General features: G+C 45.2%; 1 protein-coding gene across 1 annotated transcript; it reads right to left on the bottom strand.

The window, feature by feature from the left end:
• Positions 1–31,437: 31,437 nt before the first annotated feature.
• Positions 31,438–50,901, bottom strand: LOC142587425 (mialostatin-like). The gene is made up of 4 exons (XM_075698437.1): positions 50,595–50,901; positions 36,860–36,928; positions 34,342–34,395; positions 31,438–31,657 (listed from the first exon to the last, which is right to left on the bottom strand). The coding sequence occupies exons 1-4, from the start codon at positions 50,823–50,825 to the stop codon at positions 31,559–31,561; spliced, it is 453 nt and encodes a 150-aa protein (XP_075554552.1). The 5' UTR covers positions 50,826–50,901; the 3' UTR covers positions 31,438–31,558.
• Positions 50,902–68,391: the final 17,490 nt, after the last annotated feature.

Genomic DNA, 68,391 nt, shown 5'->3' with positions numbered 1-68,391 from the left:
TTCTAAGGATAAACAAGGAAAAAGCAGTAAGAATTGTCGCAAGTACATCATAAAAACACTGACGAATTCTTTCACCGTACGTAAAAAGAAAGCTCGAACGACATGTCGGACGCACCTTGAGTAACAGCTTTAAAATATTGCGACACAATCCATCTCGCAATGACTGGCGACGGTAATGAATTTGCAATAATCAATGCTAACGATATTCAATGCTAACAAATTGCTACCGTAGAAACGACTTATGTATGAGGTGTGTACTGTAGCGGGGCTGCTCATTCGCGCTTGCCGAAGAACATTCGGCACCGTTTGGCGCCGCCGCCACGAAGCCTGCGCGAACTTCCGAAGTGCATGGCGCGGGTGCGTGCGAACGCTGAGAAACGCGTTATGCAGCACAGGAACCCCCACACTCCCTCCCTCTTCTTTGTGGACATGCAGCACCATCGAGTTGTGCTGCCAAGAAATCTAGCAGTTGCCTTCAAGACAAGAAGCGTGGTAAGCCAGTGCCTGCGAACGCTAACATTCCTTACTTGCCGCAAAAGAAGCGGCATATACTCAGTGACCCAAGTTGGTGAGAGCTTCATTATAATGCGAAACATACGTAGTGCATTCCTATCGCAGCTCACTAAACCGTTTGTGCGAAAGGCGCTCTTTCAAGGGCGCCACATGCCGGCTGCATTTGTGGCGCAGCTTGCGTGCAGTCGCTGTCCTTGAGGAACAATTGTGTTTTTGGCTTGTTTCCTCTCAACATTAGAGAAATACTAAGGGATCCTTTCACTTTCATTTTATAACAGCACAATACCTGTGGCACATGCCTAGCTATCCAAGCTAGCGTCATAGATGTTCACTGAAAAGCGGCACACAAAATACTGACAAATACTCAGCAGCTAAAGTTGGCATCAAAGGGGCTCGTAGAAGACCAGCGGAATACACGGGGCTGTGAGTCGGCGTGAAAAAGTTTCTTCCAACAGCGGTATGTAGCCAGTACCGCATCTTACAGAGACCCATGTTGGCGTAAAAGAAATTCGCTGAAGAGCGGCACCTATGCACACATAGCCGCGTACTGATCCACCGAAGGTTGTCACATGGTTGATTTCGAACCCTGTTTCCTCCCAACCGCAGCCCGATGTGATCCTACACATTCGAACACGGCCTGCCCAGTGACCCAGGTAAGCAAAAACGGTTCGACAGACATTTTGAAAACACATCTGCCTATGGCATCGTAGTAGTTTAAAAGCCTAGAAGCTGCTTTCGATAGCATGCTCTCATCAACATTTATTCAGACTTTATTTATATGAATTTAAATTATTCTACCAGCTTATGCACTCTCACATACCGTTCCCAAATTCAAGCACTGTCGCGCATCCGTTGTTCAGATCATTGCACCGGGTCGTTATAAGGCTCATATTACTGCCAACTTCACTTTTCTTTATACCTCCTCTCTCAAAATCAAATATCTAGGACATCCAAAGCATCGTTAGATACAGTCTCCTTAAAGATCCGCATCTTTCTTCTGTCATCGTCAGAGATGTTTTTGGTAACGGACACACTACCAGAGGTTCTTTACAGGATAATCTCTTACAAAATCACGCAGCAACTCCAATACCAATGTATTGTTTTTGCTGCTGCGCAATGGCGAATAGCTTACCAGCTCACGTGAAATCTTCACAAATATTATTATAGTCTTAACATTGTTCACATAATGCTAACGTTAGGTTTTTATACTGCATCACTTCTCCGATGTATTTTGTCATGCTTATATCCGTTGATTAGCCATTACTTGCAGTTATTTAGTAAAAATTCATTAAGCTTCCCTCCTTTAGCATTGTACAACTAGCGTAAAGATCTCTTGTTTCTGTCTAGGTGCAATGTATGCCTTTTTAATACTGTATTCTCAAGCAACCATAAACAATAAACCCCGCTGCAGTTCACCGCTGTGGGACCGCTTTTGTCGAACCATCCCCTATATGCATGTACCAATATTTTAACAAAAGGTTATTTTGAAATAGTCATGCAGCCAGTAGATTGCGTTATCTTCAATCAATGCCTTCATTATTGGTGAAGACGAAATACATCTTTGTCTTGTAAAGAACACCAGGTGTATATGCAACAGCCGTGGGGGGGGGGGCAACCATGAGGCAATATTTGCCATAATAAATGCCTATGAATTCTCCATCAGGGCGTTTACATCCGCCTGACAGAAGCTGGTCAAGTCGATTTGTCAGGCTGCAATTGGCCACCCTGCAGTTCGTGCGAAGGTCAGCCGGTCGTTACGAACGAGCGTAGAGTCAGGTTGAGTCTGCCCGACTGCATAAAGTAGGATGACCCAGCGCAACCAATTTGCATAAAGTATATATGTATATACGTGGACGAGTTCGGCGCGCAAGCGCTGGAACTTCCGCCTAATCACTCAAGTGCAACAATTAATGCGCCGGTAGCGGCAATGGTATCAGGACAAGGCAGAGATAAGCACTGTGCAGTGAAACCTCATCGTAACGCTAAGACCAATGAAACAAGGCAGTTGCAGATGGCTAGGGGGAACGGAAGCTGTTCGAACGCGTTGATGTTTAGGCCCGACTCTGCTACCTTCCTTGGCCGACTGGCCAGCTTTCTTTAAAATATTCAGGCATTGTGCCATCAGAAAGCTGTCATCTTCTAGCCGTTTCCATGTTCGGTCCAGTGTTTGTTGAGCGGCTCCGCCTCATCTGACGCAAGAGAAATGGAAAACGACAAAAAAATGCACGCGCACAGAGTTTGCTACTCCTACCATCGTTCAGAGGGAAAGAGTATTTTTCAGCAAACAGTATCGTCTCGATAAGCAACAGGCCATGACGGTGAATCATCTCATCCTTTCATTTCTAGGAAAACAACTGTGCAGGCTTTTACTGCGTCAGAAGCCGACATTACAATGCAACACTTACAGCATGCAGTGAGGGTGAAAAGCTAGCTTCTATTGCAATTCGCGATGCATGTGACTCGCCAAATCGAAACAGCTGCTACCACTACTAGCACGCTTAGTCAGTAACTTGCTGCGGTGTAATTAAAGCGAACCCGTGGGCACATAAGAAAATAACAGGAGCTAATACACAGTCACAGCAGCCCGAAAAGAGAAAGCCTTCTCTTTCTTTAAAGGTTGGCCAGTGACGTCGTGGGACCTTCCCATCTGCCTCCGCAATGTAAAGAAAAAGCATTTGCTTCTTTTTTTTTGTCGTCATCTACGCGGCGAATGGGTGTTGTGTTGCTGTGGAGTAAATAGCTCTCTAGGTTTATGAAAAGAAATGCTTCTCGCTTTGTGACCTACGCGCTCCCATTTAGCGACATATACGGTTATGCACGTGTCACAGGGTCAGAAACATTCAAAGGCCAAATAAACGTCTGGCATTTTTATTAAGGATAACAGGAAAATACTCGCCCGAATATAAAGTGCGGCATTAGTGCGAGAGTACTGAAGTCGCAACAGGTGCTTATAAAAAAAATGTGCAACTTGAATACAAAAGTTTTTCGCTCTGTGGAAGCTAGAGGTGCCTGAGGTTTTACCTTTTACCATGTACGTAGTAGTCCAAAGTACTTTGGACATCAGCCAGGTTTGAGCTTAAACGTTGTAGGTGGCATAATTATCGAACGTTGACTGCATCGCGGGCTTTTCTACGATGACTTATTTCTCCTACTATGATCACTGAAGCCCCTTTTAAAGCCAAGCCATCAACTGTGCACAGTTCCTGTGGCATGAACTCAGCTTTATTACAGGGCGGAAAAATTATAGTGTTAGCATTTCCACACAAGCTGAAGCAACTATGTGGCTTCCCAATACTCACAAAAGCATTTTTTTGTGTATTCAATCTCTGTCCTTGACACGCAGTATCGTTGACGCCAATGGCGACTTTCTCCATCGCACGGTAAACGGCGTTCCGAATGAGAGAAATTCTTGTATTCAATGTGATAGAGTACTGAGTATGACCTTGAGGGCTCTTCATAGGTATTTTCTGAGAGACCGAGTGGAATTGCTGCCTTGCGGACTCTGAAAGAATAACGCCTGAACTAGACAACATCGCATATGGCCTTGTGCTGCAGTCTCTCCATTGTAAGAAGAGGAATGCTTACGCGAGTCGACCGCGCTATTTGTGGTCGTCGAGGCCTCCGTTCATTACGATCATTAAAATTTTTGCTTGCTTTATGTTTTCTAAGTACATCACAAAAAACATTTTACACCACTTTTAAATGAATGAAGTTGCAGTGAGACGTGAATGCAGTACTGTAGGGACTCTTGTCGTGATGCGTTGATCATATCGGCGCAATATTTTTTCTCTAGAGACCAGTTATAAGCCTGAAGCCATGTGGAAAAAAATTAATGACCTTTTGAATCGTTCCAGTTCAAATCAGAATATCACTGAATTAAAATTAAACGATCAATCAATACAGGGTACTTAACTGGCACAAGCTTTTAATGACTTTTTCCTGAAGCTTGGGACAAGCTCCAAAAATATTTATGCAACCTATATGGTCGAAAGAAACACCAAGAGCATTTTTCTAAACCCGACGAGCGAATCTGAAGCTTTCGCAACTCTTTGTTCACTTAGAAACAGCGCAGCTCTGGACATAGATAAATTGCAAATAAAACCTGTAAAATACGTAGCCGATTTAATTGCACCGGTACTCGCCCACATCTACAATCTAGCCCTCTCAACCGGAACTGTTCCACAAAAAAATTTAAATATCAAAAGTAATTGTAATTTTTAAAACGGAGATAAAAACAACCTGGCCAATTACCGACCGATTTCTCTTCTACCGCTGTTCTCTAAAGGTCTGGAGAAACTGTTACATTCTAGGATTTCTTCTTTCGTAGATAAATTCAATTTGATTAATGAATGTCAGTTTGGTTTCCGCAAAGGTCGATAGACCGAGCATGCTCAGTTAACACACAGAAATTATTCTAAAAGCATTTGAGGAAAAACCGTTTGTTATTGGAACATGTGTAGATTTTTCAAAAGCATTCGACAGTTTGAACCATGACACATTGTTAGTAGAAGATCAACTTTGCGGAATAAAAGGAGTTCCTTTAAACTTTTAACATCATATTTTAAATACCGGAAACGGTGCGTTTCTATCAATGACAGCCTGTCCCATCTGAAATCGGTTAATGCTGGTGTTCCACAAGGAAGCATCCTTGGACCGCTCTTATTGAATTTATATGTTAATGATGTCACTAACATTAGCAAGACACCATCTTATTTAATGAACGCGGATGACATGACTCTACTATTTCGCGGGTCCAACATTAAAAAACTTCAGTTAAAAGCAATGATTTTCTCTTAGGCCTGCTAACATGGAGTAATATAAGTTCATTAAAAAATTAATACAAACAAAACTAAAGCAACCATTTTTACTCCTAAACAGTCGCAGGTAGTTCTCACAGAAAATCTTATGCTTGACAAAATGCCTGTAAAAGTTGTTGACTCTTTCAAAACACTTGGTTTACACTTCCACAAGCATATGTCCTGGCACACGCATAATAAACACATTATTACCAAACTTTGAAGGACTGTGGGCATTTTGGCTAGATTACGTTTTTTTCTACCACCCAATAATAAATTACTGATTTACAACGCGTTATTTTTGCCCAGCTTAAACTACTGCTTTCTTGTATGGGGCAAAATACGTCACCAAATTTACAACAATTGTGTGTACTTTAGAAAAAAGCCCTTAGACATATAGCTGGAGTGCCCGTCAATGCACATACAGAAAAGTTTTTCAATCAGTTTAATATATTACCTGTCCGTAATCTATATTCATATAATATGGACATACGATGTAAACAGAGCATGAATACTAGGGAAGACATCATAACGTCGTTATCGCACTTGAAGACTAGGAAACCTACATACAACACGCGCACTAAAGAGTATTGGAAATGGAATATGGAAATAAATTCAATTCAATTCAATTACGCAATCTTTGTGATAACAGGAAACAGAAAAATAGTGACATGAAGACCACTATGCAGTAATGTGAAAAATATTCGGCACACACACACAGAAATATATATATATATATATATATAATTTAATACCGAGACCGATCAAGTTGTCCAGCGCTGTTTATTCCAAAAAGGCAACGCCCCCAGCTCACGCGCGAAGAAGTCCAAGAACAGGGAAGATGATGATAACTATGCAGAAATGAAAACGACGAAGTACATTATTAGTGCTTACACTAACTTCCCACCGTCATGGAAGCGGCCAGCCTGGCCGCAGATTAGAGATTATCTAAACGGGGAGGGAAGGGCTTCATCTGCGAGACGTGAACAATTTCGGCATTCCGGCGGCGCCGGTCAGTGACGGAGTGTACTGGGCGGACGAGATAGTTCACTGCGGATGTTTGCTGCACAACGGTGTATGGGCCGATGTAGCGTGGAAGGAACTTCTCACAGAGGCCTGGGGTGCGGACTGGAGTCCAAAGCAGGAATTGGTCTCCAGGGTGAAAACGTAGGTCACGGCGTTTGTTGTCGCAGTGACGCTTGCGCTCAGCTTGGGTAGCTGCTGTGCTTTGCCGGGCGATTCGACGGCAATGTGCAACTCGGGCAGCAAAATCTTCTGGAAGCGGCGCGTTAGGCGAAGAAGGTGCGAAAAAGAGTTATCTGTCGAATATGGCGGAAGGAGATCGTCCATGCACAAGGAAGAAAGGGCTGTAGCCGGTGGTCCGTTGAATAGCAGTATTTTATGCGAATGTCACAAAAGGAAGAATTTTATCCCAGTCAGTGTGGTCAGGACGGATGTACATGGAAATCATGTCAGACAGCGTTCGGTGGAAGCGCTCAGTAAGGCCATTGGTTTGCGGATGATAAGTAGAAGTAGATATGTGGACGCTATTTGTGGCCCGAAGAACTTCCTCGAGAACTTGTTGAATGAGCGCCTTGCCACGGTCACTGAGAAGAACGCGAGGAGCCCCGTGGCGCAACACGATGGCGCGCAAGAAAAAGTCGGCGACCTCAGAAGCTGTGCCGGATCGCCGAGGGGCCGTCTCGGCATATCTTGTTAAATGGTCGACCGAAGTTACAGTCCAACGGGGACCGGAGGGCGTCAACGACAAGGGACAATATAAATCAATGCAAACAAATTCAAAAGGTGCATCCGGGCAAGGGAGAGGTTGTAGTAAACCGGCAGGAGGGGATGTCGAGCGTTTGCGGTGCTGACATGACGCACAAGAGGCAACGTATTTCGCCACCGTTGTGGATAGGCAAGGCCAGAAGCAGCGGGTCGTTATGCGGTCGTAAGACTTGTGGAAGCCTAAGTGGCCAGCCGATACGTCGTCGTGAAGTACCTCTAATACCCGCAAGCGAAGGCAGCGAGGTAGAACTGGGACCCACCGGTGACCTGTTGGGTGGTAAACGTAGCGGTGTAGCACGCCACCTTGAAGGCGAAATAGTCGAAGTTGGCGTCGCAAGCGGCTGTTGGGTGGTTCAGCGAACCCACGAAGCCGATCCATGAGAGCTCGGCAGTAGCAGTCGGCCCGCTGAAGCGAGACGAAATCAGAGCGTGATGAAAGCGTAACTTGGTCCAGAGGCGTTATCGAGAGTTGGTGTGAGGCAGGCGTAGCATCGGAACGACGTGGTGGGGAAGACGACGGCGCGTTACTTGGAGAGAGTGAGAGTGGGCAGCGAGACAGTGCGTCTGCATCATGATGGCGTTTTCCAGACTTGTACGTTATAGTGAAGTCATATTCCTGCAAGCGGAGTATCCAGCGTCCTAAGCGTCCTGACAAGTTTTTCATTGATGACAGCCAACACAGAGCATGATGGTCGGTGACCATGGTGAAGTGGCGGCCGTAAAGGTATGGGCGAAATTTCTGAATCTACCAAACGATAGTCAGGCACTCTTGCTCTGTAATGGTTGATGATGTGTGGTGTTTTGGGGCGAGAGGGCCAGGTTTGGCCAAAGAGCGCCATGACAAGTGGTAATGTCGACGATGTATTATGGAAGATGTGACTTGGCTGTAAAGTGGCCTAAAAATAATCGCTGTAAAGTGCGTAAAATCTACTTGCTATAAAATTATGGCGACGACAAATGACGAATACTGTGAACATTAAAATCCATCGTAAAAGAATGACGCTGAATAGAAAATATATGAGATGGTAAAAATACCTGGAGCACTGTTGCCTCGCCGGAGCCGTTGAAACACAAGGGCCTAGAGGCAGGTGCTATACGAAAGAACTATCACAGCGCCATTTTCTGAAGAGAGGTGGCGCCACGAACATGTGGGGCTAACAACATGCAACACAACATCTTTCAGATAATTTAGGAGTGCGTTGGTGTCAAAAAGCGGCTCTGGGCCGAGTGACATTACTGGATGAATGGGGATCGGTTGCCGGTATGCTAGAGGAAAATATTTCTTTCTCTCAGATTCGGCTGCCCGACACTCCAGGAGGACGTGGAGGACGGTCCGCCTCTCTCCGCATCTACTGCAGGTTGGAGGATCATTTTCAGTGAGTAAAAAGTTATGTGTGCCAAATGTGTGTCCTATTCTGAGGCGACAGAATAGGACATCTGTTCGCCGTGATCTTGTTACGGAGGGCCAAGAACCTAACTGTGGCTTTATCAGGTGGAGTTTGTTATTTACTTCTGCGTCCCACTTACGTTAACCAGTGGTTTCGCAGTTTCCTTCTTAAAAAAGGCTTCAGGTCTGTGACAGGGACCGAAGCAGTAGGATTAACTGTATGCAATGATATTGATGTGGCCATCTGGTCTGCTAGAACGTTACCCTCGATGCCCCTATGTCCAGGCACCCAGCATATAATGACACGCTGGTTAGACATATACGCTCTACAGAGAATGGAATAGAGCTCAGTAATTACGGGCTTTCTGTGTTTACAGTGTGACTTCAAGGCTTTTACGACGCTTAAGGAGTCTGTAAATAAAATAGTTTTTTGAATATTTGATTTTCTGATATGTTTCAAAGCCGACAATAGTGCATGGGCCTCAGCCGTAAATATACTTGTTTCAGGGTGCAGTACACCGGATTCCGAGAAGTATGGACCAATGGCTGCGTAGGACACCCCGGCATGCGACTTAGAAGCGTCTGTGTAAAACTCTGTGCACGAGTACTTGTACTGGAGCTCCAACAAATGCATTTTGATATGTGTATCTGGCGCACGTTTAGTGCCCTCTACAAAGGATGTGTCACACTATCAGTTGCCACTCCCAGGGCGGTACTAGCTTAGCTGGAGGCATTAGGCGTTGTTCGAGAACTGGGACATCCATTTCCGTGCTAAGTTCTCTTGCACGCAGTGAGAAAGCAAGTCTCATAGAGGGTCTGTTATGAAAAAGTGTTTCACACGTCAAGTCGTTAGCAGTTGCGAAACACGGATGTTCCTTATTAGAGCGAACCTTGAGAAAATACGTTAAGCTGATGTTTGTTCTCTGAAGATGGAGTGGCCACTCATCTGACTCTACATATAGACTTTCAACAGGGCTTGTCCTAAATGCGCCAGTGGCCAGACGGATACCCAGATCGTGAACGGGGTCTAACATCTTAAGCGCGCTCGGTGCGGCAGAGTGGTATACTACGGCACCATAATCTAGCCGTGATCGAACTAGGCTCTTGTAAATATTCAATAAACACTGTCCGTTGCTACCCCACGTTGTGTGGGATAGGATTTTAAGTAAGTTCATTGTTCTAAGACATTTTTCTTTAAGATGTTTTATGTGAGGAATGAAAGTGAGCTTGGAGTCAAGAATAACACCTAGGAATTTGTGTTCTTTGTTGACAATAATTTGTTGTCCGCCCAGTTATACGCAAGGATCTGGGACCAGGCCTCTCTTTCTAGTGAAGAGAACAGAAGAACTTTTGTGGGGTTTGACCTTAAATCAGTTTCGGTCGGCCCATTTGGACACTTTGTTTAAGCCCTGCTGTACCTGTCTTTCGCATACTGTGAGGTTGCAGGATTTGAAGCCTATTTGTATATCGTCTACGTGTATGGAATAAAAAGTGGCAAGTGGTAGTGAAGCACGTAGTGTGTTCATCTTAACGATAAAGAGAGTGCAGCTGAGCACGCCTCCCTGGGGTACACCAGTTTCCTGGGTAAAGGGACGTGACAGTGCATTGCCGACTTTTACACGGAAAGTACGATTGGACAAATAGCTGTCAATTATTTTCAACATATTTCCACACATGCCCATTCCCGACAAGTCTCGCAACATCCCGTAGTGCCATGTTGTATCATATGCCTTCTCCATATCGAGGAATATTGAAAGGAAATACTGTTTGTGTACGAAGCCATCGCGAATGTATCCTTCAATGTGCACAAGATGATCTGTTGTTGACCGCCCTTGCCTGAAGCCACACTGATATGAATCGAGTATATTGTTGAACTGAAGGAAGTGTATGGGTCTGTGATTAATCATTTTTTCAAAGAGCTTACAGAGACAATTCGTAAGAGATATTGGACGATAACTTGCTGCCAAGGAGGGGTCTTTTCCCTGCTTCAGGACAGGAACCACAATCGCCTCTTTCCATGTAGATGGGAGATATCCCGCAGTCCAAATGGTGTTGTAAAGTGTGATTAGTGTAACTTGTGTGTCGGTATGTGTATTTCTGATCATATCATACATGACTCTATCAAGTCCCGGTGCAGTGCTTTTGCATGTGTTCAAGGCAGCTCTCAACTCGGCAATACTGAAAGGCCGGTTATAGGGTTCATTCTGTCTGGACTTCCGTATGATTGGCTTACATTCTTCTATTTCTTTGTATTTCAAAAAGGATTGCGAATAATGGTTTGAACTCGACACGCTCTCAAAGTGTTTTCCAAGTGAGTGTTTCAGTGTTTCACCTTGTGTGTTCACCAAAGGAAGTGAATATGTTTATCGCCTTCTAATCCTATTAACCCTGTTCTAGGCTTTGGCCTCATCTGTATAGGAGTTGATACCGGATAAAAACTTCTGCCAACTCTCTCTTCTGGCCTGTCGGCGGGTTCGCCGGCCTTGGGATTCTACTTTTTCAAAATTGATAAGATTCTCCGCGGTGGGGGAGGCGCGTAGCAACCCCCACGCTTTGTTTTGTTTCTTACGAGCGATCCTACAATCGTCGTTCCACCACGGGACACGCCGTTTGCATGCTAATCCATTTACTTGTGATATACATTTAGTTGCGGCATCTATTATGAAGGCTGTAACATATTCCACAACCGCATCAATTCCTAACGACGACATGTCATCCCATGAAATACTACTGAGAGTTCGGAATTTCTCCCAGTAAGCTGTATCAATCTTCCACTTAGGAGCCTGCGGTAGATATTCGTTTTCGTTAGGTGTTCTTATCAGTATGGGGAAGTGGTCGCTCCCGTAAGGATTGCTCGCAACTTCCCATTCGAGTTCGGCCAGTATAGACGGGGAAACTATACTGAGATCTATTGAAGAAAAGGTTTTGTTGGCAACACAGTAATATGTGGGTTTTTTTTCTTATTCAGAATGCACGCACCAGAAGAGAAAAGGAATTGTTCAACAAGTCGTCCTCGCGCATCTATACGAGGGTCGCCCCACAAGTAGTTGTGTGCATTGAAATCGCCAAGAACAATATAAGGTTCTGGCAATGCATCTATGAAGGACTGAAATTCATGTTTAGCTAACTTGTAATGTGGGGCTATGTAGAGCGAGCACACGGTGATAAGTTTGTTTAGGAGAACAACACGAACCGCCACTACTTCAAGGGGTGTTTGTAGCTGTAAACGCTGACAGGAAATACTTTTATGAATAAAAATGGCAACACTGCCTGATGATACGACAGCATCATCGCGATCTTCATCGCGATGTAAAATAATGGAACACGTTATATATAGTTGTATTATGTCACATCTAGTTAAAAATAATTTTTTAAATGCACACCAACATGGATTTCGGCAGGGTTTTTCTTGTACTACGCAGCTTGTAGAATTCACTCATGATTTGGCTCAAGTAATAGACAAAAGGCAGATAATTGATTGCATCTTTCTAGATTCACGACCTATTTATTAGCAAATTGCACGCCTACAAGTTGCACAAAAAGGCAATTGCATGGATATCTGAATATCCTTCACATAGACAACAGTCTGTGGTTCTCAATGGCATCTCTTCTGATCTTGCTGCAGTGACCTCTGGAGTGCCCCAAGGCTCTGTATTGGGGCCCCTCTTATATTTATTATATATAAATGATATCACTAGTGGTATTACGTCATCTTTCAGGATGTTTCCAGACGACTGCGTAGTATATAGGGTTATTGATAGTGATTCCGATTTTTATGCACTTCAGAGTGATATAGACAAACTTTCAACTTGGTGTGCGAAATGGGAAATGTCACTTAACGTTTCAAAATGTTTAATACATCGCCTTTACAAGGAAACATTCATATAAGACATAGGAGTACAAATTAAATAGCGTTACTCTAAGCAGGGTTACGGAATGTAAATACTTGGGAGTTTGGTTTACCTCGGATTTAAGGTGGAACAGGCATGTACAAGAGGTAAGAAAGAAAGCGGCACGAAAGTTGGGCTTCCTCCGTCGAAATTTTGGCCAATTACCTAGTAAATTGAAAGAACAGCTGTATTTTAGTCACGTACGTTCGGTTCTTGAGTACGCTTGTATCTGCTGGGATCCTTATACGTGTGAGTTAGTCAATTTGCTTGAAAAAAATCAGAATAGGGCGGTTCGATTCGTTCTTGGTAATTACGACAAAAACCTCAGTATTACCGAAGGCAAGCGCAGACTTCATTGGCAAGATCTAAAGGATAGAAGAAAATGCCTCAGACTCAAATTTTTTCACGGTGTTTACTATTCTAAAATAGGCATTGACAGGAACAAATATATTAAATTACCATCGTACATTTCCCGTAGAAGAGACCATGCCTTGAAACTCCATGAATTTCCTTTTAAGGGTGACACTTTGCGTTATGAATTTTTTTACAGGACCACGAGGGAGTGGAATGCTCTCCCGTCAAATATTGTTAGTGTACATTGTATTCAAACGTTTTACAGCGATTTGTATGTATTGAAAATGTTGTATTGTATTGATTTGTTGTATTTGAAATGAGTGTCAACTGATGTAGATATTTATGTACTCTCCTGCTGTAATGCCTTCTAAGGCGATGCAGGTACTCAATAAATAAATAAATAAATAAATCTTTGAGGAACTTGACATCTGGTCGTAGAAAGTTTGTGTGTTGTGGTTTTAAGTGTGTCTCCTGTAGACACAGCACTTTTGGATTGTGTTTTTGGATAAGCTCTTGCACGTCATCAAGGTTCCTAAGAAGACCTCTAACGTTCCATTGAATAATTTGTGTACACCTATTGAAAGTAAATAAGCGCTGTGTGTATGGAAACGGAGGTGATGCCTTAGGTTAAGAAGCTCTTTCGAGGCCCTGTAACGGGGGTTCTGCCCTTTTTGGAGCGTTCGAGGGAGCCTCGCCGCTCCTTAGGTGCTTGGCGCTCCTTGAGGATAGGTGTAGTGTCCATTGCCTCTTGTGAGGCGCCGGACACGTGCTCTTGCGAGCGAGAAGTTACCAGGGAGAGTCCTGCCTTCGAGGGCAAGACCCCTGCGCCCACCAGCCCGGAGGTCGATGGGGCTCCCTGAGGAATTTGGCTGCGCCGGCCGTTGCCGGCGCTGAAAGGGACCTGGGAGGTTGAGGCAGCCTCGGCTGCGCCCACCTTCAGGGTCGATGGCCCCTTCTCCTCGGTTGACGGAGCAGCGGTACCTGCAACCGCCGCGGGGGCAGATGGCGTAACTGCCGACTCACTGCTTGTGGGTCGGACAGCCGCCGGAGGCCGTTGTGACGCTGCCCCCTGACGCGCCCCATCGGCAAAGGTTTTCTTGGGCAGGTATGATACCCGCCTGCGTGCCTCTTGAAAGTTATGTTTTCCTTTTCTTTGATTGTAACAATTTCCTTTTCTTTTTTCCAGGAACGGCATGACCGCGAGTACGCGGCGTGCTCCCCATCACAGTTTACACAGTGGAGAACATTCGCACAAGCTTCAGTGGCGTGTTCGTGGGCACTGCATTTCGCACATGTTTGGCGGCTGCGGCAGCTCTGCGAACTGTGGCAGAAGCGCTGGCATTTGAAACATCGCAATGGATTTGGCACGTAGGGCCTAACACGGAGCTTTATGTACCCGGCCTCGATTGACTCGGGTAGGACACTTGAATTGAAGGTGAGTATTAGGTGTTTGGTTGCAATCTCTTTACCATCCCGCCTCATGTTTATTCTTCTCACAATGACAACATTCTGCTCACTAAAGCCCTCCAAGAGCTCTGCGTCTGTCAGCTGAAACAAATCATCATCTGAGACACAACGCCGCGGGTAGTGTTCATAGTGCGGTGCGGAGTCACTGTCACTTGAACGTCCCCAAATTACACGAGACTGGGTAACTTTTCAAATTGTTTGAGAATATGGAGCTCCAAGAGGAGATCTCCACTTGCCATCCTTGTCTTGTAACCTTGACCAAGAGCCTCAGTTAAAGACTTTGAAACTAGAAATGGGGAGATTGTGCGTACTTGCGTGTCTGACTTTCCCGAGTGAATCACCTGAAATCGTGGGAAGTTGGGTTTTTCTCGTGCAAAAAACTGAAATACATCTTCGGTGCGCCCTCTTTTCTGAGGGCGATCTGGGAGGGCTGGGAAGGAACTAGCCATAGAATTATGTAATTTTCGGCAATAACGCCAGCCACACACCGTGGAGCCCTACAAGGGGACGTTACAGGGACTGTAAAAGCAGGTCCTGCAAATGCCAGCTGTACGTTATCACTATAACCAAATATGACATAACCTAGGTTGGTCATTCACACAAGGTTAACCCTTGCTGCCTGGAAAAATTGGAAGTAAGCGAAAGCTAGGAGAAGATAGGAAAGATGAAAAGTCAGAGAAAGACGAAGGCTAGAGGGAGAGAGAGACAGGAAAAGGCAACTACCGATTTCCCCCGGGTGGGTCAGTCCGGGGGTGCCGTCTATGTGAAGCAGAGGCCAAAGGGGTGTGTCGCCTCCGCGGGAGGGCCTTAAAGGTCCAAACACCCAGCATCAGCTCAACCCCCAGGATCCCCCTTTCCCCAGACAAGGCTAAGCCGCGCACGGCTACACGCGGGAGGGTCCAACCCTCGTGTGCTCGGGTACGTGGTGTCGCAACACACCAAACGCCTGCTGACGCAGACGCCCCTGCGGGGCTCTGTAATGGTGTAGTTCCGCTCAGCTGGAGAAAGTGTTCGGCTGGCATATGCTATGACTTGCCCTTTAAATACTGTATTACGTTGCAGAATTCCTGCACCAATACTTTGTACGCTTGCGTCAGTATGAAGTATGGTGAGGGTTCGATTGCCGCTTAAGAGCTTGAAAAGCCGACTCGAAGTCGCTAGTTCACGTGAAAGAGGCACCGGTAGCCAGTAGCTTGTGCAGAGCAGCTGCTATTGCTGCGAAATTGCGCATAAATCTACGAAAATATGACGCCAAGCCGAGGAAACTACGTAGATCTTTCTGTTGCTGGGGGCGAGGAAACTGGAGAACGGCACTAATCTTTTCGAGGTCAGGCTGGATACCATCTTTTGAGACGACGTGACCCAATAGTTTTGTCGTTTTGCTTGCAAATTTGCATTTTTTGCATTGATCTGGAGACCAGCATTCGCAAGGCACTTGAGAACTTCGTCTAATCGATGAAGATGTTGGCTGAAGTCAGACGAAACAATGACAATATCGTCCAGATAACAGAGGCATGTCTTCCATTTTAGACCACGAAGTACGTTGTCTATCATGCGCTAAAATGTGGCAGGAGCATTACAAAGGCCAAAAGGCATCACGTTAAATCCATAAAGGCCTTCCGGTGTAGCGAATGCGGTCTTTTCTTTGTCAGTCTCGTTCATCGGAATTTGCCAATATCCTGATCGAAGATCAAGGCTGGAGAAATACTGCGCCCCTTGTAGTGCGTCAAAAGCGTCGTCAACTAGAGGTATTGGATATACGTCCTCGCGTGTTATCTTATTGAGCCCTCGATAATCCACGCAAAAGCGAACGGAGCCATCTTTTTTCTTTACCAGGACCACGGGAGACGCCCATGGGCTAGATGAAGGTCGTATTATCTTCCGCGCAAGCATGTCAGCAACCTGTTGTTCAATGACCTCTCATTTGGACGGCGATACACGATAGGGGCGTCGTCGTATGATAGCGGAACCATCGGTTTCGATGCGGTGTGTAGCCGCAGGAGTTTGGCTCAACACAGGGGAACAGCTATCGAAACAGGCTTTGTGCTTTGCCAAGACCACCATTAAGGCTTCGGACTGCGCGGCTGTTAGGTCAGAGCAAAGAACGGCTGGAGGAGGGAAAGAATCATCCAAACCTGAGGTTGGTGCTGGCGATGAAGAAGGGCAAAGCGTGACTATAGAGATAGGTTTACTGTCGGCGAGGGTTGCCACAGTCATCCCTTTGGGCAGCATCACACGATCTGGGGTCGTGTTGCAAGCAGACAGAAGGGCACGGCCGCGTGAAAACCGGACGAGACAGGTGGCAATGAGAATTCTGCGAGAAGTACAGCGGGAAGAAGGGGCGACTAAGGTGTCTCCGTCGGCGATCTGACTGGATGTTACGGCTACAACGTCTTCGTGACCAGGACGCAGGACGTAGTCTGCAGCGATGGCCAAGTTCACACATGAAAGTGAAGAGTCCACAACAGGTTCAAGCTCTGTATCCGTGATGTGGATAACTTCCTCTCTACGCGAAATGACGGCTGAAGCAGAATGTAGGAAGTCCCGAACCAGTTTAAGCTCATGGATACACGTTGGAAGGATGATAAACTCGATTTTGTGGCGTATGCCGTCGATGAGAACACGAGCAGTACACTGTCCGTCGGGATGAATGAATGCATTATTAGCACCACGCAAAATAGGTCCAAGATAAGGCGTTTTTACTTTACGGAGCCGGGAACACAGATCACTCCGAAGAACAGAAACGACGGCACCAGTATCGATGAGAGCTGATGCGGGAACACCTTCGACAGTCACAGAAAGCATGTTGGCCGGGCGAACAGGAGGAATTTTTGAAGACCGATAAGAAGCAGTTTTTCCTCCAAAAACTGCAACAGTTAGTTTTCCGAGTGCTGGTCGACAAAATGGGAATTGGGGCGAAGCGGTGATGCAGAGCGCTGGTAAGGCGATGGAGAACGACGTCTGGCCGAACGGGAACTATGAGGCAGATTTGCAGCAGCTGGAGGAGACGGAGTACGATCCGGGATAGTAGTCGTCTAATCGGCGTGTGAGGTCTCTTTCGTGCTCAGCATAGCCTCGTCTTTCATCCTGCTGGCGACGGCGGCAGACGCGAGATATATGGCCGCTTATACCACAGTAAAAGCAAACCGGACGAGGTGGATGCCACTGAGGGTACGATGGCGCAGCAAGTGCTCTGGTTCCCATCGAAGCCAAATGGTCATAGGAAACTCCAGTAGGCACGGAAGTCACGGTAGGGGTGGGTAGCGAAACAATATCCGCGTAGGTAGGTCTGGAGCGCGCTACCGGAGCAAGATGCGTCGTGGGTGTAGTCATCGCTGTCAACTCCTGCTTTACGACCTCGCGCAAGACCCCGACGTCCGCTCGCGTTCCCGTCCTCCCTGGAGCTCCGTTCCGGTCGCCGCCTGCACCCAGCTACCCCGCACCTCCACCACTTTATAATACCGAGACCGATCAAGGTGTCCAGCGCTGTTTATTCCGAAAAAGGCAACGCCCCCAGCTCACGCGCGAGGAAGTCGCAGGACAGGGAAGATGATGATGGCTATGTACAAATGAAAACGACGAAGTACTTTAATAGTGCTTACAATACATATATACATACATATATATATACATATATATTTATATATATATATATATATATATATATATATATATATATATATATATATATATATATATTTATATATATGTATGGGGTGCAGTAGGTGGTACGGACGGTGCGGTACAATAGCGGCTAAAGAGGTACACGAAGAATACCGGAGTTTTCGGTCGACCATGTTTGCTTCCGTCCGCAACCTCGTGCTCGCGTCACACAAGTCCACAGGATAAACACCTGACAGCCACCTCATCGGCCTCACATCATCTTTCAAGTACTCAATACCACGGCGTGAACCCGGAGCGCACAGTTGTACAACCGACACCTACCAGCATCATGACAGCATCCCCTCAAGCCTTGGACATACCCAAATACACCAGATTAGTGGACAATGGGCCCGTGGAAGACTAGTTTCGCCTTCTCAAGCGCCACGCATCCGCTGCATCATGGTTGGAACAGGATATGGTCACCAACTTCAATGACTACGTCACCGGTGAGGCATTGCGCTTCTACCTAACGCAGGTATTTGATAACAAATAATCGCGGGAGAAAATCAAAGAAGATATGATTGGTTGATTTAAGGTGTACACTGCAGACTGCCTCAATATCCAACAGCTGGAAACATTACAACTGGGTCGCCGCAGTCACTCACTGTCCCCACGTAGCGATCATAATCAGTTCGAACCAAAGTGACGTATGACCTGATCGCCGACAACCTCCCATCCGGCAATCATCCCGACAAGAAGCACGCGCTCACACCATTGCCTTGCAGACGCGGCCTGCCACCAGGTTTTTAGTCACGTGACACTTCAACGGCTGTCAAACAACGCCCCCCATTTCAAGCGCAGCTGTTACTTATTCCGATGAAACGAAGCCACCTTGCTCAATTCCAGGGCAGATGACAATAGAAGTACCAGCACCAACGCACATATCTTTCAAGAAGAAGATAATTTGGGGTCATATACATCTAGAGGTCTACCTGCTTCGCCACTCTCAAGCCTTCTGCGTACTACACCTCAACAAGACGCTGCCATTGCAGAAGCGTCACATATGCAAAGCAATATCACGCACTGTGGAATTATCGTTACGTCTATTCCTCGTGTAGTTGCGCCAGCCTCGAAAAGGCCTTTTGAGGAGGCTGCCACAGTGCACTCACTACCAGACAAAACTCATAAAAAGGAGCAGTGTACACACTGCTCATTCATCTCTACGTCAATTAGCGCCAATAATCAAAGGCCGATTCCGATAGATACGCTACCTCAATAACTGTCGCAATAACATAACAAAGATAAACGTAAGCTACTTCAGGAATAGCTTTAGCGACCCAGAAGGCAACTTCGACACGGACGACGACGGAGAGCGTCGACGAAGTCACTGATGCAACAAGGAAAGAGCCAGTGCGCAAGGCAACTGAACCCGAGGCGAACGCAACGAATACGACGTTTTGTATGAAAGAAACGTTGTCGAACACACCTTCAGCACCACCTATCAGGACTGTTCCCACACCAAGGATTCGTGCGAGAACGCTGTGCACAAGAACCAATAAGACAGATATTTTCGAGGTGTACTGGACCAACAGAGACGTCGCTTTAATGACACAGTCCACCGAAGGTTCGAGCGGGAGGCACCGCGTGCATCTAAGTCGCAACCACACCTGAGTTTCCACGGCTCCCATGCATACAAATGCCCCTTCACCGGGGCATACATATGTCGTCCGGAGTGCAACAGCCCGCCTCGGCCACCTGAGCACTGCTCGATGTCAACGGACTGGCAAACTGACATCGTCCATATGTGAGGACATTAAGACGGTATCAACCGCCCTTCTACCTACGACTCTCTCAGCGGGAGGGGGAAGCGTTTGACAAACCGCACAGTAGGACCGTACGGTACAATAGTGGAGAAAGAGGCAGACGAAGAAAAAAGGAGTGTTATATATATATATATATATATATATATATATATATATATATATATATATATATATATATATATATATATATATATATATATATATATATATATATATACGTCTATACACAAAAAATTACGGCTGACTCCTTGCACGCTCACGGGCGACACTAATGCGAGCAGCATTTAAAGCTGCTGTTTGTCGTAGTGGAGAAAGCCATTGAGTGTAAAAATGGGTTATTACTCCAATACTTTGCCGGAAAACTACTTCAATGTGTTCAGCAGAAGCGGAGTTTTTGGCAGTCAAACACGGTTTCCGCTGGGCTCCCGTTCCTTCCTAAATGCCTTCCACTGCGAAGGCTACAGCCTGTGAGGCGCGCCCACAAGGCTCCGCCTTCTAAATATCACCGTGCCGCGTGCTTCAAGTTTCACTTTGGATGTTAACGTAGGCACTCGGACTTCCGTCTTTGGTGCCTACGACGCGCTAAACATAAGCGCAACGCGGTTCTCCTCAGAGAGCTGCAGGGCGCTTTACCAGTGGACTCGTGGCGGCACCCCGCGGCGGCCGCAGCGATGACGGCCGCTGGAAGCGCGTCGACCACAAGGAAGTACTTGCGGGTCTGTGACGTTCTACGCGAGGGTTCAAAACGCAGCTCTTCATGTATGAACCACGCCGTCGAGTTCCACTCCTTCCCCCCATCGCCTTATGGTACAATCGAGGCTGCTGTAATAGATCGTACAGTTGATCGTACAGATCGTACATAATGCTCAATAATACAACAGATACTCTTATGCGAACCGCTAGCCAATCAACGCCCAAGCCAATTACAGCGCCGAATGCTTAACCTTCTCGGCCCAGAGGCTACCACCACGGACAACACCCTCGTACACGAGCTATTTCTGCAGCGCTTACCCACCCAAGTCCAGGTAGGGCCAGCCACTGTGTCAACCAAGGATATGTCGGAGCTCGCTGCATTGGCCGACAAGGGGATGGAAGTTGCCAATCTACTTCCACTGGTTTCAGCTGTGATGTCGGAGCCAGTGTCGCACACTGCGTGTTTTTCACCTCCAGACCGTCCAGAGACAGCATCGACAAGCTGCTCTGAGATGTGCGATAGACTGGACGAGCTCTTGGTTACGACCGTTCATAGGAATGCTTATGCTCGTTGCCGTAGTCATAGCCGATCTCCATCTTACCAACGAGGTCCGTCCAGCGAGCGCCACCGCTACAGTGCAGTAGATGAGCCAGCCATCTGCTGGTACCACAGCCGTATCAGTGATGAAGCACGTCTCTGCCGCTTGATCGTGAAACTGTCCAGCGGTCCTTGAATGGCGACGAACAGTTACGGCCCCACTCCATGTATCCTCGTCTACGTTATCGATAACGTGACTGGTCAGTGCTTCTTGATCAGCACGGGTGCGCAAGTCAGTATTCTCCTAGCTACATGAGCGGATCGCACAGCTGCTAACATTTTGTACTTGCAGACTGTGAATGGAACTCGAATTCCGGCATTTTGCCAACGCTCGATAACATTTAACCAGGGCCTGAGAAGAGCATTATGATGTTTTTAGCGGTTGACAGCATCTTTTCTGCCACTATAGGAGCTGATTCCCTCGCCGGTCATGGCCTCATTGTAGGAACACATCTCCTGAGCGCGGCAACACATGTCTCTGTGCAAGGCATTGCTGCGACGGGCACCACAGATTAAGCGCTCGCTTGTGCCATAGTTTCGAATACACTACTTTGCTACGAAAATTTCCCGAACAATCAGTACGGCGCAACTGGATAAAAACCATCTGTCATGACGTGTGACACCAGATCATCACTTGCAGATCTCCTGGATTCTTCCGGCCACCTACACTTGCTCCAGACAAGCTCAAAGTTGCACTTGCAGACTTCGCGCACATGTTGGAATTAAGCATTATTTGGCCGTCCGCAAATAAGTCGGCAGCTCCATTCTCGATAGTGCCTAAGAAATCGGGTGGCTGGAGGCCATGTGGAGATAACAAATGTCTGAATAGTAAGACTATTGCGCATCAGTACCCTTTGCCCAGCATAAAAGATTTTACTGTCGCTTCACACGGCGCCAACTTCTTTTCAAAGATTCACCTTGTCCACGCCTAACATTGAATTCCTGTGGCTAAGCAAGGCATAACTAAGACGGACATCACAACGCCATTCCAACTCTTCAAGTTTCTGAGAATGCCGTTCCGACTCAGAAACGCCTACCCACTCGTTCCAATGTTTTATTAACACGGTAACGCGCGCGATGCTCTTCGATTGCACCTACGTCGACTACTTTTAATCGTCTGCACCTCTTCCATTAACAACTATCTGAACACGGCATCGTCATCAACTTCTCCAAAAGCAAGTTTGGTGTTAACAGCCTGGAGTGTTTAGGATATCCCCTCTATGCCAGTGGTGTTCGGCCATTTTCATAAACAATTGAAGCAGTGCGGAGCTTCCCTAAGGCCATAACGATCACGAAGCAGCGACCGTTCCTCCGCGTGCCTAAATTTTACCGTCGATTTTTCAGGAACTGTGCTGCCAGAGTAGCGTCTCTGGGTTGCCTGCTTATCAATACGGACAAGACGTCCTCGCTGCATTGGGACGCCGCCGCTGCAGACGCCTTCACCAAGATCGAGGGTGCCTTCTTGCACATCCTAGTTCCATGATATGACTGGCCCTCATGACCCACGCGTCCAGCAGAGCCATGGGAGCGGTTATCCAGCAGCGCTTGGAAAATTCGGCATCTCTTGTTAATATCAATAATTCACTACTGACATCCGAGATATCATCAGCGACCAGGCTGTACCTGCTGAAACCCTGAGCTGCGTGAGCGCCGCGACATCACCTGCACGTCCTGCGCAACTCGATGTGCAGACACTGGTCACACATCAAGTTATTGATCCCAGCTCCTTGAACTCCGCTCTTCCAGAATAGCTCTGCGGTTGGGTGATATCCTGCTTGATGGCTTCACATTCATATGCGACACTTCTACAGGCACACGGAGGCCATTTGTCCCAGCACGTTATGCAAGCAGCTTTACGACACAATGCACCAGCTCGCTCACGCCGGTGTTCTTGCCACACAATGCCTTACCTCATTACGCTACAGATGGCCTTCAATGAATGCCTCTGTACGTGACAGGGTTCGTGCGTGCGCACCCTGCCACCAGGAAAAAATTTATAGATATCCTGTTCCCCCTGCACGCCAGTTTCTCCAGCTTGATCATCGTTTTGACGTTGCTAACATTGACATTTTGGACCACTACCGCTGTGTGCGGAATTCTGATACCTAATCATCTCAGTCGTCAGGTTTATCCGCTGGCCAGAAGCAACGCCACTTCAAGACATCTGTGCTGAACCTTCGCGACAGCTTTTGTCACAGCATGAGTTGCCCGCTTTGGATTTCCTACCAAAATTGTTACTGGCAGAGGACAGCAATTCGAGTGCGCTCTCTTCGAAAAGCTCCTGCACTTGTTTGGCACAAACCGCCAGCGCACGCCCGCCTCTCATCCCCAATCAGATGACGCCGACGAAGGCTTCTATCGAAATCTCAAGGCAACGCTGGCTGCTCATGACACGCATCACAATGGGTTCGACGTCTACCATTAGTTCTTCTAGGTATCCGGTGCGCCTTGAAGTCGGACATTGAGTGCTCGAGCGCGGAGCTCGTATACGGTACTACGCTCCGCCTCCCCAATGACTATTTTCGACCACAACTACATCCGGCTGCTATTCTACTCAACAATATCTCTACCTCCTCACGACCTCTTCCGGAATCTAAAACGTTGGGCCGCGTCCAGTTCCAGCATACACACCTTACGTTTCAAGTGACCTTACAAACCAAACACATGTATTAGTGCACTATGGTTCCGTTCGGCCTGCTCTCCACCCACACTACCTCGGACCCTTTCCCGTAGCAGACAGACGCGAGTCCACATACATCGCAGACACTCATGACAAACCTGCCATCATCGCACTTGACACGCTGAAGCCAGCCTACTGAGGGGCGAATCCCACAGTCGCATCCCTCATTTTAGCCTCGAAAGTTTCCGTTCCGTTTGATGCGCACACTATTTCAGTCCGCGAAGTTTCATGGATGAGCTGACATCGTTCGCAGGTCGTTCAAACGGTGCAAGCGGTCGAGCTATTTAGCGCCAGCAACATTGATGCGATCACCCTAGGAAAGAAGACGAGCTCAGGCGAGGCCACGAGCGGTGCAGGGAGTTTAGTTGGCTGGGCTGATTAGTTGATTATTTGAGTTTCAGCTCTGGTGCTCCAATAACGTCTCGTTTACTTTTTCACTCTTGTGCTCTACACCCTCTATCGCCTACCTCAGTATGGGCCACTGATCAAAATCATCGCAGCAGCGCCAACGGCTCCGTGACAGTTTTGTTTAATAGTTTTGTTTTTTGTTTTATATAGAATTGATCTCTTTAAATCAGCTACGCAACATGTTGCCACATGGTTTGGCGCACCAAGGAAGTGAAGAAGAGGAGAACGAGGTTCGTGTCGGGCATCGCGCGTCACCGCTTACGTTTTCGTAAAGAGCAACCACCTGTATCTTCATTCAGCTTGTATACTCCAGCAGGGTATACGCGGCTTGCTGGGTACGCTCAACTTATGCAGGAGACCTCACTGGGCAGCAAGAACCTCGCCCCAAAGTTGGAGTTGACTCCAGTTCGCCGCGCAAGCAGGCGAATTCGAGGCCTCGCCACAGAATTTGGAAACCTCCAGGATAAAGCGATGACTGCGACCACTGCGACTTCTACGGAACGGGTGTCACCGACTTGCCTGACGCTGCTGTGAACCCCCAAGTGCCGACGGCTTTTCATGGCGACACATTTGAAGACGTGGAAGACTGGCTGGCGGAGTTAGAGCGCGTGGCTGCGTTTAACGAGTGGGACAACAACGCCCAAACTCATGAACGTCTACTTAAGCCTGCAGGATGGTGCTCGCACGTGGTTTATGAACCGCGAAAGTGTCCTGTCATCCTGGCCTGAGTTCCAGTGCAAGCTACTGGACACTTACTCCAGCCCCGATCGCCAGGAAAAAGCGGAGCGGGCCCTTCAGTTACGCGTTCAAATGCCCAAAGAGAGCGTCACGATGTACGTAGAAGACATGACGCATCTTTTTCAGCGTGCCGATCCGAGTATGTCGGAAGAGAAGAAGGTGCGTCAAATTATGAGAGGCGCAAATGAGCAGCTCTTTGGCGGTCTTATTCGGAATACGCCCTAGACTGTTGCGGAGTTTCTCACTGAAGTCGCCGCGATGGAGAAGAGCCTTCAGCAACGGTCTAACTTGTACAACCGACAAGTAAATGCCGCCTGCACTCCGGATACGCCGGTAGGCTTCGGGTGCGACATCGCCTTGATTTGCGAGCTGACTCGCTCGTTGGTTCGCGACGAGCTGCAGAAGCACCACGGCACTTCGCCACCTCCAGTCAGCTCCCTCGCCAGCGTCATGCGCAAAGAAGTACAGCGGGCACTGCAGGCATCTTTTTGCAGCAGTGAAGCACCACCTCTGCCAAGCGAATCCCGCCGCAAGACCTACGCAGAAACATTACTGAGCCCCGTCCAAGCTTTTGCACCTACTTATGTGGCGCCGCCAGTCGCGTTGCAATCGGCGCAAGCCGCTCCGACAACTCCGCTACCGTACTTCGAGGATCGCCGAACAGCCGCGAGGAAATCAGAGGTTTGGCGAGCACCCGATCAACGACCGCTGTGCTACCACTGCGGCGAAGCTGGTCGTGTGTATCGGGACTGCCCCTACCGACGACTCCGACTGCGGGGTTATTCTAACGATTCACCTCGACCTAGGTTCGGCCAAATGCCACCTGGCATCGCAGAAAGGCCACCCGGCATCGGCCTCGAACAGCAGCGCAGACCGGGCCCGTCGCAGTGGCAGTCACGCTCACCCTCACCGCGGCGATATTTCCCTGCTCGCGATAGCACCTCGAGGACGACGCAAGGGCGATCACCAAGGGCGCTATAACGTAAAACTATTCCAAACTTTTCTATTCCAATTCTGCAATCACCCCACCGCGATTGGTTAAAAACATTTTGGACCACCCCCACTACAGCTGTCTGTCACGCGACGTCACGAAAATCGCGACATCTCCCCATGTGATATGAGTTGTATACACTGATTATGCATAGTTTGACCGAACGAAACAAAAATAGTTCTTTCTGATTCGACGCCTTTTCGGCATTAGCGCTCGGCTATTGGTCAAAAGTTTTCGGCCTGCACCCACTTCACCTGCCTATCACGCGACGTCACAAAACCGCAAAAGCTTACCACGTCAAAGTGACGTGTACGCGTTAAAGATGCATTAATATGCCGAACAAAACTGAATTTTCTTCTGAATAGCCGCAGGCTGCCCCAATCCGAAAGGAATAAAAGATAGCTGCCACCGATCGGTCTGGGCACTGGTTACTCGCCCCTGCCGGAGAGCACGGGTTTATTTGCGTGTAATAAAACATTTTGCGTGGCCGTGTAACGATTTCGAGAACTTTCGGTGCGTTTACGACTTCGTTCTGCCAAATCTTCTTTGCTGAGGATCCGTTTTAGCGTCATTCTTGGGCTTCCGTTGCATGCCGCCGCGATTTTCGACGAGCCACCGAAAGCTAAGTATGAAAAAGCGGAGCAATCGCAGGCGCCGGCACCACCCTCTTCATCCGGTTATCGATATTCAGTGCGGTGGCCCGGCCCCATCGAATTCCTCTCCACTTGAGCATGCTTCTTGCCTCTCGTGGCCAATTAGATAAGGCAAGCAGCTCAGTGCAGGAAATGTTATTCGTTTTCAAGCAAACAAAAGTGACCCCCTATTATCGAGGAGAGCGTTTGATTTGTCGGTTACGACCACACTGCGGGTGACTGCCCGATGCTTGCTTCGGCGGTTACGCAAATTTGACATCAGGAGATTTGAATAAAAACACATGGGAATTGTTTTACGTTATACGGCCCCAAGTCCACGCCGGGAAAACTAACGCCAGCGACCTTCCGAGGTGCGGCCGCTGATACTCGACGCGCTCAAGACCTCGTATCATGCCGACCGTAGAACAACAAAAACACGATAACGCCAGAACCAGTTTCCGCGAACAAAATTTCACTGGACATACCTGTATTGATCGACGCCAGAAAAACGAGTGCATTTGTAGATACCGGCGCCGATTACTCTCTCCTTAGTGCAAAACTTCGAGCGTTATGAAAAAGGTACATTGCCCTGGAACGGGGCACCAGTTCGTACGGCAGGTGGCCACGTCATCACACCGCTTGGCCTATGCACGGCCAGATTAGAAATTGTCTTGGAACCGCATGGAACCAGACCACTTGTCTGGTTCCATGCGATTGTTACCGCGATTTAATTCTTGCGATGGACTTTCTCCGGGAATATGGCGCCATTATTGACCTCGGCGAGCGCTGCATCACATTCTCGACACAAAGCGCAACACAGACCGACGCCATTTGACACAGATCCTCACTTCGCGTTTCGGACGAGAGAATCATGATACCGCCGCTTGCGAGTGGTATGGTTCCGGTCAAGTCTGACGAGCTACAAGACGGTGAAGCCATTGTAGAAGGCAACATTTCTGTGTTACTGGCACAAGGTATTCGTGTAGCGCGAAGCCATGTGGAACTTCGTGATACATGGCTTCGCGAGACAGCGGTCCTCGTTACCAACTTTACCTTTGAGCATCGGCACATTTTTCGTTTCACTGCCATTGCCTACTCCGAACCATTAACAAACATCTTCGAGTGCTTTGTTTCCGAAGTGGAGACAGACGACGGATCACTCAGAAACATCGATGTAAACTCCGAGCTTATGGACGACCAAAAGAGTGCGCTGCAGGAACTCTTGAAAAAATTCCGCGCCTGCTTTGCTCGGGCTATTAAGGCGGGCCAAACGGCAATCAAGAAACACGGAATAACGACATCCGCCAACGCACGTCCCATCAAACGACAGCCTTATCGTGTCTCGCCGAAAGAACGTGGGGCAATTCAAGCCCAAGTCAAGGAGATGCTAGATAGTGGTGTCATTCAGCCTTCGCACAGACCGTGGTGCTCCCCGGTCGTTCTAGTCAACAAAAAAGACGGAACGCTTCGTTTCTGTGTTGATTATCGACGCCTCAACGAGGTTACTAAGAAGGACGTGTACCCACTACCACGTACCGATGAATCTTTAGACAGGTTGCGGCGAGCTAAGTATTTTTCGTCTTTCGATCTAAAGAGTGGTTACTGGCAAATTGAGCTCGATGAATGAGACCGCGAAAAAACTGCTTTCGTCACTCCAGATGGCCTTTACGAATTCAGAGTAATTCCTTTCGGTTTCTGTTCGGCCCCTGCAGCTTTCCAACGAATGATGGACACCGTTCTCACTGGTTTGAAGTGGCAAAGCTGCCTCGCCTACCTCGAAGACGTGGTTGTTTTTCGGAGACACTTGACGACCACCTGGACCGACTGCGACAAGTTCGCGAAGCCATCCGATCGGCTAACCTCGCCCTTAAGCCTCAGAGTTTTTGGTTACAAGGAGCTGATGTTTCTCGGACACGTGGCCAGCGCGGAAGGCGTTAGCCCCGATCCCGCGAAAACTGCCGGTGTAGCCTCGTTTCCAACACTGACTGACAAGAAAGGTGTCCGACGCTTCCTGGGCCTTTGCGCATACTACCGGTGTTTCCTCGAAAATTTTTCGAAGACGGCGGAGCCGCTGACTCGCCTCACGAGGGACGATGTATCATTCGTCTGGTCCTCAGAGCAAGAGACTGCTTTTACCGAGCTTCGACAGTGTCTGGTGTTAGCACCAGTTTTGGCCCACTTTGACGAGGAGGCGGACACGGAAGTTCATACAGATGCCAGTAACGTTGGTCATGGTGCGGTGCTTGTACAATGGCAGGACTGTATTGAAAGAGTGATCCCCTACGAAAGTCGCACACTATCGCATGCAGAGACCAACTACACCACCAAGGACAAAGCGTGTCTTGCCGCTGTATGGGCGCTGGTCAAATTTCGTCCTTACCTTTATGGCCGCCAATTGAAAGTTGCAACTGATCATCACTCGTTATGCTGGCTTGCAAATCTCCGGGACCCTTCTGGACGACTGGCACGTTGGAGTCTACGTTTGCAGGAGTACGACGTGGCCATCGTGTACAATCGGGCCGCATACACAAAGACGCTGACGCACTCTAGCGCGCCCCTTTTGCCACTACCGACCATGACATTGAGGACGACGGCGCTTTCCTTGGGGCCGTAAGCGTCACAGATTTATCCAGACGGAAGCGCGCAGACGACGCATTACGACCTATATTGGAACATCTGGAAGGACGAAGCCCATCAATACCCTGGCATATCGCTCGAGGATTGTCGTCCTTTTGTTTACGACATGGCGTCTTGTACAAGAAGAACTCCGCGGCCAGCAACAAGACCTACCTTTGGTCGTTCCAGCAGACCTCTGTGCGGAAGTTTTTTTCGCCTGTCATGGCGAGATGCCGTCTGGCCATTTGGGTTTTACGCGAACCCTTGATGGAGTGCGCAAATCCTACTACTGTCCGAGACTTGCCGAGTGTGTTAAGCGGTACGTCCAAGCCGGCCGTGAATGCCAACGCAGAAAGTTGCCAGCTGTGAAGCCTGCGGGATTGCTCAACAATTCGATTGACCCACCTGGCAAACCTTTCGACCAGGTCGGCATGGATCTTCTGGGCTGGTTTCCACTGTCATCTTCTGGCAACAGATGGATAATCGTCGCCACGGACTATTTAACGCGATATGCTGAGATAAAGCTGCTCCCTCGAGGCACAGCTTCCGAGGTTGCCCAGTTTTTCATACAGAGCATCGTCCTACGGCATGGCGCCCCATCGCACGTCATCACAGACCGAGGCAAAGCCTTTACAGCACAGCTCATTGAAGACGTTTTTAAACTCAGCTGCACGGCCCATCGAAGGACAGCTGCCTATCATCCGCAGACAAACGGCTTGTCCGAACAACTGAACAAAACGATGACTGACATGCTGTCTATGTACGTAGACGCACAGCACAAGACGTGGGACAGATCATCCCTTACGTAACGTTTTCCTGTAATACTGCTACGCAAGGAAAAACACGCTTCACGCCGTTTTATTTGGTTTACGGCCGTGAAGTGCAGACTATGTTAGAAGCAATGCTGCCGAGCAAGAACATTGATCATCTCGACCTCCCCCTAGATGCCGAACTTTTCGTGCAACGCGCCGAAGAAGCCCATCAGCATGCCCAAGTGCACATAAAGCAACAACAGAGCATCGATGCGCACCGTTACAATCTCCGCAATCAACATGTCGAGTTCCAACCTTGTGATCAAGTTTTGGTCAGGGCTCCCGTGCGCCGAAAAGGACTATCCGAGATGCTTTTGAGTCGCTACTTCGGAGCTTACAGAGTGTTGCATCGAATTAGTGACGTGAATTACGAAGTCCTTCCTGACGGAAGCCAGCCTACCTGACGCCGAGACGCGCAATCTGGGATTGTGCACGTTGTGCGGTTAAAAGCGTACTATAGCCCCTAATATTCACCTTTTCAGCCGCTTTGGTTATTTTTTGTTGTTGCTCGTCCATCAGTGCCTTGTGACTATATCACACACCATAGTGACTGTGACTATAGCCTATGTGTTCGTCCTAGACCATCTCAGTGATCTCAGGCCAAGCCTATGTATGCGTTGCTTCTTTTTTTTTTTGAAGAGTGGTAATGTCACATGGTGTGACGCAGCAAGGAACTGAAGAAGAGGAGAACGAGGTTCGTCTCGGCATACCGCGTCGCCGCTTACGTTTACGTAAAGCGCCACCGCCTGTACCTTCAGTCAGCTTGTATACTCCAGCAGGGTATACGCGACAATAAATGTATAACTCTCCATTGTTCTATATTTTATTGATACACTACTTGTATTTTCTGTACTTTTTTCTCGTTTCTGATCCAGTGTATCTTCCACGATGTTTTTGTATACTTATGAATTTTATTTACGCACATATTTGCCTGTTGCTTGCATTGTTTTGTATTTTCTGTAATGTTTGAATTTTCCGCAAATTGTTTTTCTCCTTTACTTTTTGTATGGAATTCGTGCCAGTGTATGCCATACTATGGTGCACGGACCCAGTCAAGCCTTTTCAGGCTTTCTGTCCCTGCTCCAAACATCTGGCACATGTTTAATAAAGCTGAATTGAATTGAATACGTTGCGTCGCATATACTGAGTCAATGGTAAACGCATTGCTGTCAGCAGTCATCCTGAGATGGATTACGCCGCTCTGATTTTCACCTAATGAACCTTCCGTTATCGATATCTTGGTTGCAGCACATATGGAAATCTGCTGGACAGCGAACATCAGGGACATTGGAATGTATAGTTAAATCCTCAAGTATCAATATATTTTTCTCTACTTTTCAGTACAGCCTTCTGGTGAGCTGGTAAATGTTGACGAAGCTACCACAGAAGCATTCCACCATACGCATTATCAGTCGGTCGCCTGCGCTGCAGTGCATGACTGAATTTCCCAGATAAAAATAAGAATATATGCTACACAGTTTTACTTAAAGTGCTGATTCCGTATGATAAACAAAATCTTAGCTTTTTTAATTAAGTCTTGCCTACCTTTCTGCATACTTCGCGTTGAAAATTATGAGCTGTATACGCTGTTTTCGGGATGCTTCGTCGAAACTTCCAATGCCTGAAAAGTTCGAACTTTTCACCAAGCTTCGTTTTCACCAAGTTTCGTTTTATTTTAATGAAGCAAAGTAGCATCGACAAAGGGTGCTTGTCTAGCCCCGAACCACATTCCGTTTTGTCACTTTACCTGCATTCACTGAGCATTGCACTTATTCTTCGAACGACGGTTGCTTGCACTCAAATGATGTAATATTTGGCACCGGTGCTCTAAGTGAATGAAAGAATTCAATGTTGCAGACAGCTACAACCTGTAGAGAGAGAGAGAGAGAGAAAGAAACGTTTATTATACGAAACAGTGTCCCGAGCGAGGACGCCCTAAAGTGGGAAGGCTCCTTAAAGAAAACGAGCAAAATATGTTCAAGACGCGTACACTTTAATTAAGGCAACGTGTATAAAGTTGTGCAACCTAAAACATAGGCTTGGTTCAGGATGCCGAACGAAATACCCAGGATAATATACATCACAGTGCAAACGTTGTTTCACTACAGCTATATGACTGGACAGAGATAACAAACACATTCCGGAAAGAAAGTACATTTTAACTCTATTTGTTGAGCTGTAAAGCTGACTGCAGATGACCGATAATTTCACTATGACTCTGTAAATAAATGTTAAACCCGTCATGGTTGCTCAGTGGCTATTGTGTTGGGCTGCTGAGCAAGAGGCCGCGGGATCGAATCTTGGCCACGGCGGCCGCATCTCAATGGGGGCGAAAGGCAAAAACACCGTTGTACTTCGATTTAGGTCCACGTTAAAAAACCCCAGGTGGTAGAAATTTCAGGAGTCCTCCACTACGGCGTGCCTCATAATCGAAAATTGGTTTTGGCGCGTAAAACCACGTAATTTTTAAATAAAATAAAGATTGATAATAGGATTTAGAACACACTAAAAATGATTGACTTGTTTGCATCGCGATAACTGTCACGTGGCTTTGATTCCTGCGTTTTAGAAGACGCTACCGGTAAAAAAATTACGTGGATCCAGCTTCCCGCCTATGTACCACAATATGTAGTTCACAAAGATTCTACGAATAAAGTATTGCTGCTAGTGCAATGGGCAGCAACAAGTCGAAATATATTAAATCGCTCTTGTTCACTACATTCATTATTTTGTATTGGTCTTCCTCATTGTGCAAAGATTGCTTTATTTGCCGTTTTCGTAATATCCATTCAGGCAATGTGCTGTAAGCCAGTAATGCTAACGCTTTAAAATATACTCGAAAAAGAGTAGTGCACATTTGCCACAAGCATTTCGAAATTAAATGGTACTATAAGATATGTGAAGGAGAAGATGCGTCCCATGCAGCAGTTTCACCAACGCTCGGCTCGTTGTGATCGCGCTGCTAGTCACTTGTGTCTCTCGAGAGGGCGTCTCACGCTGCCTCATCTTTCATACTCCTTTCGTCTTTGAAGGAACGCACCGCCAATAAACATCTTATCACCTAGTTTATTAGGCGACGCTCGTTCCATTGGCTGCACACGTCCTTTCATCCATAAACAACGCATCAAATGCTTGCAGCATCATATTTTCGTCACCAAGTAATAGGTTAATGAAATTCAACGTTTAGTTTCAATGTCGGGAGATACCCACCGCAAGAATAAATGCATGGATCATCGATGCTTGAACCTAAGCAGCCCTTGCTTGAACGCAAGGACTGCTTAGCACACATACGTTACTGCTCTCTCACACAAGTTTTCAAGAAAGAATGTGCGCCCCTCGGCGAAAAAGCTTATACAACACAACTTCAAAGTATTAGCAACACCTCCTCCATCATTTATCGCAATGACTTCCCTCTTAGCTCTCAAAAACATTCATGTTTTGCATAGGATTCATGAACCGGGTTCAAAATTGTGCTCCCGCAAAAGTGCACCTATAATCCCAAAACTGCAAAATATTGCACTATCTATTTTGATGTGCACTTTTACAATACACATTTCATATCAGCTTACAATTGCACGTGTGCCATCTACATCCCTCCTATCACGATTGCTACAAATTCAAAAGTAATAGAAGCACCTTACTTAATAAACGATCATAAAATAATTCCTCAAAGAGAACCTAATTTGCATTTATGTTACTTTAAAATCGTTAATCCTCACATTTGATCGAGAAATATCGATGCATGACTGTGTTAAACAGTTTTATTCTTTGTCTCATAATGCATCGGTGTTACAAGAATAGAAATAACAAGGTGGTGTAACATTCCTTTTTCAAGTGATGTCGTGACGAAGCTCTAAAAACCAGATATCTCTATGATTTAGTGTCTGGAGATGTTTGAAATATGCATATTTTCTTTTACTTTCGGTTTTGAACGACAATAAATATGCCCGTTTCTGAACAGCACTACTCAATCCAGTATTCTTTCTTTATAAGTAAAAAAGATAATATTTCGTGTATTTTGTATGATAGCTTTATTGATCTATTATTTGATCATTGCTTTAACTGGTGTGTGCTCCGAACAGCGACCGAAATCTTATTGGTTTCACTTTGGTGTCTTGTTCTAGAAAATATTCATTAACTCTTTTTATGCACGACTTATGGTATTAGCCAAACAAATGTTGAAAATATATTGCAAGATAGTTCAAATTTGTGTCACTTGGCATGGGCATATTCACTGTATTCGGTCATCAAAATTGCAGTACGTGACTTGCAAAATATGAGCAAAATATGAAGAGATGTCACTGACAGCGATCACAAACTGCAGATAAGAGGAGGGAACAAAAATATACACGCCCAGTTAGCATAGCAATGGGGTACAACCGCTTCTGAATAATAGCCATAAAAGTGATTTGGCAGCTTAATTTGTATCGTCTGATATATTGATCATACATATAAAAGAGTAGTATAAATTACTCGTATTTTAGCCATTTTTTTTACCGTGAACGGTACGTTCATGGTAAGTGGTAGGTTTAGTAAACGCGATATATGTTACCTTTCCAGTGAAACAGACGAGATTTTGCGGCTGATTCCACGTGCCAAGCGATTGCTGCAGGAAATAATAAGAATTAAAACAAGCGCCTAGAAACAAAAATGGCTATAAAAATAGGTATACATGGTGAAAACTGTATAGTTAGGGGTAGTTTTCTAGGATAACAGACATCGTTTAATGGTACCTTGTTTAACAACTGTAGAGCAACCAGAAAGTTGCGCTATCCGTTGTAGTCAGACGCAATTTCAATCGAGATACCGATTATATCACTACATTTACCTGATCCTAAAGCTTGAAAAAGACAAGTCCACTTGTCGAAACGTTCACTCGCACTTTTCCATTGATCTTGTTTTGCTCATCGTGTTGAATGTACATCTCCCGCCTTCCACGTGATTTCCCTAGTTGTGCCTTTCACACATTCAACAGCAAGATAGCCACTAGAATGGCGTGATTTTGACACATCGCTGGTGAGCAATCAGCACTCACTGTGGTAAGTCGACTAATCGATTTGGAAGACGAGTGACGAGAGCTGCAGTAATTGAACTAGCTTAGCGAAATCGGCCTGTTGGCTTGGCTAAACGAAGTAGAAAATTGGCTTGAGCTGTTCAAAAGCGGTAACAACGAAAAAGCCGAGCAGAAGTGAAGATCGAGGGACGAAGTAAATCAAATCCGTAAATAAGAAGAAATAGCAATTAAAGGAACGAACCTAATAGTTTTCAGATATTCGGTGTCACATAAGTACAGTAGTATCTGACTTCTAGCTTATTGGCAGCTATAGCAGCTTTAATATTTACTCCGTCAATTTTGATGCCTAACGGGAAGGTTGCAATATTGTTTTTCCTAATAGGTAGAATAGGTGATGTTGCTGTCGACCTTGGTGCACTATAGTAGCTCCTAACAAAGGAACCTGAAATAAGCGCTGTTACCGCTAATAAATTACAAGTACATTGACCAAGATGCTCAAACGTACGCGGCTTTGTACCTGCCTTAGTTGCATTCCGTTCTACCATAATTTTGGAAGAATACATCAGGAGCAATGAATAAATTTACGATCCACTGGTTGGGATAGAGCCACAGGGTGTCTTGTCGTCCGTGACCGTGCAAACGCAAGTTAACCAGGCGCGTCATCAATGTTACGTCTTAACAAATTGTGATGCATTCGAACGAGTGAGAACACACGCACACACAAAAAGAGGAAAAAAAACAGGCAGTCTAAACTCTTCTTGACATCTACGAAATGCGCAGCAGTCTTGATGCGATTTGCTCGTGAAGCTTATGTATGTGTGTATATGAAGTGCGTATTTCGTAACTTTAAATATTAGTAAGAAATGTCAGCAGGTTATCCGACAAAATGACTTTGTTTTCAGTAACTTATGTACAGGTTAAATATTCCATGTATTCGCACACAGTACATCATTATATACTTGAATTTTCTGGGGCGTCCATAGTGGCCTGTTGCACTCGCGGCGTTCGTGGTGCGTCGGTTTCTTCAGATGCAATTGCGAATCGATACACACCAAACGTCTCAATGCGCTGAGTTGTCCGCGAGAAAGAATGTTCTATGGCTCATTAGCGGGATGGTATCAACGATATCACGCTCGTATGCTAGCGATCATGTGTTTGAAATCGGCCATGGGTAAGCTTATTAAATGTTTGTTCAATTATTAATAACACCATACTTTGCTGAAAATGATCATTTGCTAAGTCGCAAAGTCATTCGAATCAAAAGGACGAAGTTTACGCAAACCCATCTACTAACTATCAATCTCATAGTGGTCGACTCAGCGTGCTTGAAGTTCCCTTGACACTGTCACTACTGTTCCATGTAATAATCTTTGTATGAAACCCTAGCGCAATATGGTACGCTTACCCGCCGTGGTTCTTCAGTGGCTATGGTGTTAGGCTGCTGAGCACAAGGTCGCGGGATCGAATCCCGGCCACGGCGGCCGCATTTTGATGGGGCGAAATGCGAAAACACCCATATACATTGATTTAAATGCATGTTAAGGAACCCCAGGTGGTCTAAACTTCCGGAGTCCTCCACTATGGCGTGCCTCATATTCAGGAAGTGCTTCTGGTGCGTAAAACCCGATAATTTAGATTTAAAATGGTGCAATGCCTTTGGCTAAAGGCGTAGTGTGCGTATTAAAAGGGGCCTGGAATTTGCCAAGAAAGCGTGGCTTTAAAACACCCGAGTATAATATAACGTGTTGCAGTTATAAACCATTTGTGTACCGGCGTGCTGGATGAATACCCGCTATATACACTGACTGTACTTTGTTTTCGCTGGCTTCAGAGAACCTCTGCTCAGCTAAATCAAGAGGCTATTTGCTTTTGTAATTCGTCTTGCACTATATTCTATATTTTGTACATTTCCTATAAAAGTGGTTTCCAAACGAATAGATATATTTCATGTAATTTTGGATTATCTTAAACATTAGGGCATCTTCATGGCCTATCACAATATATGGCAGGTTGAAATAAGCGTGAATAAAAGAAAAGACGCTTGGGCAGTACTTACTGGATGCTGGAAACCGCAGCTCACCTGAGCCTGTTCTACTTCGAGCTTATAGTTAAGCCCAGCCACGACCTGCAAAGACAGAAAGTCGCAGGTATAAGAGCACAATTTCATTGTCGCATTTCCTGTTACAAAGTTCAGCATGTGTTGCGGGAGGGTGGGGCAAATATAGTCAAGAGTGTCCAAGATCAATGCTATACCATCGTCATATTCTCCGACGTTATTGAACTCCGCTAAAGGAAACCGTTAGATAATCCAGAGTTGACATTAGTTGGCCTTGGGCCTTTTTGTCCCGCTTTTAACCTATAAACATCCGTTGCAGTCACCTGGTAAGAATTAGCATAACCAGAGTCTGATCTAGCTGAAGCGCGTGGTGTGTTCGTGTTACCTAAACGACAAGTAAAATACCTACAACATCGCAGTAATTCACTGTGCGATTCAAATCAATCATGCTGTTCTCTTGCCCAAGCAGGAGGAGAAAATGACTTTATTGCGTGTCCTGCGAGTTGGTGCGCAGGGCCAAACGCCCCGCCTAGGTGACAGCCAGGAGTTGGTGGGTCCTGGCGGCATCCTGGGCCCGCTGGACCACCCATACTTGATCCTCGAGGGCGGGGCTGAGCAGCGCGCCTTCCTAGCGCATGCGAAGGCTGTTGCTAGAGGCCGCGTTCTCGTTATTTTTATGTATCCCTCGGCATTCTCATAATATGTGCTCCAGAGTGGCGCTGGATTCGCGTGTGTTGCCTTTGTCCATTTGATATATATTCGGATATATGGTGTGCAAGAGTGCAGGCTTCGGAAATGTCCTAGTTTGTAACCATCGTCATGCGACAGACTCTGCCCTTTTGTCAATTTTTGGTGCCCAGGCTTAAAAAAATTGCCTTTAGTAACTGGCTCCTGTGCTGTGTAGACAAAATAAGCTCAAATGAAATTGAAGAATACTATTCAATCACAAAAATCACGATGTAAAATGCCAATCACCTTGATGTCAAGAAACACAAAAATTGTGTTTCGTGCTACTGGACCATAATTCACTACTGCTTCTCTTTCTAAAAGTTTAGCAGCTTTTAATAGTTGGCTGGAAATATGTAATAAATTTAAACATACTTTCGGAAAAACTATGACAAAATATTCTTTTATCGACGCACCCTGCTAGTGTTGCTTATGAACGTATTTTTATGAATAAATAAAAGCATACCAACCCAATGATGTGAGCATTTATCAAAGGAAAGCTATCTTTCAGGCGTAAGAAGGGTATTGACACACCCGCCGCAGTGCCTTAGTGGCTATGCTGTTGCGCTGCTCAGCACGAAATCCCGGGATCAAATTCTGTTCGCGGCGGCCGAATTTCTTCGCGGCAATATATATATATATATATATATATATATATATATATATATATGCACAGCCACTTCCCCGCAGTGAAAGTTGCGAAAACAGTGAAGCTGGTGGTCGTTTTCTCAATTTCTAACTCTTGGGGCCCTATAACGTAAAACTATGCCATTATGTTTTATTCCAATCTCCTGACGTCCAATTTACGTAACCGCAGGCGCAAGCATCGGGCGACGACGCACAAAGTTTTCTGAATAGACCAATCAAACGCACTCTTCGTTTATAAGAGGTCGCGTTTGTTTGCTATCAAAACTAATAACATTGCCTACACTGAGCAGCTTCTCTCATCTAATTGGCTGATAGCTGGCGAGGAGCTTGCTCAAGTAGAGAGGGATTCGAAGGGGCCGAGCCAGTGCACTGAAAATCGATAAGCGAACGAAGATGGTAGTGCCGGCGTCTATGATTGATCCGCCTTCCCTTACTTATCTTGCGGTGGCTGCAATAAAATCGCAACGGCATGCAGCGGAAAGTTAAGAATGCCGCTAAAACAGATCCTCATCAAAGAAGAGTTGGCAAAATGAGGTCGTAAACGTGGTGAAAGTGCTCGAAAACTTTACATGGCCACGCAAAAGCTTTATTGTATGCAAATAAACCTATGTTCTCGAGCGGGTGCGAGTAGCCAGTGCCTGAGCCATCGGCGGCAGCCATCATTTACTCCTTTCGGAACAGGGCAGCGTGCACCTATGCAGAAGAAAACTCAGTTTTTTTCGGCACATTGATGCATCTTTAATGCGTACACGTCGCTTTGACGTGGTGAGTTCTTGCGGCAGGTGAAGTGGGTGTCGCCCAAAAACTTTTGACCAATAGCCTAGCACTAATGGCGAAAAGGCGTCGAATCTTATACAACTGTTTTTATTTTGTTCTCTCCAGTCATGCATAATCAGTGTTTTCTCGTCCAATGAGACGTGGAGCTATCGCGGTTTTTGTGACGTAGCGCGATAGGCAGGCGAAGGTGGATCAAAAAAGTTTTTGACCGATGACGGAGGGCTGATTGCAGAATCGGAATGTAAAAGTTTCGAATAGCTTTTCGTTATAGCTGCATTGGTTATCGCGATTTTTTATGAAAGTCTTTTGTTTCGTTGCTATATTCGAGCTTCGGTTCTGGATTGCGCACACAGTTCAGTTGTGTGAAGTTGTGATCAAACCACAGTCTATAACACACCTTGCAGCTGTGGTCGCAGCCACGGTCAAGAACTTCCCTCTTGTACTGTCCATTGGCAAGCTCCATGGGAGGAATCTCACGGCGGCGATGTCTGCTCGGCCTCCTACTGTCGAAGTCCCGGGTTTGCTCGCCTGTGTTGGCGCTTGGCTTGGGTTGCCTTCTTTTGAACGTGGGGGTTGGCTTGCCTCCACCGGCGCGTTGCTTGCGCTTTTCGCTCTCAAAGCTCGGGATATGCGCTACTACGGCACTGCCACTCTCGTGGGAGCTGCCCGTGCCGATAGCGCCTAGCGGAATCCATAGGCCGAAAGGGTGCGCACCGGCGATATACCTGCTCCTATAGCCATCTCTTCCCTCTCCCCTGGAACGCGCTCTGATTGGTCGGCTCCTTCCCGGCCCCCCGGCGCGCCGTATGATTGGTCCGCTCCCAGCCCGGTGGGAAACCCCCCCCCCCCTTAACACCCCCTAATGGTCTTAACGTAACGACATCTCCTCTGTCCTTCTCATATGCCGGCGCTCCTTCTCTCGTCTCCTCCCGGGCGTCAACAGTGGCGGCACCTAGGCCGGGTAAAGCTGGAAGACGCTTCCAACGTTCGGTCCTTTGGTGCGCAGCGTACGGCGCGCCCGAAGGCTTTGGTTGTCAGTTTATGACGGGATAAGTTCATAAATGTGTTACTCCAATAACTGCCGGTATCCAAATTGTACTGCTTTATACAAGCTCTTTCACTGTGATCACTTCGATTGTGGTGTCAACAGTGGAGATGGTGTGCGCAAGCGATCTAACGGAGTGTTTTTTTCTCTAATGGCGCCTTTTGATCAACTTCATTTGAACTTCATCGCCGCCAAGAGAAATTGCAACAACAAGCACTTTGTATGTGGATGTTTGCCTTTTACTTCTATAAACCAGAAACGTGGGGTCTAGGCTTTACTTGAGCCGAGGGTGGTGTACACTCCTATAATATGTTCTGTCAAAGGCGCGTTTGCTCGTATTACACAAATGCATGGTAATGCATCGGAATTCGATTTCTTGATTCCCTAATTTTGAAGGATTTGACTTTCAAATTGTTCTTCAGTGAAGGGATTCCAAGATGAATAAGCTAAGATTTGGTATGGCACAACTTTTTGAGAAATGGTACAAGGCACGGAAGAAAATATACTGCCTAACACTTCACAAATAATTTCGCAATTAAGAACTGTTGACATTTCACCTGGTTGTGTGCGTGGCCATCACAATTTTGTCAACGTTGAACGTTTTAAATGGTGTGGGTTATTGCGCGCCACATCGTTAGAGGCTTCCTTTACCCTACCTATCCGCTTTAAAATGTTTCAACCAGCTTAGATTTGCACGACATTATTGAACCCAATCTAATTTCGGCTGCGTTTAGCGGATGTCTGTGAACAACGCCTCGAATATAAATACATGCACGAATGCGCGCTGCATAAAAGCTAGACCTGCAGTGCGAGTACCATGAACAGCGGGGGCTCAAGCGATGAGAACGGCCGTTTTAGTCTCGAGTTACTCAGCGGAGTCCCACTCAAAAAAATTTAAAAAAAGACGTCAAGCAATGCGCATCACATCAGTATGCAATAAGCGCCAATGAATGATGGGCCGAACTTACATATGAAGCGCAACTTTCGTGTCTGATCCCAGCAACGGTTTCAACAAGAACGAAACGACTGCGCCAAGCAATGTGCGCCGTTTCAATAATGGAGCCTGCCGAGCCAGAAGCGTGAATGGCGAGGCTCAGGCGACATGAAGCACGGCTTTCGCAGCAGCGAGTGAACGTTTACAAATACAACCGTGCCGAACGTTATTTATTGTGAATGAAGATTGCAGACGATCGCGCTTCTCACCAGATCGTCCGAATAAATACGCGCAGCTTCTGATGAACGGCCACTTTCTTGACAAAGGCGCGGGTCCCGCGCATTCTCAAAGTTTGCCCGGCCGATCCTGTGCAGCCAAACCTTTGGGCGTGCCGCGTTACTTGCCGAAGGAATAACGAAAAACGTTTTCTCTTTACCTCCTCAGTTCGGACACCATTAGGCACAACAGAGGCTAGACAGCCTCTGTTGTGCGCTTACTTGTACTTGTTGTCCTTACTTGTCCTTACTTGTTGCGCTGGCGCCGCAACAAGTAAGCGGCGCCAGCGCTAGCAAAACGCTGCCCGCCAAAGCTCCGCCGCCCGAAACGAGCCGAAGCCCGATTTCAATACCCGGGCATGGCGCCGGCGTCTGCTACGGACGAAAAAAGCGCGCGCTAGCACGTAACCAAGCGCTTCGACCAATAGGAGTGTCCACTCTCCGGAGGCGTGGAAGGCGACAGAAAAAGCGGCAAAGTACAGACGAAGTTGTCACTCTTTTAATTCAGGGGCTTCCCCGCTCCCATGCTCGGCGCGCCCTTTGGTGGTGAGCTCTGGAACCTGCGCGACACCGGACCGCGAAGGCTCAACTTAGAACTGATAAAGTAACCGTGTCCAGTGCATTGGGGACACGTTAAAGATGCCCCAGTGGTCAAAACCTATCCGGAGTCCTCCACTACGGTATGCATCACAATCAAATCGTGGTTTTGCACATAAAACCCCAGCATTCAACGGCTATTGACGGCGCCGGTAAGGTTTGAAATTTGTTGCTGCTGACGTCCTGAAGGGCTTTCTTTGTGGCTTCCGACAGGTTTTGAGGCTGTGGACTGGTGGAAATGGGTGCTGGTGATCGGACTTTGCAAATAAGGGTGAGGGTGTTTAGGAGAAATCAGTGGCGCCGAAACGAGGATGAAGACCGGAGAGCTACTAGCAACGCCAGCATTTGGTTAGCGCCAGCAGCGAAGTCATTGTGGACCTGCTGGTGGAGTGTAGATGCGTAGCGGGGCGAGGGCGGGGTGATGCACTAACGCTGTGCTAACTGAGTGAGCGCTAGTGCTACTGCAGCTAATCAATTACTTGGGAAACTTTCTTTACGCTAATTCGCACAGCGTGTCGGATACAAATTATTGTTATTGAGGTAATGGCACAGTCATCGCAGAAGTGCATCTTGCTCTGCTTTAGCCATAATTTGGAAGCGATTATGGCGAAGTAACCTTTTATACGTTTCATAACCAAGTCCAATTTTGTCTCAATAAAGAAACTTGCCGTCTATATATCTGGAAACACATTGCCAGAACTGCTTCGTCAATTTTGTCATGACAGTATCAGTAATTTCTTTAGACCGTGTTCCCCAATGGTATAATCATCGATGGTTCAGTTACTGTAGACAGTTTCACGTGAGCTTGCGTACGAAATTGTTTGCCCATTTTAGGGCGTCATGTTTAAAAGTGCGAGGTTACCTGTGTTCGATATAAAAATGTTCATTTTACAGCATTTACGCAAGAAAGATTAGGCAGAAAAGGCAGAAATACAGGAGTCAATTGGCAGTTTAGACGTACATTCAAAACCAAATAATCTGCAACGCTCAGTCACCTCAACGTATTGCAATAAATTTTAACGAAAGCGTGCAAACACTTACCAAGTTCACGTTTTTTGGTAGCCACATTCTACAGTTCTTTGGGAACTTACCGGCTACTCTCACGTTTGAATAAAACAAGAATATTACCTGCTTTTTTCTTGAGCGCGGCCCGTGACTTCTAATTGTACAATATTATATATTCCCGTGTAATTTACCAATGTATTGAAGAGTGTGTCGGGACAAACACCTGCAACAATCTTTTGATATCGTGAGGTTGGTTCCTACCCCACTCGAACTCGGATTGCAACGATGCGGAGTACGCTAGTCATTGAGGCGACAGAAAGCAAGCCTCAGCCTAATGTTCAGTCACAAGCCGATATTTGTAGGTCCAGAAATGGAATCACATCAGCACTGATACTGTTCCCGGGATGCCACAAAAACAGTTTACACAGCTCTAAACCTGCGATGCTGCTCAGAACGGAACAACCCATAAACGAATGTTTGACTATCCGTGTGAAAGAAAATTGCATAGGTATTGGTAGCGCATCCATGACCATGGTGAGAGTACCTGCAAGTTTTTTTATAGACAGTTTTCAGCAGCGGCGCACGGATGTCCAATGTTTTACCACGTGATCGCGCCGTATGGTTTGGCAAAGAACAGAAGCCCAGTGAAGGGGCCGTACGCGCTGTTGGGATGGACAGCGGCTGGATCCGCGACGCAAAGCTCTGGACCATGGTTCAAGAAACATGCAAGTGAGCCATTTTTGGGGAATTTTACCGTTGCATGCGCTTATGCTGGAGTACTCAGGCACTCCATCATAGACACGCTCGTCCTTTCTCCATGCCAAGCGATTCAAGCTCATGAAGGTGTGTTGCGCTCCGTTCACGTCATTTCGATCGTCACTTACACTTCTTTTTTAGTGTACGCTTAGTGCGGTTTATTTGCACAACAACTTTTTTGAAGTAGTTGCCCCACCTTTCGTTTTTTGTTGATGGCCACAAATGTGCATGCTTTAGCGCCGAGTGAGAAATCGTGTCTGCTTGTGTGTTCCCATCTCGCTCGCTTGGATTTTAGATTACCACATACGTTAAGGTAAGCATTTGCCAGATATCAATGATTTCTGCGGAATTGACCAGTATGTTGGGGAAGCATTAGTTTTGCGGTGTTGGCTTCAAAGCTGCAGATTGTGCTTTTTGGATGTACTGACTGAATGCTTCCAAACGGGTGTTGTTCCACAGTGATACGTCTGTCACACGCGCAGTTACAGTCACTATCGATCCGATACAGATTGGGTGATGCTACTCAGTACCCTTCGATCGCGATCGCACGTCGATCTAAATCCAGTCGGTTGGCTCATCATGAAACTGCCCGATTGAGATTGTAGACCGAGGTAAGCAGCTTAGAGGCCGGTGTGTTAGAGAACAAGGTACAACCAGAAAGAAAGTGAACCGCAGGAATAACACGTTCAAAAGCCTGCTTGAGCCAACAGTGAGACACCTAATCAATTTTATCTACGTCAATGTTGCAAATCTCTGTCTTTAGTGTTGACACCATCTACGTAGTTCTGAGAATTCCAGATTATCAGACCGGGCGCATCTGGCACGTCTTCTACCTTATAGAACGAATGAGAAACTCAGTTTTCTGACTACCCTTACTATCTATTGGGTAGGTTTATTATTGCCTTCCGACTTTACACATAATTTACACATTAAGCGCTGGAGCTCAGCGAACACGACACGACACCGATCCTTTGACTGTGTAGTAACGATCATGTTCGACTGCGATCAAAAATACGAGCCTTATCGAGGCTCTATCACGATTTAAAGTGGCTATGTGACAGGGGCATCACTTTGGCTGCAACTCAAGCGCCTTATAAATTAGAGCTCCTGTTTCGAACTTTCACAGTCTTCGTAGGAGATCAGAACTAGCTTAGTAAGCCTTTCAGTATTTTATAAAATATTGTGTCCCTGGAACAATATTTGAGTAATTGAAATGATCAGTTTCATATTTGACTGCACATTGCATGTTATTCCAGCGCTTTCGAACATCCACCAATATCTCGAGGAACAAATAAAGATTGTCTTTCGTTATCGCTTTTCTTTTCATTACCACAGCGTACGGAAATGTTTTTCTCTTGTTTCAGCGGTCTGCGAAAAATGGTCAAGGCAATGTAACTACATCGAAAACCCGCTCAGAAACATGCTCGGTCAAGGGCAGTCTTGATGCAACAGCGGCGTGTGTATTGCGCACACTGAGGTGTTCCACTGGTTAGTGGCTCTATCACGGTTTTCGCACCTGACCAAGGCGTCAAGTTTTTTCTCTAAATCCCTACATTGTTCAGAGTAATCTTCCGCGCCGCTGGACAGCACACTGCGTTCAGTCGCCATTGGCTACGTTTTCACCATGCAGCGATGGTAGTCTTGTTTTTGCCTCCAAGGCCTCGTATATTCCTATCCAGCGGCGCGCCGCTTGTCCGACTGCATTGCACTTACAAAGACTGGCTGCTACGAAGCGTCTATACCACGGAACTTTCACTAAGCGCTCTGACTGAGCCTGGCTAATGCGTATGGTGCGTTCGGTTTTGTGTAGACATATGTAAAGTTCGGTCGCCAAAATGCTCAAAGTGACCGGTTTAATAACTCTTCCCTAGCATGTGTTTATAGAACGCGAATATTGACAAAATTTATGTTCTGAGCTTGGACACCCGTCTTTATATTCGAATGGGTTCCTTGTAATGTAAAGTTCCAGATATCTACTTGTGCCATTTTATCGGCACTGCGTAAGACCTGAGCAGAAATTTGGCCTTTTCACTATACACACGTTCCGAAAGTTTTGAGGCCAGTTTTACCATTAAGAAATTAAAATTTCTTACATTCAAGCTCCTCACCGACGACTGCTGAGTTTTTATTTAGCGGCACTTAGGGGCTAGCGCCTCAGCCGGCGCCGTAGCCCAATCGCTAGAGTAGCGCCTGCGTGGTTAACCTTTCATCAAGCGCTGGAAGCAAGCTGAATATAATTTTCTTTTCGTTTCACCTTTTAATTAAACACATGAAAAAAGTTCGGCAGCATGTTACACGCCTATAAGAGGTGATGGCGAAAGCCTGCTGCAACTGAGTAATGCATTTAGTTATACAACTGAATGGGTAAGACTTCTTTCAAGTCATAACTAGCCGCAGTGTGAAGTGAACCTATGGCGTTGTAGGTTTACGTTCTCAACGAGCCGTGCGAGTAGCTAAGATTGCTCATTGATAATCAGTAGTTGCGTTTGTTGGGTGCTCGATTTAGCGGAGGCCACTAATACGCGTTTTGACAGGTTGAGAACGAAGATTATATTTGCTCTATTCTACAGTGAAACAGATTTGCCGAGTGGCAGTGGCGGCGCTCCTGCGGGCAGCCACCTCACATCACAAAAAAGAGCAGGGTGACAGATGGCCGCTGCAAGCCCCCACGACCCCCCCTAAAATTCCGGAGGTTTAGGTGTGAATAGCGGAAGGAATGAAGCGTTATGTGCAAGATAGCCTAGTTTCACTCGGTCTCACGAAATTGTCTCTTCTTTGCCGTGTACGTCAATCTTTAAGGTTTTCTCTGAATGCGAAACCACGCGGTTGGGACCTTCATAGGAAGGAGTCAACGGTGGCTTTATGGAATCGTCCCGCACAAAGACATACGTGGTTGTTTCCATTGTCGAAAAGCTACACACGAGCTGCCAACGTGCGATACGTGGGGGTGTACGTCGAGGCTCGTTCTCGTTTTCGGATTGGCCACCCCGCAGCTGACGCAACCGGTGCCGGAGTTTTGACAGTCGTTCGTCGCCGAGCTCCTCGGAGAGGAGCTGTTGAAGCCTACTCTGTTGCAATGGATCGAGGCGCTGCAGGACCGTGTGCTTTGGGTTGTATGCTGTGGCCGCAGTCGTCTTTGCTAGCAAGTCGTCTATGGCATCGGAAATGTCGGACGGTAGCGCGGCGACGACTTGCAGGTACCTTACTGTCTGTGAACTAATGCGCCAGTGTTGAAAAGGGGCACCTGCTTGTGTAAACCAAACTTCAGGTTTCTTCTGTCAAAATTTGGGAAGCTGACGCTTTACGGCGATGACAGGAGACGTAATCGTGGCGTCTTTTCTATTAGCCGGAGTAGGAGCAGCGTCGTCCATGGCAGTGTTCGAAAAAAAAAGCGTAAATGTCTTAGGTCACTCCTTGTTGCGCGCTCGGTTCCCCTGAGGCAAGTAATGCACGTTCTCACATGTTGAGACCGAAGGGTAGACGCAGTAAAACAGGTCTGCCATGTGGCAGTGGTGGCGCCCCTGTCGGGCAGCCACCTCACATCCCGAGAAAGATTGGGGGGCAGTGACGCCCATTGGCACGTGGAGGCCAGGCGAGATAATTGAATTACGCAGTAGCGAGGGATGAATCACAGTGACAGTTGGTCGCTACACATCTTTACTTGCTTACGGGGGTCGGAGCCATTCCTGATGATGATATTTTTGTCTCACGGGATTAGACGCCGCTGTTTACTGGTATCAACAATTGCAACAAACCATTTAAGGCTTTGCCCCTAACAGAAAATTTCACTTTGTTGCACCCTGATTTCAGTAACTCACCGAAACAGGTAATTTCAACTGTAATATTTTTACTCCCTAATCTATTAAGCTTACATAGTTGTTACACCCTACATTCCTTCGCTAAGTGGCAAAACACAGATTGGTATTTTTCATGCTCGTCCAGATCTGTTCGCTAACTTATATGTATTGGGTTGCTGCACTACGCTCTTAGATATGATGTTTTCTGTCGTTGTAAAATCGTGGTGGTAAATTTGCAACCTATGCAACGCGCTTTTTCTACTAGTCTCACAAGAACAAATACTACCATCAATGAGAAGTGCTGCGGACATGTTTGAAGACCCATGTCCAAAGGACGCTCAAGCTACGCACGGTTTCAGATCGCAGTCGACCTCTGTCACTTGGTCCTCATGCTGAGAAGCCACTGTGCGTTTTGTGAATGGAGGACAGATACTTAGTGCAAATTACGAATAACCTACCCCGGCCGAATAATCATATAGCACCCAGCTTGAAAAAATTCTTTGAGCGTAGGCGTTCAGCTGGCAGTCCCACTGCGGCAGCACGCGCTCCAAATTTTCGTCCTTGTTTGCGCACGCACTGTGGTTTCTGCGCCCATTGTACAAATTTTCAGTACATTTTATGTGAAGCTTACTCTCTGCGCTTTTCAATGGCAATGAGTGTTGTCGCATAACCTGACGCGTTAGCTGACCGCAATCAAAACAGTGTGAGCAAAAAAACGGCGTTTTTGCTGCACTAGCCTTCTTTGTATTGCGTTTCCGGCAAAACTGTTCAATATAACAAAATAAAGTTTGCTTTACCAGGAAAGGACATGTTATACAAGGTTTCTATGAAGAGCTATTATGCGTAAACCCTTTAGAAATTTATATAGGCACTAGTAAAAAGGAAAAAAAAACAATAAAAGTTTATGAATTGATACCGTTTCTTCTCTTCAACGCAAAACAATAATATTTGGTTTTCTTGGCATCAGTGCACTTATAATGTGTGGAAAGTTGTTTTGTGTTCTGATGAACAGTTCGCGAGTTATAATTACTTAAAATTCGCAATTTACGGCTATACTTTGTCACGTATTACTACTGAGGAGTATGCAAACCTATTGCAGCAGGAACTCTGAAATATTGACTTCTTCAAATTGACTTTTTTTGTTCATGTACATGCCAATTCACAATGAGTGCTGCATATTAGTAGAGTTATACAACGCCTTGTAATTACTACCACTCACTAGGTTTACTGAACAGGGCTAAAAAAGACGATTTCCAATAAATAATAAATCTCACGGGCGATTGTTGCTGGTAGCGCCATCTGCGCAGGAATATATCAACGTGTTTCACGTCAGTTCGAGCATTTGTCAGAGGTGGCGCCACTAAACATTAGAAAACCGGCCAAACGCGGGTGGATTCTTTCTCCGGATTTGAGTGCTTGGCTCAGCCTCGTCGTCGGCCTCCCCCCACATTCATTCGAGCACACGTGCCTGCTACCAAGCCATGAACGCAGTCCAATGAGAGCTCATCGAGTGTTTCATCTTAGGCAAGGCATTAAAAGAAGGAATATTGCCACTAAGCATGTCGAATTGCCACATTATTGTTCGCAGCGATATGGAGCAGCCATAAATTTTTTAATCCGCCAAGCCTGGAAACTAATACAGATTGGTTAAAAAACTGCTTAAACATGAACTCTAGTGAAAGATCAATACAAAAGTTATAGTGCGTGTTAAAGATGTCGGATGCTAAGTAAGATAACTACGTTGCTTAACTTTTTCTTCTTTCAATATTATGCGCTAAATTTTAGAAATAGCACGTGACTGCCGGCTAACATGCCTCGCTTTTAATGCCCGCAAATCTTAGTTGAATAGATTAACAAGCTTGCTCCATGCAGAGAGATCGACTTAACAAGCTCTTGGTGACTACAATGGACGATAAGTGACAAAATTGGCATACCGTTCAAACAAAAATTTTTCAGCGAAATAGCAGCCACCACGTGCGAATGCGATACGATATGGTAGAGGACGTAGCATCTGACGCCACGCAGGCATCTTTTCTTTTCTTTTCCGATCAACGAACAAAGACGATGGAGATAGGCGTTGGTGATAGTCTGATGACAGACGGAGATAAAATCCATGCAGTCTAAGGTTCATCGCAGTACATCGCACTCATCGACAGCCTGTTCCTTCTATCTTAGTGTGTGAAGCAGCCTCTGCTAATTTATTTATTTATTTATTTATTTATTTATTTATTTATTTATTTATTTATTTATTTATTTATTTATTCACATTTCCTTACAGACGCACAGAAGGGCATTGAGTAAGGGGGTCAACAGCACTTACATGACAAAAATAGCGAAGTGCAGCATCGTTATACAATATTAATAGGCAACAGATTCAGGTTATCACGGAATCATTCACGATTGGAGATGGATGCAATGTGATCCGAGAGACTGTTCCAATGTGCAATAGCTCTTGGTAGTGGTGATGTGTTCAATACGTTCAACTTACATTTGAGGGCATTTAAAGCGCGGCGTGTTAAACCCACAGTCACGTGGTATTTTTTTAATATTTTGCGCACTTTTATAAAGGCAAGGCACGAAAAAATTAAACAATGCACTTATTTAAGCATAAATGAAATTATCTGATGCTTCTCGACATGAGCTACAACTTTTGTATAGAAGACATTTCGCTAGAGTTAATATGTAAAAAGTTAAATAAACAATCTTTCTTACTTACTCAACTTGTCAGATTGAAAAAGTTATCACGACGTGCTCCGTATGGTGCAGAACCGTACTGCGGGAATTCGACATGGGTAGCAGCTGTGTTTTTTTTATGCTTGGCCGAAGTAAACTGAGACACTCTGCATTATGAAGAAAATAGGTGTTGTAGGATTTTAAACGAGAAGGAGGCTGGACGAAGGCCATCACAGGCTCGAAACAAGACGTCCAGCACCTGGCTGTCCACAGGGCCCGTGAACGAGCGGAGAGGCATGGCCTCTCTGTTCTGACATGGGGCTAGCCAACGGCTGGGTAGGGACCGACCTAGCAGGCCCCCTGCATAGCTCATTAGGACCACAATAAAGTCGTTTACTACTACTGCTTCTACTATAGTCACACAACGCAGGCAAAGAAGCAGTGCTTCAGCTGATACGAAATAGTTAGCACTGTTTTACAAGCAAGAAATAAATGTAATTACCTGTGTGGCAGCTTTCGAAACTCTTAAATTTACTCCGTGAAGGTGAGGTACTCCAAGAGCGGCAGAGAAGGCTTGATAGGCAAGCTTGATAAACTTGTTTGATGCCGACGGAAATTTGTGCTCCCTCCATCCTCCCAGTAATTGAGGCGTCACACGCCTCACTCTCTCCCAATTTGCATGCGTTACCGTAGTTATGCAGAAAATGAGCGCGATGCTGCGAAGGAGCTTCATGGCGTTGAAGTTTGACTTCTTCGTCGTGTACCCGTTAGTGCAAGAAATGCGCTAGCGCAAGGAAACGTTGCTTCGCGATTGTCCGTTACCTCCGTTGTTCAGGTGTAACAATGGGATGCCATTAGTCATTCTGTGAATAGGCTGGTTTCTATTGTTGCGTTCCACTTTTTCGCACACTACTGCAACTTCGATCGCTTGCCTCATGTTTCTTAGTTTCTTTGTGGTTACGTTTTCGTTTTCGGTCGTAGCCGACTTCTTGTGTGAGCTTTACGCTCAATATAGAAGAAACTTTCGGTGGGTATGATGTTCGCGGCATCAAAAGCACAGAAAATAAGCAAAGTGATGACCTGTTGTTTATGAGAAGCTGTTTTATGTATTTCATAGAGGGCACACTTTGTCTTAGAGGAAATGTTCAATACATTTAGAAGACTTGATAAACTGGTTAATTAAGCCCCACGCGTCAATTTAATGCAACACGCTTCATTCCGCCTTCTACTAATCTTGTTGGTATTTTTTTGGGATGTCAATGATATTGCAAAATAAATGGAGTTGTCAAAGGCATTGTAGAAGGCAGACCGTTTTTGCATCATAACAAATACGAAAGGCATCTTATGTAGAGAAATAAAGCGGGATTATTCTTCTACGGCTGACTTGCAACGAGAAGAATCAGTTGCAAGTCAGCAACTGATTCGGATGAAATAAATGTATACATTTTTTTCATCCTCATATACGCGGTCTTGCGGATGCGCTCCACGTTCTCAGTCAAGCGCTGCTTCCGGTGCGTAATATTGTTGGCGATAATATTTTTTATTTTTCATATGAAAAGCGTATATTTTAGCTAGCCATTCGTAACGCATCCACTGGTATTTCAAATATAAAACCTAGCATGGAACTTCTTCTGTGTCTATCTGAAACTTCATGCTTCCTTCGGGGTCCTGAATTTGAGTGTTTTGCTGCAGTTCACCTTTTATACAGAAATTGTAATGAATAATTATCCTAGCTTCTTTTTTTATTGCGGAAAGCTGCGATGAGGCCTAATACCTTCCTTTCCTGAAAGCAGTATTTCCAGCATTCCGGTAAACTTGGACACATTATGCAATACAGCTTCGCCTGAATGTCAGCAGTTGTTCGCGTTTGTGCATTGAAACCTTTCCAGCTGTGCAACTTTCAAGTGCTCTACAGCTGTGGAGCGAAACATAGAGCGCTTTCTTTCTCACTGGCTTCATTGCTACCATTCCAGTGCACTCATCCGCGCCATAACAAGAACGCCTGAGCGATACGGTATACACAGAAAGAAGGGCCGCAGTATTTTTTGATCCTGGCGAGTTGCCATTCTTGCGTAGGAACGAGCAGTTTTCGTCCAATTATAATGGTGCCTGGGTAGCACAAGAGCGAACAATATTGTTTTCGTTACTCAGTCAAGTTAGTCACGCATGCACGCCCAGGCGTCTAGTGTCTATCATTTTGTCACAAATATCCGCCGGGTCTGACAAACACTCGAAACGGTATGGACGACACGGTTATGTGTCACGATATAGATTGCGGAAGTAAGCCCCCTATAAGGAAGCTGCTGCCGCCAACTAATGAGAACCACTGAAAATGCAACTCGCCTGACCAAGTTGAAGAAATATTCATACCTTAAGTAATGTCCTTCTTCAGGTGCAAATACGTCTTAAAACTGAGACTTAAGCCTTAAGTATTAAGCCTTAAGCCTTAAGTCTTAAAACTTAAGACCGAAGCGGTGGCGTAGAGGTAGAGCATCCGCCTGGCGAGCAAGAGGACCGTGGTTTGAATCCCGGTGACGCGCGATTTTCCACCGTGTTAGAAAAAATCCGCGTGTTGATAAAATTACATAAACAGGCGTGGAGTGCGGCCGGATCCCGTGACCAGAATCGGTAACGCACTCCCTCACCAGAGCAGGATTCGTCACGCTGGTGTAGTACTTGGCCATTACCTCCTATATGAATACAAAAATCCAACCCTGGCCCTCAGTCCCCAGCAGCTGCGATGCAACTGACCACGGCGGCGGTCAGACCTGTGACGCCGCAGTGGGTGCTAAGAGTCCCTGGATCCGGACAGGCCTCCATTGGAATCTCAACCTCGCAACGTTTAACGCTAGCACGTTATCTAGTGAGGCGAGCCTTGCAGTACTATTGGAGGAATTAGAGGGCAGAAAATGGGATATAATAGGGCTCAGAGAAGTTAGGAGGCCAAATGAGGCATATACAGTGCTAAAAAGCGGGCACGTCCTGTGCTACCGGGGCTTAGCGGAGAGACGAGAACTAGGAGTCGGATTCCTCATTATTAAGAATATAACTGGTAACATACAAGAATTCAATAGCATTGACGAGAGGGTGGCAGGTCTTGTTGTGAACCTAATAAGAGGTACAAATTAAAGGTCGTACAGGTCTACGCCCCTATATCCAGTCATGATGACCAGGAAGTCGAAAGCTTCTATGAAGACGTGATATCGGCGATGCACTGTAAAAAATTTCCGTCATTACACGGAGTATTTCCGTCATTATACGGAGAACTGCAGGTAAAAATACGGAAAGTTTGTCATACTTCAGAAATACGGACAAATCTGCCGTTAGTATACGGAAAGTGCTCTCCGTTTTAAGCTTTAGGGACATTTAATTGTGATCATTTAACGGGTGTACACTGTTTTGCCCGAAACAGAAAAAATTCCGTATTTTTATTATGTGAACATCCGTATAATTGTGAGAAAATTTAAGCTGTCTGAATGAGCGCTCGTACTCACAAAGTTTCAGCTAACAATATTTTATTGAGCACACAAACTGTATGCATTATGAGGATACGTGCAAACTGTGAGAGCTAGCCTTCCACTAAAAGCTGCAATAACAGATCGTATAAATATATATACGCATCTTCTACTCCGGTCGCCGTTTCCCGCGCATATGGGGCTTGTAACGCTGATCATATGCGCAAATATATGCGCGTTCTTGCAATGTTCTCAAACTAAACGCTTTGTAGTCAATAATGCAGCATATATACTTAAGTGAACGACGAGCAGTGGGCATACTTGTATACGTAAAAAAGCTTGCGGCACCCACGTGCTGGTGCACTGGGAATGACATTGGTGCTCTACGCCAAAAATTGTGCGCCCTATAAATGAGTACCGAAACGCCGGGAGTGGTATAATGACCGTAACAGCGTTTACATTTTGGAACAAATGGTCTCGAAGGGGACTGGTGGCTTTTAGATCCAAGTACAACGGTCGGGGGAAATTTTCGAATGCGGCAGGCAATTAACCCAAGTATGAATAGGCTTTGCTGAACTGCAATATAGTGGGTGTAACTCATTCCCATCATACATATAAAATATCTCGTCTCTGTCAATAACTGCTCATTCATTGAGACAAATCGATTACGCATAATCTTCACTGTTCATGTGTTAATTCTTGCGGGAAGATGTAATCGCAAACATTTGGCGCTTCATCTTGAAACAAGACCGGTAAGCGCACTCGTTCTTGTACAGCAGAATAAAGAAGGCGAACATGTGCTTACATGTGTGCAAACTACTGGAAGGTGACTGAAGATGAAGGACCTATTGCCGTGCGAGTACTGCGTGTACTGCCAAAAAGAAGAAAAAAAAAGACGGAAAGACAATGCCCAGTGCCGAGATGTAACGATTCAAGCTTTATTTCTTTTTGACCCAGAATGCAACACCATTAGTTATATGTGACACAACTATTATGTTATGACACAACTCATTATTTACCCGTTCATTACATGCACCAACCAGCCCAAATTATCAATATACTAGAGCTTATTGATGCACCGCAGTGCACTGCTTTGCACTTCATTGCAGCACAGGGGTTTGCTATCCCCAGTAGCGAACGGTTTGGTTGACATCCCTGTCTTTCTGCTTCTTGCATTCTCTCTCCCTTAGCATAAAACGCACTAACTTGTGGGAGAAAAAGCGTTCTCTTCTTTTAGAATTGAATTATTTGTCAAGCAATTATTTTGCAGTTCCAGTAGCTAGAGCACAAATGCGAAAACGAAACCGATGCTGTTCTGTTCTCCGCGCTCACAGGGTGCGGCACCAGGGGCAGCGCGCGCCGCGCTTCCGTTAGGATGGTGGACGAACCGGCAGATGTGAAGTCAGCCGGCATTTATCGTGGCGTGTTGTAAAAGTTGTTAGTTTGCCGTAAATATATCTTGATTTGTACTTAAGAGTGGAGCCAGACCCCAAGGAAGAGAGATTGACGCATCGGGAGCGAACAACAGAAAGGATGGATGGTTACGCTGCTTGAGTCTGGGCACGTTCGAATTGGCAAAGTTCTGAATTTGTCGCTGTGTGGTGTACGCTTGGGCGCTCGTCATTTGCCGTCATCGCGCGGTGATATTTGCGCTGGATGTCTTTCACTTCGTGTACAAAACTCTGTACGCAGCGGCATCGCAGAAGCTGTCCTGTGTTTGGGTGCACGTATGCGCTTGGACACGGATAGCCTGCTTGCTCTCAACGGTTGTTCAACAGTCTACGCGCGCTCCTAACTTGCTCATGAGGTAAGCCCATCTTAATCTTATTTGGTTTGCATAACGTAGGTGTTAAAATGATGTGTGGTAAGCCGGTGTCGCGAACAGAAATATTGTTTCAAAGGCCACTATGCAACGTCTTAGGGCAAAAATGACGCATGATTGGGGAAAGGGATCACCCTATATTTTCAGATCGATTCCAGTGGTAGCGCGATCAGCTCGATCGCAATTTCCTTGTGGTACTTCAAACCTTTTGTCACTCGCGCTAAAAGCGTAGGATAAAACTGCGTTCAGTTGCGCACTTGTATTGACGCTTGTATTGGCTTGAGAGCATACTGTATCCGATACAAGAACTTCTGCTAGAATACGGAAATAAACGTTCGAGGCAATAGCAGTGGCTCACTACCTGTGATCATTACTTTCTGGTTTAGGTGCACGTTTTAATTGTGACCAGAAATAGAGGTTCTTCTCTCTGGCTGCTCTGCTGTGTTTCCTTGGTGCAACTTTTTGCGGTGCAGCAAGACGTGTTGCTTCGAAAGATGTCTGGGCAGTCAAGGCATTCGTGTCAGTAAGCAAGCAGTAAACGGGGTATCTGTGCGAAAAAATTTGGACATACAAGAGAAGCGAATTGTATCATCATAGACTCTTTTCTTTTAGGAATAATTCAGTTGTATTACTAAAGCGGAGAGTCGATATGCATGAAAGTCAGATTGTATTGATACTCAGCAAAAGCAAGGTAACTTATCCTTACTAATCAATCCTTTTCTTTTACTGAAAGGCAAGTTGCTGTTGTGCTGGAGCTGAGAAGAGGTCTGCTGCCTGCAATGGGTCCATCTCTCTCAAGTTATTGCAGCATTGTAGCTTTCAAAGTGAGTGGATTTTTTTAGCTATTTGCCACCTAAATCATGACCATCTATTTACTGTGTAGGTGATAACAGTTAGTGACATTCGAGTGCTGATGGACAAGCACTCCTTTATGATTGCAACGCATATGATAGAGTGCAGCTGTGGCCGTATGCGAAGGTGTTAATCTATAAGCCAAATTAAGTTCTTTGAGGCAATATGTTAATATATTGATGTCATCGGATTGTGGTCTAGCAGGCAAAAATTCTAAACAAGGAGAAGTAATCTTAATTTGCACTAAGTAAGATGTGCAAGCAATTCAGGATGTTATAAATGAAGTGGGAAATTTGTAGATGTCTTTTACAATGCTGCAGCCCTGAATAGCTTCGGAATTAAGGGATACCACTATAAAATCTCTGTAAAGCATGCAGCACAGTTTAGCATTGGGGGAGGCTGGCATCAACAGGGGTCTACTTACAGTGAAGTTCAAATGAGGTGTTACTGTCAGGGTGACTATATGTAATTTATGCAATAATTCTAATGTTGTATGAGGCAGACATATTTTAACCACTTCATAAACAATAGTGATGTAATATCTATATATACAAGTATGACCCATTCATTTCTGCCATTTGGACAAGGGCAGAAATGCATGGGTAAAAGTTGTACACATAGATATTACATCACTATTGTTTAACCAAGTGGTGCCCCTGCATGCTAAAATTTACAGGGTTATTATTATGTAATGTCAACTTTTGTTGTAATATTAAGGCACCATATATATTATTACAGATTACCACCGTTGTGTACCATTACAGCGTGATATTTGCACTAAATGTATTTCACTTTGCTATAAACCCTGCACAGTAGTGCATCATGAAATTTTTTTTGATAGTTTGTCGCCTCAGAATGCACTTCACGTTATATTCTTGTTTGCAACAAGACTATAATGCAGTTTTCTCTCGTTATATTTTGCGGCACTTCAAACTGCGGCTAGCTAAACCACTGGGCAGCAATACTGGAATTGCTACTGCGTGTGGACCTGTCTTCAAACACACAAGGAATACATAATTACTTTTTTAGCGCAAAACAACCAACACAATAAAGACGACCAGAACAAGAAGCTACTCTCAACTGACATCACTTTATTGCGTCACACCTTTATAGACAGCAGAATCTAGAAGAACATGCGCTGTGAACAGCATTTGCAGGAACCATGAACATCCGATCCACAAAAGCACACTCATGCGACATAATAAAAAAAAACATATTGAGCATGTACAAGTTTAAAGAAGGCGCACTAACGCATTGTGACCCCAATGACTTTAGGAAGAAAGCTTCCGATAACTCTCGGGCGGTGGTATCGCGGCTCTTTTTCAAAATCGTAGTATCACGAAACATTGCGAACATGAGCGGTCCATACCAACACGCACAGGTTCCCATTTGTTTCAACATTTAAAATATGGAAGTGCAAAGCCATGTTTCGTGATACTACGATTTTGAAAAAGTGCTGTGATACCACCGCCCCTAATTTATCGGAAGCTTTCTTCATACAGTCATTGGGGTCACAGTGAATTAGTGTGCCTTGTTTAAGCTTGTGCAGTGCTCAATATGGTTTTTCGGATTCCGTCGCATGAGTGCGCTCTTGTGATCGGATATTGGTGGTTCCTGTGCCTGGTGCTCACTGTGCATGTTCTTCTCGATTCTGCTGCCTATAAAGAAGTGGTGCAATGAAGTGATGTCAGTTGAGACTAGCGCCTTGTGCTGTCGTCTTTCTTGTGTCCATTGTTTTTTACGCTAAACATCAGCTAACCCGCCAACGCATTGTGTTGAACGCAAAGAAATGCGGCTTTGCTTGTTTGTGTTGCGGGCACTTCTGAAGTACTGTCTGTCCAATAGCCTTGGTGGCATGGAAGTGCCGTCCACTTCTATGCGTTGCTTTCTGTTTCATTGTGGCATCACATCACATTATAATCATATAGAGTATATACTTTTTCTAAGAGACCCATATTCCTATCCTTGTATTATATTTTGTGTCGCATCATTTATGAGCAAATGACCAGTGCTCCAAATTCCATTTTATTGCAAAGTAAACTAGTGGTACCTGAACAGTTCTGTTTATCAGAAAACCAAAGCCGAACTGCCGAACACTACCAAGCAGCAGCCTTTGTGTATCGTCAAGTAGTCAGATTTTATTGGTCATGCAGAGGTGCACAGCGTACCTTTTTATTACTTGCGGAGCAATTAAGCTGTGTGAAAACTGAGTATTTATGTGGCTTCAACCACATGCTATTAGCCATTGCTCCGGCCCTCAGCAAATGTGGAAGATTATCACGGCATTTCTTTTTCTAACTCTTTTTCCTTATTACAATGGTATTACTACATGTGTAAGTAGGGAACGGATCACATAGGCAATCAAAAGCCAACAATGTGTAAACTTGGAACTTTGATTGTACAGTTTGATGACCCAGAATAAGTAGAAATACACCATAAACTATTGACAATTAACTTTTACTTGACACAGGGCTAGAGCATACACTAAGCATACTGTGTGCTCATAGGGTGTCACATGAGTTTAAGTTTTAGTGTAGCTTTCCAGTGAATGCTTCTATTGTTGCATTATGTCAGTGGGATGGTAATTTTTCGCATGTCTAGCAACTAGACTGTCCATATACAGTAGTAAAAAATGTGCGAATTTTATTTTTAATGATTTGATATAATGTGTAGAAAAATAAACCCATACAATCAACGCACAGTGATGCGACTTTCTCCGCTCATGTTGCAGGTTCAAAAAAGTATTGCGGAAGCTGTTGCCAAGGTTCCGACCGGAAAGGAAAGCCAGTAGTAAAGGGTCCACACCATGGGTCTCTACTACAGGGGATGGACAGCACATCGAGCGCCCTTGCCTGAAGCCAACGTTGTCCCGGAAGTTGGTGCTTCACAACTTTGGAGCAGCACTTCGTTTTCACGGTTGTGTGGCATTTCTTCCCCTAACATGCCTGCCTGATGTGCCTGCCTACCCAAGCAGTGTTTCGAGGTGTCCAGAATTTTTTTATTGCAGTGTCCACAGTGTCGCGAATATAAGTGGCGTGCAATGGAAACACTGGTAAATGAGAAAGAACATGAACTAAGAGCACTATCGTATACGGGTTCAGATTGTCATAAATATGCTTACCAGACATGTAGAGACCACCTGAAATGTGAAAAACTACAAAGAAGTTATTTTTGGGCAGCAATATTATCTGATCGCATGCACTAGTTAGTCCACCATTGCCCTGCTTCCAGGACAAGCGACTGCATGATACCGCATTTCAACTGGCTTCACCTGCATCCGGTGCGGTATGCTGCATCCAGCAAAACATACTACAAATCAGTGGTGCACCATGTTTTCTGTCCCCTTTCTCGACGCCTACTGAACACATGGTAAACTGTTTCCAAAGCAGAAAAACTAAGGGAAAGGGCTCTGAACACATTGCATTTTAAAGTGGCTGCTACTGGGTAATGCAAGTACTGTGGCATAGCAGATTTGCACGAGGCAAGCTAGGAGCCCAAAAAGACTGCTGGTTACTTGCAAATGGCCAACATATTGTGAGCATGTTGAAGTTCCTTTTCTATTCTTATCGCTCATTCAGCTAGTGGAGACAGGTTTCACAACTGGAGAAGAAGCCTTGGAAGCATAAAACACTTCACTTCAATATATTACGTGTCTGCATCACATAATTGCATTGCTGCATGAGTGAACCGTCTAGTTAACATGTAAGAGTGTTCATGGTGTTTGCCATGCATTATCCACATTACCTACAGGTCAACCCTACCTTGAGATTAACGCTGATGTTGTGCTTAGAGAACTTATGGCAGAGAGCCAGCTTTTCAAAATGCAGATTGAGCTCGACAGATTAAACGCCAGAACAAGTCGTTGAGGATTTCACATCAAGAATTTTCAAAGGCCAGTTCATTTAGTGGTGTTAATACAAAGGTGTTGACTGTTACGTTCATATGGTGCCCAAGCATTACGGTAACAAGATCACTTGGAGTATTAGCGAGGGTGTACTAAATGTAAGATGGTGGCTTTCTTTCTGCGTTTTCAAAAACTGGTTTCTTGTTCAGTTGATATTTTCAAATTTTGCGTTGTTTATTAGATGTTGTGTCCTGTTTATTTTTCCTGCAAGCTCCAGTTAAACATCTTAGTTAAACATCTGAATAGTGAACACAACTTGACCTTTTCCTTGATTTTCTAGAATACATGCCCCTGATGCAAACTAATTTTACTTCAAAACTGCTTGTACAGTACTGAAAGAATAACTTGAAGCACCCATAGCCACCAATAATACGCAAGAGATGAATATGAAAATTGTAATATTGTTTTTTGATCTACAGGGTGTCCTAACTGTCGTGCACCAAGATTTAGAAATATGTAAATGCAATGTAACTAGACAGAACGAAGGTAATGTTTGCCATCGCTTGGAGATACTCGATTTTTTGTTCTGCCTAATTACATAATTTTTACTTTGATAATAAACATCTCAAATAATTAAATGAGAAGTGTCAATGAAAAGCTGTAGAGCAATATGAACGCCTCCCGATACACTTTTCTGTTACTCATTGTGTGCTACATAAAAGTGTTTTTCCAATTATTAAGCCTGCGAATACACGTAAAGTGTCTTGAGTGGCCAGTAACGCGTCAATTTTGTGGTGCAAAGCCGCGAATACAACTTAAATGGTTTCTTTTAGGAAAAAGATTTAGCTCAGAAAATTATGCTTCTTTATGCAGCCTGTGGACAACAAGGTTTCTTAGATATGGCCATGGCCCTGAAGGAAGATGCCGAGGCCACAGGCAGTTCCTCCAGTGACCGTGAAAAGGTCCCTAGGGGCACAAGTCTAATTCAGCACCCCCACCTGCAGCTTTCATGTCTACTTACCTAACCAGGTGGGTCAAATATGGCAAAGGGAAAAAAGAATCAACAACATGAAACCTAGAACTTGCTCAAGCTCAATGCATTCGTGGTGTGAAGTTTTTCCCTTAGCATTTATCAAAAAAGGGGTAATAAGTATATGAATGGTCTTCATACGGACCTGTTTCGCGCAGAGAATTAGCAGTAAAGAAAGCAGCTTATGAAGGCTTGAATATTGGCGAGGATGATGTGACATAGATAAGATAATGATTATGAATGTTTCTGGTGAAAGTAGTGGTAGTAGAGTATAATCAGAGTTAATATATAGATTTAAGGACATTTCGTTCCAATGCCAGAATTTTAAATTATCCCAAATAATTATTCTGTTTTATAGTCAATGCACATCGAGTGACAGTACTTGCTTCTTGCTGACATCATTCTTATGCTGCATAATTCACCTGTTTAAATTCTCCATTTCTACCGTTCAAGCAACTTTACATTCCTCATAAGAAACTTTGCAGATGTGTTCCAGAAACTTGCTGATGAGATTAGAGGGCGGCGTGCAGCCCAGGCTTGGATATGCATTCAGGAGCTTCGTATCTTCCAAATGTTAGAAATACTCCTGCTAAGCAAGTTCTTGGTGTCATAATAGGTTATTTGTGAATAAGAATTTGCCTGCATTGGGAAAACAGTCAATCTAAAACATGTCGAGCGATATCGCTGACAATGCACACACATTCCAACTCAACTAAATACAAACAAATATAGCACCAAATGCAAGAATCATTGGGATGATGTCATTGTTTCAGTGGAATAAAATCTGTCCTGCGTTGTAAATCTATAATCCTTTATAATCCAGTCTACTAAATACCTCGTGAGGGCTGTGATGTGAAATATACATGTTGTATTTATTCCTCATTTTTTTACTTTAAGACCCGATAATGATTAAACAACAGTGAAAGTACTAAGATCGCAGTACTTAATACTTTATATTGCTCCAGAAATCCGTTTCTCTGCCAATAGCAGCATCTGACACTAACATTTTTTGACAGAAAATGCGAGACCGAAGGCACATAACACTTAGAGTGGTGCTATTCACTTTGATTATTTGGGAACGAAACCCATAATGTACATGTTATCGCCCTACGTGTCATTACCTTTGAACAACGAGAAGGTAGGGGGTTTGCGTTTTGCAAAACTGCATGGAAGTTTTTACTGTGAGCAATTTAAATTAGGAACCATCACAGCTGATACTAAATGCATTCTCCACAGCTCTAGGCTATACAGGTGCCCTACTTTACACAGAACGCACTCTTTACCTCGTCACTGCCCAGGGGGTGATCCAGATTCTTCAAAGGTGTTTCATTGTATGGGATGGCACATCGCGCTTCACTTATTTGCAGAATATTGCATGTCAATTGTGTCATATGAGATAAATCCATTAGAGAGCTTTAACTTGCCATAAATGTAATACAGTTGTGTACTGGTAAACTGGCAGCAGCTTACAGTGCTTGTAGAAAAACAATTGTAACTGCAATATTATATGTCACAGCTAGTGCACAGGCATCGGCAACAGCAATGGTTAGCGTACGCTTGTTTCTTCTACTCTGGGGTATGCATCCTCCACCAGAGAATAGTTTTTTCCTCTTGCTCTTCTACCACATTGGAATGTGAAATGGGGTGTAATTTGTAGGGTATACTCTTGCATAAACTTAATGAGCATTTCTTTTTGTCTGTGCCACATATCATTGTTTCTACGACTGTAAAAGCAGGGTGCCTGTTTACAGCACCCGTAGAGAACAGTCTATGAATCTTTAATGAACAGTAAGTATAATGAATAATCGAATAATTTTTAGTAATTTTCAAGAAATTTAGCAGTCTTTGCCTTCCACTGTGGTGTCTTTGAAACTCTAAAGTTGGCACAAGGTTTGACTGTAGGATGTCATTTTGTGCAAAAAGTGCACTTGTGCTGATAACACCTCATCAGCAACGTTCTACTGCGCAGAATGTCATGAGATTTCCTATGTATTGGTCACTATCTTACAAACCGGCTGCTCCTTTGTTAGTTGGAATGTAGCATGGTGTTCTAAGAAAAAGAATTGTGCCCTCTTAGCCCCTTGTCACTTGATCTCACTTAGTCACTTGATGCCTAGTGTTATAATAACAGGCTTGACGCAATGAGAGTCAGTGTGGTGTATAATTGTGTCTATGGTGGGGTGGGGGGTGTACAATAACTTAAGCAACTTTTCCAGATGATTTGAAACAGTAGTGTAAAATGCTGTTTTTTTTCACTCAGTGTTACCAAGTTTCACTTTGGTTGTGGCAACAAGTATAATGTAGTTTGCTAGCGCTCCTGCCAACACATATAATGTGCAGGCATCTGTGTTGAAAAAAAAACCAACTAATGGTTTGCCAGCAGGTAAGCTTCATTTAGACCATTAAATTTTGAGCTTACAGCTCTGGAAATAACTGGTGATTGAAAGCACACCCAGGAGAACTGCCCATAACATTTTTTTCATTAATGTAATGCTGAAGCTTTGAACAGCATTTGAACTGGATTGTTTCAAAAATGACCCATTTCCTTGCTCAAGACACAGGTTCGACAGGAAGACAGAAACGTGAAGCCGTCATCAGCAGCATGAATATAAACAGCGCTCGACATTGTGCAATCATGCACCTGGTTATCATATTGTCCATCCCATTTTCTTTCACAGGCAGTTTTTACTTTGTTCTGGTCATACCCAGTTTAGTTTTAATGTCCCTATTTTTTAATATTTGGTTAATATATGGCTTCATCGGCTTTCAACAAAATATGTATTCATAATGTGCCTTTATTTACAATTTACAGTGATCTTAACCAGATGCATTTTGATAAAAAATTTATTTTCCTTAATTCTTCGTTTCCTTTTTCCATGTGTGCAAACTGCTTGTCTTAATGCCTATTTTGTGTTCTGGGAAGATTAGGTCTACTGGATTACTGACTGCTTACATGTGTACATTGTTTTCTGTTTTGGTCACCCCTACTATTAGCAAGAAGTGACAGCAGTGCTCATACCCGCTTCATCACACTCACCACTGCTAAGCACACCCTTCCTTCCTTTATTTTAACACTTTGGCTTCTCTTGACCTATCATATGTACTAGCTTCTTCTCCCCCACTGAGGCTAAGGGCCAGTGAGCTGCACATAATCCAAAACAACACAGCCAAGGAAAACATTGGCTACCCTGATGACAAGCACCCATGTCCAAATGTTGGCTACAGCAACATCCCTTGTTCCAACAATGTTGGTCTGCTTACATGTTTTTCTAACACAGAAATTACTGCTTTGCCGTGTTCTGTGATTATACTTTTTCCCCTTTCTTTAGGATGGATATTCACGAATACTCTTTGTTTCTCCTAACATCAGCAAGTTAATCCTTGCAAGCGTTTGGGGTCAAGAACAACTTTCACCAGGGAAAAGTGCAAGACGAGTGGTTGAAGAAAATAAAGCTGCCTCTGTCATGTAAGAACTTGAGGACTGAAATGTTGCACCTTTTTGTATATATGCTATGCAATGCGTTCATATGACAAATTGCAAAGTGTTTTATCTCAGCAGCCATGTCAGTGTGTTGGCAAGACAATTTTCTGAATGGTGACCTGCTGCTTCGGCTATGAGCTGCCTTCATGACATTTGTGTCAATGGAGATGCACTATCTTGGAGGAAAGTACCCTGGAAATGCGAGCATCGACCAAATTGCATTCCTGTTCAAGACTGCTGAAAACAGTGTGTCACGTACGCACATTCCGAACGCAGATGTTAGCGCGGCTCATCCCCGCAAATAGTACGCCAAAAAATTTGGCCGACTCTTGCACGTCCTGGGAAATTTTGTCCCCGATGGCACATTCTCCGAACAATGGATATGCTCTGCACGAGGAAATACGGGAAGCACCTGTACTTTAACGGATATAGTACAGATTCAGTATACGGAGTCTTTCGTTTTCTGAATACGGCAAGCGCATTTATTTTCACGGTTATAGTACAGATTCAGCATACAGTGTGTTCGTTTCCTGAATACGAGAAGCACCGTACTTTAACGGTTATAGTGCAGACTCAGAATACAGAGCCTTCCGGTTTCTAGATACAGAAGCACACTTCTGTTACGGTCTCTCCTTTACAGTGGTCCGTTCTACGGAAATGACCGTTCTTAATTTACGAAAAAGTGTTCGTTCACAAATTACCAGCAGATTTTCTGTAAAGTAAGGCTAATTTCTTTTACAGTGTGGGTCAAGTCATAGCAAAATACACCATACTGATGGGCTACTTCAATGCCAAGGTAGGCAAGAAGCAGGCTGGAGAAAAGTCAGTGGGGCCATATGGAAGAGGCACTAGGAATAGAAGGGGAGAGTTATTAGTAAACTTTGCAAAACAGAATAATATGCGAATAATGAATACCTTCTTTCGCAAGCCGGATAGCCGAAAGTGGACGTGGAGGAGCCCGAATGACTAGACTAGAAATGTTATAGGCCTTATATTCTGCGCTAACCCTGGCATCATGCAAGATGTGGACATGCTCGGCAAGGTGCGCTGCAGTGACCATAGGATGGTAAGAACTCGAATTAGCCTAGACTTGAGGAGGGAACGGAATAAATTGGTACATAAGAAGCCGATCAATGAGTTAGCGGTAAGAGGTGAAATGGAGGTATTCCGGATAAAGCTACAGAACGGGTATTCGGCTTTACCTCAAGAAGAGAACGTTAGTGTTGAAACAATGAACAACATTCTTACGGGCTTCATTAAGGAGTGTGCAACAGAAGTCGGTAGTAACTCTGTTAGACAGGATACCAGTTAGCAACCGCAGGAGACGAAACATCTCTTCAAGAAACGCCAATGTATGAAAGCTTCTAACCCAACAGCTAGAATAGAACTGGCAGAACTTCCGAAATTAATCAACAAGCGTAAGACAGCTGACATAAGGAAGTATAATATGGATAGAGTTGAACGTGCTCCCAGGAACGGAAGAACATAAAAGCAGAGAAGAAGAAACTAGGAATTGGCAGGAATCAGATGTATGCGTTTAGAGACAAACCCGGCAATATCATAATAATATTGATGAGACAGTTCATGTGGCTGAGTTGTATAGAGATTTATACAGTGCCAATGGCATCAACAACTATAATGGAAGAGAGAACAGTCTAGAGGAACTTGAAATCCCACTAGTAACGTCGCAAGAAGTAAAGAAAGCCTTGGGAGCTATGCAAAGGGGGAAGACAGCAGGGGAAGATCAGGTAACAGCATATTTGCTAAAGGATGGTGGAGAGATTGTTCTAAAAAAGCTGGCCACCCTGTGTACGCAATGCCTCATGATCTCGCGCGTACCGGTATCTTGGATTAGGATGCATGAACCTAATCTATAACAAAGGGGACACCAAGGACTTGAAAAATTATTGCCCGATCAGCTTACTATCCGTTGCCTACAATGTATTCACAAAGGTAAACGCAAATAGGATCAGTACAGCTTAACCTTCCTTAAACCAAAGAACCACGCAGGATTCCGTAAAGGCTACTCAACGATAGACCATGTTCACGCTATCAATCAAATGAGAGAAATGTGCCGAATATAACCAACCTTGATATATAAATACAATATATATATATATATATATATATATATATATATATATATATATATATATATATATATATATATATATATAGCTTTCATTGATTTCTCATGAAAGCAAACGCTTTCATGAGAAAGCGTTTGCTTCAGTGGAAACCTCTGCAGTAATGGAGGCATTGTGGAATCAGGGTGTAGACGAGCCGTATGTAAAAATACTGAAAGACATCTATAGTGGCTCCACAGCCACCATAGTCCTCCATAAAGAAAGCAGCACAACCCTAATAAAGAAAGGAGTCAAGCAGGGAGATGCGATCTCTCCAATGTTATTCACAGCGCGTTTACAGGAGGTATTCAGAGACCTGGTTTGGGAAGAATTGGGGATAAGAGGTAATGGCAAATACCTTAGCAACTTGCGATTCGCTGCAATGCATGCTCACTGATCTGGAGAGCCAAAGCAGAACGGTGGGTCTAAAAATGAATCTGCAGAAAACTAAAGGAATGTTTAACAGCCTTGGTAGAGAACAGTAGTTTACGATAGGAAGCGAGGCACTCTAAGTGGTAAGGGCATGCATCTACTTCGGACAGGTAGTGACTGCGTATCCGGATAATGGGACTGAAATAATCAGAATAAAAATGCGCTGGGGTGCGTTTGGCGGGGATTCTCATATCATGAACAGCAGGTTCCCTTTATCCCTCAAGAGAAAAGTGTATAACAGCTGTGTATTATCAGTACTCACGTAAGGGGCAGAAACCTGGAGGTACGAAAAAGGGTTGTACTAAAATTGAAGACGAGGCAACGAGCTATGGAAAGAAGAATGATGGTTGTAACGTTAAGGGATAGGAAAAGAGCAGATTGGGTGACGGAACATACTCGAGGTAATGACATCTTAGTTGAAATCAAGAAAAAGAAATGGGGCATCGGCAGGACATGTAATGAGGACGGAAGATAAACGATGGTCATTAATGGTTACGGACTGGATTCCAAGGGAAGGAAAGCGTAGCACGGGCGGCAGAAAGTTAGGTGGGCGAATGAGATTAAGAAGTTTGCAGGGACGACATTGCCACAATTAGTACATGACCTGGGTAGTTGGAGAAGTAAGGGAGAGGCCTTTGCCCTGCAGTGGGCGTAACCAGGCTGCTGCTGATGATGATGGCTTCTTAAATTAAATAAAGAACAAGAACTGCAACTGGAATCCTATGCCGTCTAGGTAACGGACAAAATTCCAACTGGTCTTTCAGGGAGACATTTTTTCTCGATAGTCGTGTAGCAAATTTTCTCGTTTTTAAAACACAATAGGTTTCGCAACTCGCTACGCGACCGTGCTGATTGGCTACCAGAGCGGAGCCTTACTGATGCAAAACGGATCCCGTTCTTCGAGGGTGCGCATTGGTGTTAAGCTAAAATGGGAGAGAAATATCTATTATTTATAGTACTGTATCGTCTGTGCCAACTTCTTCAGTGCATTGTGTCATTTTTTTCTATTCTATTGAATAGAATGGCTTGTATCAGTCTAGTAAAACATTATATTCATAGTGTATCCGAGAATAAACTCCCTAAAATAACACACTTGTCGCTGAAACATGCAAATCGGTTGGAGGCACAGTTCCACATAAAAAAGTTCTTACGCAGCCGGCCGATGGTTCTTATGCATCGGACCAGGCAGCTGGCCAATGCCGAAGAGCATTTTACCAACAAAAAAATATAAGGCCACGTAAACACTTCTTATGCGTT

The sequence above is a fragment of the Dermacentor variabilis genome, chromosome 7 (assembly GCF_050947875.1).
Source record: "Dermacentor variabilis isolate Ectoservices chromosome 7, ASM5094787v1, whole genome shotgun sequence".
NCBI lineage: Eukaryota > Metazoa > Arthropoda > Arachnida > Ixodida > Ixodidae > Dermacentor > Dermacentor variabilis.
The sequence above is the reverse complement of the archived record's forward strand: the minus strand, read 5'-3'. Positions and strand labels throughout refer to the sequence as shown.

Bases quoted from the DNA above. Each gene is read 5' to 3' on its own strand.
- LOC142587425 (XM_075698437.1), bottom strand. From the start codon at position 50,825: ATGAAGCTCCTTCGCAGCATCGCGCTCATTTTCTGCATAACTACGGTA. The intron at 34,396-36,859 runs GTAAGTACTGCC...TATTTCCTGCAG, and splicing joins GCTGCGGTTTCCAGCATCCA to CAATCGCTTGGCACGTGGAA. The intron at 31,658-34,341 runs GTAACATATATC...CTCTCTCTACAG, and splicing joins TCGTCTGTTTCACTGGAAAG to GTTGTAGCTGTCTGCAACAT.